At 35.5% G+C, this 72,089-nt stretch overlaps 1 pseudogene; it reads right to left on the bottom strand.

The window, feature by feature from the left end:
• Nucleotides 1-19,201: 19,201 nt before the first annotated feature.
• LOC103262920 lies at nt 19,202-48,955 on the bottom strand (annotated as a pseudogene).
• Between the last annotated feature and the right edge of the window lie 23,134 nt (nt 48,956-72,089).

A 72,089-nucleotide genomic window follows, 5' to 3' on the forward strand; every position in this document is an offset into this window, starting at 1 on the left:
AGTCAAGCTATGCTTTATCAGTGAGGGAGAATTAAAAGCTTTCCCAGATATGCAATCCCTAAGAACTTACGCTGCCACCAGACCACCTCTACAAGAAACACTTAAGAAAGTACTAAACACAGAAGAAAAGGAAAAAAGAACAACAACGTTCTTCACAAAAGAATAAGAAAAAGAGGAAAACACACAAGAACCAACCCCAAAACAAAAAGAAAGACAACAAACAAAGAGGAACAATAACAACTCTGTAAGAATCTTATGATAGGGATCAAATCTCACATTTCAATAATTAGCCTGAATGTGAATGGACTAAACACACCTGAAAATACATAGAATGGCAAAATGGATAAAATATCACCAGGTAATAATACATTGCCTTCAAGAGACCCATCTCATTAGAAAGGACACTCACAGACTCATATATGTGAGGATGGGAAACAAATTTTCAGGTAAACGGAACACAAAAGAAAGGAGGAGTAGTGATCCTAATTTCAGACTAAATACCATTTAAGATAACAAAAATGTAAAAAGATACAGAAGGCCACTACATAATGATAAAAGGTTCACCCCATCAACAAGAAATATCTATCCTAAACATATATGCACCCAACATAGGTGCGCCAACTTTCATAAAGCAGCTTCTAGAAAAACTCAGAAAAGATATTGACTATAACATTATCATAGCTGGGGACTTTAATAACCCACTCACAACCCTAGACAGATCATCAGGACAAGAAATCAGCAACAAGATCTGTAACCTCAATGTGACTCTTGACCAAATGGACTTAGTTGATACCTACAGAACACTCCACCCAACGACCAAAGAATATGCATTCTACTCATCACCACATGGAATGTACTTTAAGATTGACCATATCCTTGGCCATAAATCAAACATAAACAAATTTCAAAACATAGAAATTTTGTCCTGCACCTTCTCGGACCACAGTGGAATAAAAATAAACATCAACACCAACAAGGTTCCCTCAAACACACAAAGATATGGACACTAAAGAGCATGATGCTAAACAACTCCTGGGTCAATGATGAAATCAAAACAGAGATTCAAAGATACCTGGAAACAAATGAAAATGAAAAACATCTTACCAAAATCTCTGTGATGCTATGAGAGCTGTAGTAAGAGGAGAATTAATATCTCTACAAACGCCCATGAAGAAAATAGAAGGATCACAAATTAATAGCCTAACAAGTCACCTTAGGAAGCTGGAAAAGCAAGACCACCAAAACCCTAACTTCAGCCGAAGAATACAGATCACCAAAATAAAAGCCCAAAACCGGGCATAGAAGACAAAAAGATAATTCAAAAAATCAGTGAAACAAAAAGCTGGTTCTCTGAAAGGATAAACAAGATTGATGTCCCCTAGCTAGACTGACCAAGAAAAAAAGAGAAAAAGCCCAAATAAATACAATCAGAAACACAAAAGATGAAGTCACATCTGACCCTGAAGAAATACAAAAGATCATTACGGACTACTATGTACACTTGTATGGAAACAAACTTGAAAACCTTAAGGAATTGGAAGACTTTCTGACATCACACAACCTGACTAGGTTGAAACCAGAAGAAATTGAGACCCTAAATAGACTAATAACTATCAAGGAAATTGACTATGTAATAAGAAAACTACTTACAAAAAAAAGCCCTGGGTCAGATGGCTTTCCAGCAGAATTCTATAAGACATTTAAGGAGGAGCTGATACCAATCCTCCTGAAAGTATTCCAGGCGATTGAGAAAGATGGAAACTCCTCAAATCATTTTAGGAAGCTAACATTGCATTGATACCCAAGCCAGGTAAAGACCCAACAAAGAAAGAGGCCAATATCTTTGATGAACATAGATGCTAAAATTCTCAACAAGATCCTAGCAAACCGAATTCAGCAACACATCTCAAAAATCATCCATCATGACCAGGTAGGCTTCATGCCTGGGACACAAAGCTGGTTCAACATTCACAAGACAATAAATATAATTAAATACATCAACAAACATCAGGAAAAAACCACATGATCATATCATTGGATGCAGAAAAAGCTTTTGATAAAATCCAGCACCCCTTCTTGATAAAAATCCTTTAACATCTAGGCATGCATGGAACATACCTCTAAATAGTAAAAGCCATCTATGAGAAACCCACAGTCAGCATACTCCTAAACAGACAAAAATTGGAAACATTTCTCCTGACACTGGAACAAGATAAGGATGCCCACTCTCCCCTTCTGTTCAATGCAGTATTGGAAGTCCTGGCTAGAGCAATCTGAAAAGAGAAGGTAATCCGGGGTATCCAAATAGGAAAAGAGGAAGTCAAGTTATCTCTCTTTACAGACGAAATGACTGTGTATCTTGAAAACCTAAGAGAATCTGTCAAAAGACTCCTTGCAGTGATAAAGGACTTTGACAAAGTCTCAGGGTATAAAATGAATGTGCAAAAGATAATCACATTTCTTTACAACAATAATAAACAAACAGAAACCCAAATAAAAAAGCACAATCCCATTCACAATAGCCACACAAAAAATGAAATACCTTGGCATCTTCCTAACCAGAGATGTGAAAGACATGCACAATGAAAACTACAAAACACTGCTCAAAGAAATCAAAGATGGCACAAACAAGTGGAAAAATATCCCATGTTCATGGATTGGAAGAATCAACATTGTGAAGATATCCATCTTACCTAAGACAATTTACAGATTTAATGCAATACCCATCAAATTACCAGCAACATTCTTCTCAGACCTAGAAGAAACCATACAAGAATTCATAGGGAAACACAAATGACCAAGAAAGCCAGAACAATCCTCAGCAAAACAAAAACAAAAACAAAACAAAACAAAACAAAAAAAAAACAAAGCAGTAGATATTACATTCCAGACTTCAAACTTTACTATAAAGCTACAATAATCAAAACAACTTGGTATTGGTACAGGAACAGGCATATAGACCAATGGAATAGAATTGAGATTCCAGAAGCAAAACCTCAATTTCTCAACCAACTCATCCTAGAGAAAGCCTCCACCACCTACCACTGGGGAGAGGAGAACCTATTCAGTAATTGGTGCTGGGAAAACTGGCTGACCACATGCAGAAGATTCAAACAGGACCCGTATCTATCCCCATACACAAAAATTAGCTCTAAATGGATCAGAGACCCAAATGTAAAACCCTAAACCATAAGAACTTTAGAAAATGCAGGACACACCCTCATGGAAATAGGATCTGGCATCCAATTCCTGAACAAAACCCGAAATGCTTGGCCCATAAGAGACAAGATAGACAAATGGGACCTCATTAAACTGACAAGCTCCTTAAAGCCAAAGAAACCATCAAGAGAGCAGGGAGACAACCCACAGCCTGGGAAAAAGTATTTGCCAACTCCATATCTGACAAAGGTGTAACATCAAGGATCTATAAGGAACTCACACACGCTGAAAGGAAAAAAAAACAAACAAACAACCCCATTACAAAGTTGGCAAAAGTTATGAACAGAAACTTCTCAAAAGATGACACACAAGCGGCCAACAGACACATGAAGAAATATTAAACCTAACTAATCATCAAGGAGATGCAAATTAAAACTACACTGAGATACCACCTAACTCCAGTCAGAATGGCCATTATCAATAACTCAAAAAATAACAGATGCTGGAGAGGATTTGTTGAAAAGGGAACACTTCTACACTGTTGGTGGGAGTGTAAACTAGTGCAACCTCTGGGGAAAGCACTGTGGTGATTCCTAAAAGCTCTAATATTGACCTCCCACATGACCCCGCAATCCTCCTACTGGGAATAAACCCTCAAGAACTCAAATCACTGTTTAAAAAAGATAGCTGCACACGTATATTTATTGCAGCATTGTTCACAATAGCAAGAACCTTGAACCAACCACGCTGTCCATCAAAAGAGGACTGGATTTTTAAAATGTGGTACATATACATAATGGAATACTACAGAGCCATAAAATAGAACAAAACCATGAATTTCACAGCAACCTGGATAGAACTGGAGTTTATAATACTGAGTGATCTCTCACAGAAGCAAAGACCTGAGTATCACATGTTCTCACTCATAAGGGGACCTTGAATATCTATCGTAATACTATAAGAAAAGGATTGACAGTATCGGGAAACTACGGGGAGGGGGGCAGACAGGGGAAGGGAGGTGGGATTAATGGTAGTCAATACCTGTCTGGGGATGGGGGAACACCACTTATCAACAAGGGTGCCTGAATGATGCATATTTGTATACCTCACCCTTAACTGTACCCCACAGTTTTAAAATAAAAAATATGTTTAATATAAAAAAAGTTAAGCATAAAGTTAAACACGTGATCCAGATATCCCAATCCTAAGTATTAAACAAGAGAAATGAAGACACATTTGAATGCTTTATATGTATATACTTTGTGTGTATTCTATAACATGTATAGAACACACACAAAATATCCAGGAAAAGGTAAAATTATAAGAGCAGGAAACAGATCCGTGATTGCTAAAGGTTTGGAGTAGAAGGTAGGATTGACCACAAAGGGGCAACACACAAATTTTTTTGAGTACTAAAATGGTTCTGTTTCTTAATTGTGGTTATAGACTATATGCATTTGTCAAACTCAAGTAACTGTGCTCCAAAAAGACGTTTAACTGTATCAACATTTATATCTAGGCCTACTCATTCCTTAATTTACCAATTTAAAAGTCAGAGTCAATTTCCCTTTTTCATGAGTTTAATTTAGTTTCAAGTCAGTTTCATAAATATTTTCTAGGAATGTGTATTTTCATTTGTTCATCTTTTAAATTTTGATGCATTTTTCATCTTGCATCCTAAATATTACTTAAAATGCCCCAACCATATTGAAAAATGTTTTATTTTGCAATTAACTTTAATAATAAATTTAGAAATTTTTGCCATCCTTGTCATTCTACCATAAAGTTTATTTCTAAAAATGAGTTTATGGAATTATTAATTTAGTCAACTCTTGTTTTGTTTTTTGTCAGAATCTCACTCTGTCTCCCAGGCTGGAATACAGTGTCATGCTCCCAGTCTTAATTCCCTGGGCTTGGGTGATCTTTCTGCCTCAGCCTCCCTAATAGCTGGGACTACAAGGTATGTACCATCACACCCAGCTAATTTTTTGTTTTTTGGTGGACAGGGTTTTGCTGTGTTGCCCAGGCTGGTCTCAAACTCCAGGGTTCAAGCAGTCCTCCTGCCTTGGTCTACTGAAGTGCTGATATTACAGGAATGTTCCTCCATGCTCAGCCAATATAGTCTTCTCTTGGGTTTACTGTATTAATATTACTTGCATAGTACAAATTAATGAGTCTAAAAAAATTTTTTTTGTAAGATGTAGGGTACAATTCAGGATTAGGTGCATAAGTGGTCATTACACAGGTGAGGTTTGCGCCTCCAACTGATCCTCACTTCACCTGGTTTGGGATCAGATACCTTTCTAGATGTTCTGTGCCCCCATGCTCCCAGCAGTGTCCTGCTACTGACAATCCCTTTCTTAAAGTTTTATGATAAATGTTCAGGATCCACGTATGAGTGAGAACATGTGATTCTCCGTTCTTTTTCCTGTGATAGATCACTAAGATAGATAGACTCTAAATCTACCAAGTTGCTGTGAAGTCCATAATTTTGTCTTTCTTTATGGTTGCATAATATTCCATTGTGTATATATACCACATTTTAAAAATTCAGTCCACTTTTGATGGGCAGCATGATTGGTTCCATGTTTTTGCTATAGCAAATAATGCTGCAATAAACTTGCGGCACAGGTTTCTTTTTTATAGAATGATTTGAGTTCCTCTGGGTATATTCCCAGAAGGGGGATTACTGGGTCATATGGAAGGTTGACTTTTAGATCTTTTAGAAGTCACCACATTGTTTTCCACAGAGGTTGTACTAATTACACTCCCACCAACAGTGTGGAAGCATTCCCTTTTCTCACCACGCTCTTCAGCATCTGTTATTTTTTGAATTATTAAACATGGCAATCCAGACTGGAGTTAGGTGGTATCTCAGTGTGGTTTTGATTTGCATTTCTTTGATGATTAGTGAGACTGAGCATTTTTTTACATATCAGTTGGCTGCTTGATTCTTGATCAAAACCCCAAGTGCCCATGCCAGGCAAGTGGGACCTCATCAAGCCAACAAGCTTCTGCAAAGCATCAAGAGTAGGGAGACAGCCCACAGAATGGGAAGAAATATTTGCCAACTGTATATCTGACAGAGGTCTAATATCTAGGTTCTACAAGGAAATAAATGTGTAGAAAGGAAAAAAAACAACCTTATTAAGAAGTGGGCAAAAGATATGAATAGACACCTCTCAATTCATGAATATTTAAGCTTATTTTTTCTAAGGAGTTGATAATTTTGTCTCATAGATCTCTCAATATGAGTGAATTTTTCTTATATGTGTGTTCATTTTTCAACTTTATTCTTTTGTACATGGCTATCCAGTTATCCCAGTATCATTTGTTGAAATGATTGTTCATTCCTTATTGCATGAAATTGGTATCTTTGTTAATAATGTCTCCTCTTTCATTCCTGATTTGCTTAAGTCTTCTTTCTTTTCTTTATCAGTCTTGCCAATGATTTGCCTTTTGCTGTTGTTCTAAAAATAAATCAACATTGGATTTTTTTTTAATTTATGTACTTTTAATTTTCATTTTAGAGTTGTAGGGTACATGTGAGGATTTGCTCCATGTGTAAATTGTGTACAGGTGAAGTTTGTGTTTCTAGAGAGCATTTTCTTCCCCTAGTAATGGGCTTGGTACCAATGAGTGATTGTGTACACCTTATCCTTCCTTCCCTCCCTCTCCCTGCTAGTAGTGCCCATTGTCAGTTGTTCCCATCTTTGTTTCATGTGTTCAATGTTTATAGCCTACTTATGAATGATAACTTGCAGTATTCATTTTTTGTGTCTGTGATAGTTGACTTAGAATGATAGTCTCCAACTACATCCTTATTGCCACAAAGCACATAATTTTGTTTCTTCCTTATGGTTGTGTACTATTTCATCATATATCTTTACCATGTTTTTTTTTTTTTTTTATCCAGTCCAAATTTGATAGGCATTTTTGTTGGTTCCATGTTTTAGGTATTGTGAATAGTACGGCAATAAACATATGCGTGCAAGTTTTCTTTTTGGTAGGGTAATTTATGTTCCTCTAAGTATATTTTCAGAGGTGGGATTGCTAGATGGTAAGGTAGCTTACTTTTCAGTTCTTTGATAAAACACCACAATGCTTTCTACAAAGGTTGAACTAGCTTACATTCTTACCAAAGTGTAGAAGTGTTCCTGTTTTCCAACAGCCTCAGCAACACCTGTTGTTTTTTCACATTTTAATGACAGTCATCCTGACAGTGTTATCTTATTGTAATTTTGATTTGCATTTCTCTGAAGCTGAGCATTTTTTCATATGTTTATTGGCTGTTTGGATGTCTTCCATTGAGAAGTGTTCAAGTCCTTTGGCCACTTTTTAATGTGTTATTATTTTTTTTCCCTGTTAATTCACTTGAGTTGCTTGCAGATCCTGGATGTTAGGCTTTTGACAGATGCATTGCTTGCAAATATTTTTTCACATTCTGGGGATTGCCTCTTTTCTCTCTTGATGACTTCCTTTGCTGTGCAAAAATGTTTTAACTTGATAGGGCCCCACCTGTCAATCTTAGCTTTGGCTGCAGTTGCTTTTGAGAACTTGGACATGTATTCCTTGCCTACTCCAATGTCGAGAAGGATGTTCCCTAAGTTTTCTTCCAAGATTTTTATAGTTTGGAGTCTCACATTTAAGTCCTCAATTCATTTTGAGTTAACTTTTTGTACATGGTGATAGGTAGAAGATTCAGCTTTGTCCTTTTATACCTGGTTAACCAGTTTTTCCCAGCACCGTTTGCTTTATAAGGTTACTTTTCTCCAATTTTTTTTGTTGCTGTTGGCTTTGTCAAAGATGAGTTGGTTGAAGATCTGTGATTTTATTTTCAGATTATCTGTTTTATAGACATATTGATCTACGTGTCTACTTTTGTAGCAGTACCATTTGTCTGTGTTACTGTAGCCTTATAGTAAAGTTTGAAGTCTGGAAGCATGATGCCTCCAGTCTTGTTATTTTTGCTGGGGAGTGCTTTAGTGATTCATTTTTTTTTCTTTGATTACACATGAATTTCTGTTTTGTCTTTTCTAGGTCTGAAAAAATTATGCTAGTAGTTTCACAAGGTCAGCATTGAGTTTGTAAATTTCCTTGAGTAAGATAGACATCTTGATAACATTGATTCTTCCAATTCATGAGTATGAAATTTTTAAAATTTATTTGTGTCACCCTTGATTTCTTTGAACAATGTTTTGTAGTTCTCATTGTAAAAAGGTCTTCCACCTCTTTGGTTAGATGGATGCCAAGATATTTTTGTGTTTGTGTGGTCATTGTGAATGGGATTGTGTTTTTTTATTTGGTTATCAGCCTGCTTGTTATTGGTATAGAGAAATGCAATTGTTTTTTGTGCATTTATTTTGTATTATGAAACACTACTGATGTTGTTTACCAATGTGAGAAGGTATAGAATCATATCATCTGCAAAGAGGGATAATTTAAATTCCTCTTTTTCTGTTTTGATACCCCTAATTTCTTCTTGCCTGGTTGCTAGGGCAAGGATTTCCAGTACTGTGTTAAGTAGGAGCATGAGAGTGTGCATCCTTGTCTTGTTACAGTTCTTAGGAGGAATGCTTTCCACATCTGCCCACTAAGCATGATATTGGCTACAAGTCTGTTATAGGCAACTCTTATTATTTTGAGGAATGTTCCTTTGATGTCTGGATGTTTGAGGATTTTTATCAAGAAGGGATGTTGTATTTTATTGAATGCTTTTTCTGTGTCTAGTCAGATAATCATGTGGTTTTTGGTTTTACAACTGTTTATGTGATAAATTCCTTTTATGTATGTTGAACCAGCCTTGTATCTCAGGACTAAAGCCCACCTGGTCATGATGGATGATTCTTGAAATGTTGGATGAAATTTGCTAGAATCTTGTTGCAAATTTTTGCATCTATGCTCATCAGGTAAACTGGCCTGTAGTTTTCTTTCCTTGTTGTGTCTTTGCCATTTGAGGATATCAGGATGATATTGACCTCACAAAATGAGCTTAGGAGAATTCCTTTCTTCTGCACTGCCTAGAATACTTGCAATTAGATTGGCATCAGTTTTTCCATGTATGTCTTGTATAATTCAGAAGAGAAGCCATCTGGTCCAGGACTTTGTTGATGAAGGATGTCATATTACTGTATCGACTTCTTAGATTTTTGTCTGTTTAGGGTTGTAATTTTTCCTGTTGCAATCTTGTGAGGTTGTGTGATGCCAGGAATTCCTCCATTTCCTCTAGATTTTCTAATTTATATGCATATAGGTGTTTGTAGTAATTTCAGATAAGCTTTTGTATTTCTTCAAGGTCAGTAATAACGTCGCTTTTTTCAACTCAAATTGTGTTTATTTAAATTCTCTTTCTCTCTCAGTCTCCATATGGCCATGATCAATCTTATTTATCCTTTCAAAAACTAGATTTTTTCATCTTGTTAATCTCTTGTATAAATTTTTGGGTCTCTCAGTTCAACTGTGACTTTACATTAATAATTTTCATTTTTTTCTACCAATTCTAAGATTGGATTGCTCTTTTCTCTCCAGCTCCCTTACGTGCCACATTAAACTGTTTACTTGAGATCCTTCTATGTTCTTGGTATGTGCATGCAGTGTTATAAACTTCCCTGTCAGCACTGATTCATGATCTCCCAAAGATTTTGGTGTATTGTCTCTTTGTTTTCATTTGTTTCTAAGACTGCTGTTTTAAAAATGTCCATCTTGATTTCTGTGTTAACCTTAAAGTAGTTCAGAAGCAGAATGTTTAATTTCCATGTATTTGGGAGTTTTCAGGGATTTCTGTTGTTGATAATAATCATTTTTATTCCACTGTAGTCTGAGATGATGCTTGATATGACATTGACCTTTTGAAATTTTTCATGCTTGAATTATGTCTGAGAATGTTGTCAATCTTGGAGCATGTTTCATGTGCTGATGAGGAGACTATATATTCTGTCATTGTTTAGTGAAGTGTTGTATAGATATCCATTAAGTCCAATTAGTTGAGTGCTGAGTTAAAGTTCCTGATTTCCTTGTTAGTTTTTTTTTTGCCTCAATAATCTGTCTAAGAATGTCAGAAGAGTATTAAGTCTCCAACTATATTTGTATAGCTGTCTTTGTCTTCTCTTAGTTTAATTAGCAATTTATTTATAAATCTGGGTGCTCCTATGGTGGGTGTATATATATGCAAGATGGATATTTCTTACTGATGGATTCAAGCTTTTATCATTATGTAGTGTCCTTCAGTATTTTTTTTAACTTTTACTTTTAAAGTCTGTTTTGTTTGATATAACAATGTTTGCTTCTGTTCTTTTGTTTTCCATTTTCCTGGAAGATCTTTTTTCACTCCTTTCAATCCTTTACTTTCAGTATGTGAGATGAGTTTTCTGGAGGCAGTAGAAGAATGGATCATGCTTCTTTATCCAATTTGCCACTCTATGCCTTTTGGGTAGTATGTTCAGTCCATTCACATTATAGTTAATTGTCAATATGTGTGGATTTGTTCCTGCCCTAATGCCGTTAAAAGACTGCTTTTTTTTTTAGGTTTTGTGGTTGACTTGTGTGGTTTGTAGACTCTGTGCTTGTCTGTGCTTTTGTAATAGGTGAAATCATTTTTTCTATTCTGTGCTTAGAAACTTTCTAAGCATCTCCAGAGAGGTTGATTTAGAAGTGGCATATTCTATTAGGTATTGGAGGTTTGAGCAGGATTTTAGTTCTCTTTTATTAAAGTTTAACTTGGTGAGGTAGGAAATTCTTGGCTGGAATTTCTTTTCTTTAAGGATTTAAAAAATGAAGCTCTAGTCCCTTCTGGCTTATAGGGTTTCTACTGAGGAGTCTGCTGCAATTCTGATGAGTTTTTCTCAGTGGGTAGTCTTTCTCTTCTCTCTAGCTACCTTTAGAATTGTTTCTTTCATTCTCATCTAGTGGAGATGGATTATTATGTGTCTTAGGGATGGTCTTCTTGTGTAGTACATTGCAGGAGTTCTCTAGATCTGCTGCGTCTTCATGGTGGCTTCTCTGGAGAGATAGGAAAAATTTTCTTGGAAGGCTTGCTTCAGGGTGTTCTCCCTTGTCTCTCAGAGATGTCAATCAACCATAGATTTGGTCTCCTTACATAATCCCAAACCTTTTATAGGCTTTGCCCACTTTTCCTAAACCTTTTCCCCTTGTTTTTGTCAGACAGGGTTAGTTCAATAGTTTGATCCTCAAGCACTGAGATTCTTTCTCTGTCTGGTTGATTCTGCTGTTCAGGTTTTTTCATTTTGCTTTGAAATTATTGGAAAGAATTATTTAGTTCCAGGAGTTCATAATGGACCTTTATTATATTATCCAGTTCAGCTTTCACTTCCTGCGCTGTTATCGTTGCCTTGATCTGTGCATTCATTTTCTCATGGCTCTCCTTGACTGTCTTTGCAATCCATAGTTTGTATTCCATGTCTGTTAGCAGGGCCAGGCCATTCTGAATAGATTCCATTTCTTGGAATCTGGGAAGTCCTTTTATGGGTGTAAACTCAAGGCTTTAGGGAATGCAATTTTTTTTCACTGGTTCTTCCTCATTTGCAAAGGTAGACTCTTCTATTTTTATTATTTGTTTTGTTTTCATTTAGATAAGGTTTCTACTGTTGCTGTCCTCCCTCCTCTGGGTCCAACTGTGGTTGGCAGATGTTGGGGGCAGCAGTGGCAGAAAGAATGATGCTCTAAGGGGAGACCATCTGAAGTTACTTTATTGGTGCCAGATGGAAGAAACAGGATGGGATTATTCTTCTCTTTATGATACCTTCCCCTACTTCAGGGAAGGTTATGAGGGAAGCTTCTCCCCAGATTGCTTGTATGTCAGCAGGGTTTTCAGGTGGCTAGGCATGGCCCTGTGGTTCTACTCTGGCTTAGGTGATCTTTGGGATGTGAATTGACCTCCTCCCATCTGGACAGCACTGCTGCTTTCACCCAGGGGTAGAAGGGAAGCAATGGGGCATTGTTATTTTTTCTTCTGTCTGTGGGTGAGCAGGGCCATTGCCACTGCAGTACTGTGCAGCAACATGCTGCCTCTTAGATTCTCCCCTGCTCCATGGGAAGGACTGTAACAACAATGGTGGCCTTCTGAGTGCAAGACACGTCTGTAACCTTGGCCTAGCGCTAGAGAAATGTTCCTAAATGTAATCGCGGCTGGGTGCTGGGGAGGGGAAGTGGGTAGTATTCCTTGTGGCATGGTGTTTCCTATTGAGGCTCTCCATGAGGAATTTGCTGACTCCAGCATGTATGTCCTGGAAACTGGGGTTTCCTGGGTTCCATGTGGGACCCACCACTGCCTTTCTCCACTCCAGGAAGTCCTTTGTGCCTGGCAGTGTGTGAGGGGTGAAGAGGGCTGGGGGAGAGGAATTCCTGGGCTCTCTCTCCCTTGGCTGAGATTGCAGAGGACAACATGAGGTTTACAAAGAAGAAAAACTGTCATTTTCACTCACCCCTTCTGTCTCTAAAGATATTCTAGCCTTCTTGCATAGAGGCTGCCTCCCTATAGTTTGTTGCTGCTGATTTGTGTTGTTATTTTTGTTTGTTTGTTCACTGTCTAGTCTGAACTAGTTCTGACTATTTTCAGTTAGATTAGTGGTCAGATAGTGATTAGACAAATTTTTTTTAGAAGTCATCTTTGCCAAGAGGCTCTGTTGTATGCATGTTGAGGCCCAGCTCCAATATTAGACCGGGAGGTTAACGACTCCATGTCAGCCTTCACTTGCACAGAGCCTCAGTGCTAACAGAAGTGGGAGCTTAGATCATTTACCTATCTCTCTTCAACATAAGAACTACGTTGTGCATATGCACAACCGCACACATGTACATGACCTTCAAGATTATCTATGTTAGATTTTCAAACCTTTCTATGGTCATTTCATTTCTTAGCATTCTCTTTAAAACTTTTTGATGTTTGTAAATCTATTATTTTTCCCTAACTGTCACCTACCTCTGCAGGCAGCCAGGATGTACACAAATTGCCATTGACTATTATTGTTTTTCAGAAATGTCCCTGGGGAAAACCTGCTGTCAATGGGCTAGCTCTGCATCAGGTCAAATAAAGAGTCTTTCTCTAAGGTCTTTCAGGGAACCAGAGACATCAGATAAGGATAATCCTCTGTGGATGTGATGTTGAGGGCATTCTAACCCTCTTTTGCCCCCTCATGTGGCTGTATGGTTTGTGGTCATCACTATGGTTGTAGGATTTTGGTTTCCATGGCTATCCCAGTCCTTAGAGGAGAGCATAGAAATGGAACTAGTTAAAAGGCTATAAAGCTTGCTTTTCTTATTGAGAGTTAGTCTTTTTGTGTTTCTAATAAACTGTCCATGGATTGTTGCAAGGCTTTAGTTAACTTACTGACTTCTGAAAAAGTTGATTCTGAATTCTTTTGCCCTTGTTTTCATTGCTTTAATAGAGGAGAGGATTTTTGTAGTTCCATACACCACCATTTTTATTGATGTCACTACTCCTTTTATCTTTATCATATTTATCAGGCCTACTTTTTTGTTTCTCCTTTTTATTACATTTATGCAAATTCCAAAAGTTACATTCTAGATGGCTGTGAGAATGAATTGAGAACATACATGAATTTTTTTTTCCAATAGACAATAAAACATAACTGTCTTTGTTTTCTCATTCTGAGGTTTTATTTTTTAATTTTATTTCTTCATTGGAAGCATAGATTTCAAGAAATAAGTGTATGGCTGTTTTCCTATCAAGTACCTGATAAAGAAACATGAATTAAAATGTGAGCAGTACATTTGCTAATATAGTTTATGGTTTTCCTCCAAAGTCAGATATAAAAGTCCACATAGATGTCTCTAGAGTGATTATTCTAAAGCTATACTAGACTCTGGATGCTCCTCACTTTTTATTCCTAGATTTATTTTGTACAATAAGTTATATGTGGTTTGTGCTTCTAATAGCCATAATATAGCCTGCTTGATTATGATACATGGAAGCATCTCAGTAATATCATATAAATAATTTATGAAAAAGCACAGACTCCCTCCAATGGAAGTTATAAATCTCCCTTCCAACCTCTTACACACCACTGCCCACAGATAATTATTGTTCTTCCCAGAAACCATACACATGTTCATCATGTATACATGTCCCTGGGTAAGTATCAAATATTCAGTATGATGGACAGAGGTTTATATACAGAGTGGTTGTGGCTTCTGTATCAATCTATGGTGTATTTAACAGATGATACTGGCCTTCAGATTTTCTTTCAGAAGATATATCTTCCAAAGAAAATAATCCCAACAGGAAATTATGGTTTAGCACTCCCTACTTCCAAAACAGAGATAAATTATTCTCAAAGATAAATTACCTTGGTCGTTTTTTCTATCCTGGTGTCCCAAGTAGAAACAAGTTTTAAAGCTAATATTTACAGATAACTCTGGATATAATAATATGGTATTCAACTTTTTATTTTTTTAACAATTGCCTCTAATATTTTATTATAGTTGGAAAAGAGAATTAATGTGTTATTGCTATGGACCTAATTGTGTATGTATGTGTGTCATATTTAAATTTTCTTTCTTAATGATTGCTTAAACAAAAATATACTCCATTTATCACAATAGAAAAGTCAAATAGGGATTTGGTCCCTTAAAATTTAGGGGACTAGATAGTTAACACAGTTTTGCTAAAATTAAAGGCAGAGACCATCTACAATAATTGAAACAAAAATGGAATTCATCTCTTTTTCAGTGCAAGGGAATAGTGAACTTCCATGGAACAATCTCTCTGCAACATCAAACTGGTAATCTCATACAGGATCAGGGAAATCAGGAGTGAGGGAATCAGTGGAGTTCAGAAGGGATAGTGTTTAGAAATTAATTGACATTTAACAATGGTGTGGTTACTACATTGTGATTATTACTATATGGCTGATTTTCAATAAAATAAAACTGTGCCCAGCTGACTGGATTTCAGATTACAAGTATATAAATTGAGAGAATTCTAAAATATGGTTATAATCTTATTACTAGTACTTCAGCATGCTAGAAAATACTTCATCTAGTTTTGTTCAGTTTTGTTCTCTTCCCTGAAGAAACCACAGTGAAAATCAGATATGACCAGTAATTAAAAAGTCAATTATCTGCTCAAAAATGTTTTTACCTGTCACTTACTAAATCTGCCTCAAACATAAATAAAAGAAGAGATAAACCGGGCTCAGTGGCTCAGCCTGTAATCCCGCGCCTTTGGGAGGCTGAGGTGAGTGGATTGCCTGAGCCCGCGGGTTGGAAACCTGCCTGGGCAGCGAGACCTCATCTTTACAATAAATCAAAAAATCAGCCGGGCGTGGTAGCGCATGCCTGTAATTCCGGCTACTCGGGAGGCTGAGGCAGAAGGATCGCTGGAGCCCAGCAGGTTGAGACTGCGGTGGCCGGGAGCGGCCACTGCACTCCAGTCTGGGCGACAGAGTGAGACTCCAACTCAAAAAATAAATAAATAAATAAATAAATAATAAATAAAAAAATGTTTGTCTGTTCTAAGAATTCATTTTTCCATACTTGTTTTTTAAGTTTTAGCTCATTGTTCCATAAAAATCATGGGTAGATTTGTCTTTGAGATTGCATGCGACAGCCAAAACTTTATTTAAACTTTAATATTTTTGAGGTGCTATAGCAATAACATTATTTCAGCTATTTCTAACAACTACTTGAAAATGGTTCCTATTTGAAACAGCATTTTGAGTTACATATCAAGGAGCTTTCAGAAAGCATGACACAATACTTAGAATTTAATAACAATGAAAACACTCGAAATTTTTGTGATACACCTAAAGTAGTAGCTGGGAAAATGTGAAATCATGAATACAATAGTCAGAAGAATAAGTGGAAACAAACTAACGCCCACAACTGCATGTGATTGGTTTGAGCATCAATAATGTGTGAGTACTTTTTATGTGAGAATCAGAGAAGGTGAGCTAAGTAGCTAGTTATAGCAAAACTGAAAAACCCTTTTAAAAATATTTATCCTGGAGGACCTCAAATTTGTTAAGAGTAAGCAAGTCACCTATGGAGCTTATGAAATGTAGATTCCTTAACTCTAATTTCCTGAGATATAGAGTATGTTAACTTCGGTTGGATCTGTCATATTTCTTTTTAGCGAGAAACCTACATTATTTGGACACAAACTTTAATATATGATATATGCATATATATGTATAATTATACAAAAATGTATATCTATTGACTTATTTTGTCTATGATGCTTTGAGAAGAGAAAAATAACAGAATTTAGGAAAATATGGAAAAGTTTATTTATTTATTTATTTATTTTTTGAATTGGAGTCTCACTCTGTCACCCAGACTGAAGTGCAATGGCCGCTCCCGGCCACTGCAGCCTCGACCTGCTGGGCTCCGGTGATCCTTCCGCCTCAGCCTTCCAAGTAGCCGGAATTACAGGCACGCTACCACGCCCGGCTAATTTTTTGATTTTATTGTAGAGATAAGGTTGTGCCTGCCCAGGCGGGTCTTGAACCCTCAGGCTCAGGCAATCCACTCACTTCAGCCTCCCAAAGGCGCCGGATTACAGGCTGAGCCACCAAGCCCGGCTAGAAAAGTTTCTTATCATAAAATAAAATACATCTTTTGCTTTAGTCCTAAATTCAATAAATGTTAGGAAGAAACTGTTCATTGCTGAGTTTTCCTATGCCTGAGTTTTTGGATTCCCAAGACTCAGATGAAACAGATTAAGTAGATTTTTCAGAATTCATTTTCCATATTGAATATTATCTAAACACTGATGACAAAAATAAATGTCATTAAGATAGCATTTTTACCACCTTTCTTACAATTGTTGACATAATAAACTAACAAAAGATTTATCCTGCCATTGATCTTGTATCTAAATTTTATCCAAATGTATATCTCTTGATAATCAAGTAATATTCTTCAACATAAGAAGGGCAATATTTTAATTACTGTCAGAAATAGTATTAGCAGACACAACCAACACGTCCCCATCAAATTACAATACAAGGTGAATTTTCTATTTTGAGTGTCAAAATGATTTTAAGCCTTTTATTTGAGGAAAAATTGAAGTTATTAGAAAGCTTTTATTTTATCCCTAAAGCCTGAAAACAAATATTTGGGCTAAATTCTAAAGTGTCTTCATTTTATATAAGGAATTACATTATCAGGTTGAAAAAACTATGCTTCATAAAATATTACACAATACAACTTCAACTTTCAAGCTAAAAGCACATAAATAGTAGATTTAAAATTATTAAAAGTTTACCACTTATTTCTAAGCCTTGAATTTTTTTGTTGTTTGTTTTTTAACATAGCTTTGTGTGTGTGTGTGTGTAAATATATATATATTTACTATATATATATACTTTTTTTTTAAGATGTGGGGTACAATTCAGGATTAGGTATACAAGCGGACATTGTACAAGTAAAGTTTGAACCTCACTTTGGTCCCCACTTTGCCTGGTTTGAGATCAGGTACCCTTATTGATGTTATGTGCCCCTTCCCCACCTCAGCAGAATTCTACTACTTCCAATTACTTTCTTATAATATTATAGTAAATGTTCAGGGTTCACTTATGAGTGAGAACATGTGGTACTCAGTTATTTGTCAGTGATAGATCATTAAGTAAAATAGACTTTAAATCTATCCAAGTTACTGCGAAGTCCATATGTTTGTCCTTCTTTATGGCTGCATAATATTCCACCATGTATATGTACACATTTTAAAAATCCAGTCCAATTTCAGTGAGCAGCATGGTTGATTCCATGTTTTTGCTCTTGTGAATAGAGCTGCAATAAACATGCATATGTAAGCATCTTTTCTGTAGAATGATTTGAGTTCTTCTGGGTATATTTATGGAAATTTCCATATAACAATCTAATAATCTAAAATACCATTTCTTGGAACATAAATAGCCAAGTGTCTGTTTTAAAAATTATAGGACAAGAGACTTTTGGAGAAACTCCATTTGAAATTGTATAATAGGAGATTCTGAATACATGTCAAAGGAGAGAAAACATTGTGTTTTTTTTTTTTTAAATGTGTCTAATGCATTGAACTTTGGAGCATAAATATGAAAGAACACTTTGGATCACTTTTTTTCATCATGGAAAGACAGTTATAGAGAGTTGACTGACTCATGTCATTCCAGAGTATGTAGAAATTCATATCGGATCATAACCTCACTGCACTGATTCCTACCACTTTCCACAACCACCAAGCACCAACCCAGGCTTTTGATTATTAGGCTTGGACTTCTCTGCTTCCCAAATACTGGGAGTCAAATAGATTTCCTACCAAAAATATTTGCATAGCTTTGATAAGAAAAAATTGACTCTTGGAAATCAATTTTTAGAACTTTTGGCATAACTCCCCTAAGCAATAATATCCTGGGTTTTCTCTTTACAGAACTCTTAGACCCTGTTAATAGTAAATGATCTCTTGCGTGTTTATTTCTCTGGTCAAAGATAATTTGATTGTAGTTACTAGACTCTAGCTAATAGATTTTACTAATCTGTTTGCTGCAAATGATAAACCCAAGGAAATAATGCTGACAGAAAGATATCAGCACAAATTATAAGGAGCCAATGTACCATAAACCTAGCCTTAGCTGTTTTCCTTTGCTCTTAATAGAGGAGGAAAATGTGCTAATACAGAGTAAGCCATTGTTGATCTTTGAACATATTACAGAGCTTTAGTTCACCACACATCATGCACATTATATCGGATAACATTTATTGTCACTTCTTGAGGTGGATTAGTATTTACACATGAATTAGCAATTAGAATTGGAAGGAAAGAAATTGAGTCTGAGACCAGCTTTCTGAAGACTCTGATAGATAAGCTTTTCTACAGCTTTTTTAATCATCCAGAAATATTGAACAATAGCAAGCAAAGCACCCAAAGTTTCTCTCCTTTCCAATTAAGGTTTTGGCCCTTTTAACTGACTCATTAAGAAAAAAATTACTCAAATTGGCCTGATGCATTTTACATTGGTCATTGTATTATATAAAACCTGATACAAGTGCTGTCAACTATAGGGGAAAGTGTAAGTCTCAGAAGTTACATAGACATTAGTTGGTCTGTAGCTATTTCTAAAAATAATTAAAAATAAAACCTTACAATTTGTATTACTGTGGGGGGGGGAAGTAGTAATTTAGCACACTACCATACATGAAAAACACTTCCCAGATATAAACTTTAGAATTAAATGTTTTCTTCCATGAGTCGAATAAAAGATGAATCTATGGTTAGCAAGACTGCAAATGGTATTTGAGGCAGTAGAAATTTACATAGTTATGCAATAACATTAGCTCTATTTCTTTATTTTTGTCCTTGTCAAAACCTGTTACTTTGTTACAGAGCAGCAATCTTCTCAGAATAAAGATTCTAGACTCACAGTCCTGGGTTTAAAATGTGACTCTATTAATTACTCATCATGTGACTTGGCTTGAATATTATGGTGTTTTTTTTTAATCATTCATACTCAAGTGCCTATCTTCTTCTTTTTTTTTTTTTAATTTCTTGAATTTATTCCTGCTAACTGAAATTTTGTATCCTTTGACCAACATCTCACCAAAACCCTACACCTGCCCTCAGTACCTGGTAACTACCATTCTACTCTGATTCTGAATTCAACTTTTTTTGATTCCATATATGAGTAAAATCATACAATATTTGTCTTTCTGTGCCAGGTTTATTTCACTTAACGATGTCCTCCAGTTTCCCCTATGTTGTCGCAAATTTCAGGATTTTCCTCTTTGTAAGGCTAAATAGTATTCCATCAATACTACTTCTTAATAGACTTAAATTCATTCTGGAACTAGTAACAGCGCACTTTGATGATGGCTCACTATAAGACAGTGTATTGGAAATCCATAAATTGTGCAACTGTTTCTTATGATATGCATCATTTTCCTGGTTGGCATGTTCATCCAATGATTTTCTGATGCAGTTCTTTAATTCTTCTATTCCTTTGCCAGAAAGTACAGATATGGAGATAATATGCTGGAACGCCACAGTCCTCTCTGGAATCATGTTTTTTTTTTCAAATAAATGCAGAAAATCTTTAGGATTCTGGAGTTGGTTCATCAATTCATGAAATTTATCTTGGGCATTTGGCAAGTCCATTTTATTAACTGCCAGGAGTGCAGGTTTTGTCTGAAGTTCCTCTTTGTGCAACTCCAACTCCTGTAGTATTCTCAGAAAAAGTAATGTATTTAGGAGTAAATCTTTGTGACCTTGAACTACATAACAGTTTCATAAATATGACATCAAAGCACAAACAAAAGAACAGATAAGTGGCAGAAGATTTGCTTGAAGCTTCCAGAAGTCTGAGCTGCAGTGAGCTACGATGGTACCATTGCACTCCAGCTTTTGTAAGCAGTATTATTGTTTCAAAAGCAGTACTGTACCGAGTTTGAGAAGAAAGCTGAACACCAGAAATATCAACAACAAAAAGTAGTTGTCTAGTTCTTTCTATATGTTTGAGGAATTTGTGACCCATTCCTTTGTTCATATGTGCCCCTTATATTAAACCTGGAAGATCAGCTACTGATATCTGTTTGAAATCTTTGTACATGATCTTTCCAAGTTCAGGCTTTAGTGTTGTAAATGCATAATCTGCAACTGCAGGTTTTGCGTGAGAAATCTTATCGTAGCAAATTAAGAGCAATATTGAGTACTTTATATCTTTAGTAGCCTGATTTAACTATATATGTAAAACATTCCTATGTTTTATATATATATGTAATTCATAAGTGTTATCATGTCTAACATATATGAAATCCCCATACATGTTCATTTCTTCAGTGTTCTTCTCTGTTCTCCTGTCTTTATTTATACTTTTTCAAAAACAAGTAAAAATTGGTTTGTAGACTCCATTCCATTTTTTTATGGTATCTTTAAATTGAAATATCTGTATTTTTTTCCTAACATTTAATGCCTATCTTTCCTACAAATAATATCTACTCATAGCTGATAAATGGGATAGTAATCTATAGATCTTGACACTTATACAATTACAGAATGTTGTACTAATACATTAAAATAAAGTTTTTCATTCCAAAATGTAACCTAATCAAATTTCAGAGGAAAACTATGTTTTCCTGAGTTGTCAGATTATAAGAAGAGTCTTACATCTAGCTAGAGGTAGATAGCAAACATGATATTTTTCATTTGAAGGAAAACAATTTTAGGAGACTAAATAATGCATAATATAAGAACTCATAAACAACATTTTTACCCTTGATACAAAATGTATTCATAATAGCACTGGTAGGAATTCTGTGGCATTTATGATGAGAATATAATCGGTAATTACATGATTGTAATGGATAAGACACTGTACTAGATTTTCAGAGTACCTTATTTGATTTTCACAGCCGTACCATGAATTGGACTTTGTATCGATTTTAAAGATGAAAAAACACTCTGGTTACATTTAATAGATCTATATCACAACTGAAGTAGGTAAAATAGTTCAAAGATAAAAGGCAAATTTTTCTATTTCCACAGGCTATGTGCTTTCCACTGAATCATACTGCCTTCTACTAATAAAAGGAACTTGTTTTATTTAAGTCTTAAAGAAATTGGCTTATGTTTTACTACTGTTGTATTCTCATTATCTAGCATAGTTCCAGGAATATATTACAAATGTTCACTTTTTTGTGTGATTGAGTGGATAAATAACCAGAATGACTGAATGTACCGTTTTATTTCTTGCATCTAGGAAAAAATCTTACAGGTCTTGAATAATCAATAACTATGCTCTGAAATTTTAATTATAATAAAAATAAGTTCTTAAGAGAGAATATCAATTGTTAGGGCATGGATAGAAGTAATATATATAATAATACTCATGAAAAGACTCCTGGTCAAATTCTGGTCCCATTTTCTTCCCACTGCAGACATATCCTTCCAACATTTGTGTTGGTAGGAAACTTGCAGCAGAACATGGAACCACCATGACCAGGAACATGCTTCCTTCTGAAGCAGACATTAATGAGTTTATTTCTATTTGAACTATCTTTGTAGCATATATCTCAGTCATTAATAATTATAGAGCTTACTCTAGACTTATTTAAAAATCCCATTTTTTTTCTACTGAGAATTTTATGCAATTATTATGTTAATATTTATTTTTTCATTTATTATGTATTTTATAATTACATGCCAATAACATCTTAAGGGCAGTTCATACTGAAATATTGTCTTCTCTATGGCTGGCTCAACATATCTTAAATTTTTAACCATATGATATTTAGTGAAAGTGTGCCAAAGGGCCTGAATTGATTTGAGTAGAATTGATCTATAGTCAACTGCTAACTTAGAAGCACAGCAAGTATTTCTGTTAACCATCTATTTCAGTTTTCAAAGATCATTACCAAGGCAAAAATTCACAACAAAAATTAATTTTAAATATGTGTTATAAAATGAAGATTTTTTTTCCAACATTCTATTTTGTGGAAAAGCAATCAACTTCTAATGCACCGTAGAATGAATTAGAGGAATAGTGAGGGTGTATATATATATATTTTAATATTATCCATTTTATGAAAAATTTACAAGATATGTATCACCTTTATTTTGATGTTTTAAACTTCAACATTTAATATAAAGTTATTTTTATGGTACAGAAACTGTATGTTACAAAAATCTGAGGAAACACAAAATAAGGTTCCTGCTTTCAAAGAATTCTTACCCTATTTTAACAAACACATATAAGTACATTACAAAAACATCTGGAAAAGGTTATAATAGTGACTGTTACAGGAAAACTGAGTTATTCACCTCATTATAGATCATCTTGAAATGTGTAATCAATGTTATCAGTATTAAGATTTTTCAACTATTTAATATAGTGTTATACGTTCCTTCCCATTTTTATTTTATCTCATTTGCAGCCTTTGTTTTCTCCTATTATATATTTTCTTTCCTTTTCATGATATTCATTATTTTTCATGATATTCATTATTTTTCCATCTCTTTTCTCTTTTCTAACTTTTTGATGTATACAACTACTGTCAGGTAAATTTAGATTTTTTCAATCATTTTCAGAAAAAAATTGTCATATACCTTTTTTTGCATCATAAGTATCTCTTAGAGCAGAACTGGACTTAGAAAAACATTTTAAAATTTTCTATTAAATTTATCAAGTTTCTATTAGGATGATAAAATGATACACCACTGAGACACTATATGTTCACATGAGTGAACTCCTAAGCATCAGAAACTCTAGGGGTGATTTTCTGATTGTTTTCTTAACAGTCAGTGCAACTCAGAAAAGATCACCCACTGGGCCACCTTCTGAGTATTTTAGCGAAAGAGTATTTCTCAAAGAGAGAGTGTCAAGATGCATTTCATATGTATTAGTGAGGAATCTTTTGAGAAGAAATAGACTCGTACTCCTGTGAATGCTGCAATGACAGCATTTGCTCATAGTGCTGGCAGGGGATTAAATGTCACTTTCCCCTGGGAAATGTCCTTAGTGTATTTTAGTATGCAGTATATTGCCAACCAGGAAGGTTTTAGGAAGATGACAATGTTCTGAAATATGCTCGCTCTCTTGCTCTCTTTTAACACAGTTCACATTTGGATAACAGGTGAATAAAAGGGAAGAAAATGAAATCTTAAGAATTTGTTCAAGTTCAGTATTTATTACCCCATTATTTTCTTGATAAACCTGATGTGTGGACAATTATACAGTCACTGAATATGATAAAAATGTACAAAAAATAAGTGGCTTCTCCTCTTAAAATGGAATATTAAGAAAAGTATACAATAACTCTAATTATGAATAAAAATCTAATATCACTTAAAATAATTCTCTTTATGACATATTTTGAAAATAATAATCTTCTATTATCTTAAAATATCTGCCTGTCCATACTTACTCTATATGATAACTTTGCTTAAGGAATACATGTTTATCTTTAAAGAGTATTAAAGTGTGTGATGCTGCTATTTCAAATGTAATTTTTGTTTAACTGTATTATGCCTAATATATTTTATTTATCATTTAAATTCAAAAGGAATTGCTTTGTAGTGGGAGAAATTGAATTTTGAATGATAAATTTTTGAATTTCTTGTTTTTATAGTATCTAAATAATGCATATTTTTGTGATACGTACTAAATAATGCTTGAAATACAGCAAAAAAACAAAACCCCAAAACCAAAAACCGTGTTTGTCCAATTTGACTATACAAGGAAATTAAGCTCCCTGGGGAACATTTTTCAGTATCAACTTGATAGTTTACCACTTAGTTCTGAATTTGAAAGAAGTTTATATAAAAATTAAGAAATAAATATTTGGTAGATTTTTTTAGCCATAATTTAATAGATGGTTGATTAAGTTGTTTTAAAATGTACAAGTCACACTTTGAGAAAATCAGGATTATTAAGATGGTAAAAAAAAGATTCATTTTTTCATGGCAAATATATGAAATGCATAAAGAATAAACTAACTTCATCTAAGAATAAACATTCTTTGTTGAAGAATATTCAAACTTCAATACCTATGTGTATTACTCTTTGAAGGAGAACTGCAGAGACTTGTTAATACATAAACGCACATTTCTTTTTTGCTGACTGGGTATTAGCCACAAGTTAATGATTTGAAAGATTTATTTGAGAAAGTGAAGTAAGTATCTTCAGTTTTATAATTTATTTCTTTTCTAGGCCAGATATTTGAGAAACCAGAAATTTGGAGAAACTCTAAAGATAGTTTGGGGATATTTAAGAGTTTTGATTTATTGGAAGAAAACATAAATAGCCCAGAAATTTTCAGTTTTTCTTCAATTGCTCTGAAATCCAGACACTCTGTAATTTATTCAGTGAATGTTCCATTGATACTTTACTGTATATTCAGCAGTATTTTTGAATATTGAACAGTTTGGGTTCTTGATTACAAACAACTTACTCTAATTATTTTAAGGGAAGAAAATACATTATTCAAGAATATTAAATAACTAGCAGACATTTGGATACCTAAAAAGTCAGGTTTAACGGCTACTAAGTCAGAAAAATGCAACCATGCATCATAAGCCAGAAATTCTAACAAAGAATTCAATGATGAAAGTTAACTGAAATTAAATTAACCACTCTTATATGAGTTGGTTTAAAATAAACACAGTTTTGGTTATGGTGATTGTCTTGTGAAAAAATGCAAAACAATGCAACTCTGTTTCAACAAAAATGAAAGTTTGATTAGCCAAAGAATCCCAGTGCAAGTCTTGCGTATATTGATACAAGACACATGTCAGTATATTGGACTTATAGGATTAGATATATAATTATGTATTTAAATAAACATATAAATAAGTATAGTATCTGACCTATCTCATGAAATCCTAAAATATGCTTCTCTAATAACAATAATAGGTAGTAACGGAAGTAACCATTTATTGATCACTTACCATGCACTATTTTTTCTTTGTAGATTTGTGGGTCGATAATTTGTATTAGATAAAAGTAGAAAGTGAGAAAGGAGACTTGAGTTTATAAAAGATTTCCAGCTTGAAAACAATATATTATGTCTAAGGAAATGCACAATTATGTATTTCAAAGAATTATGGTTTTAGTGTCAAAACAGACAATATTTCAAATCCTGGCTCTAACATTTATTACCTATGAAACTAAGTTCATTTATAAGACTGAGTCTTAGTAATCACAATCAATAATGGAAACTATACCTGCTTTGTAGGAATATTGTGATTTTTATGGAATTTAGTATAAATACTCAAACGAATTAACAAAATTTTAGAATAAGCCATCATTAGTGTTTTTCCAAAAGAAAATTTGTTCTGATTGCAACAGAACAAATTGTTCAGCTAGAGTAAAACACAAAGCCAAGGACTGGGCACTCTGGTGCCCTAAAACTAGAAACTTAGGAACTTAGAACAGGATAAGACCAGCAGCACACTCCACAATTCATAAGAGAAGCCACAGGATTCACAGTGCAATGGAGAAGACAGAAATCAATTAGCCTGGGTAGAAATCAGGCAGATTCATCCAGATCACAAGCACAAACCCCAAGAAGCCTCCATCACAGCAAGGGAGGTGAGTGAGGTGAATTCAGGAGACTTGGGCTCCTGCCACAATTTTAGGATGCCCTCTGAGCCTCAGGGGACTCTAGTTTCTTACAGATAACTGCCTTATCCACAATTTTATGCTGCTGAAACTCATGTGAAACTGTGTGTGACAATTGAGCCCTCAGCAGCTCCAGCAGTGCCATTTTCTGAAAACTTAACTCTTGTTAGCGGCTGAACTCTAGAAAAGCCTGAGAGGAAATGGGAAATTCTAACATTTTCACTTGTCCCAAGGACAAATTCCATCATGGCAGATGATTTCTGTCTGGAGCAAGTTGCTGTGAGAAGACCCGGGGTTGGCTGCACTTATATTCTGATCATAGACTGACTGAGGCAAAGATGAGGGAACTGGGTGGAATTTGTTGCCCCAGCAAACCCTCACTCCTTGTGTGACTACTTGTGCAGCAGAGGTACAACATGACAGTGTTATCCTAGTGGTCAGGAAACCCTTTTCTGATTCCTACTGGAGTAGCCAGTCATACATGCAAGTAAGGAGCTGAAGCGTGGGATTCCAGGCAAGATGGTGACAGAATAGGTCAGCCTGTGAGAGTCTCTGCAAAAACTCTTCATGAGTGGGTGTGTGCCAGTGGGTGAGTGAAAGTCCATCTGAGGGGAGACTTGGGTTCATGCACCTGGAGCTCTCCTCTGGAGATGACTGCAATTCCCCACTGTCCTGAGATTGGAGACCTGGGCATGCAGAATCATCTGCCACTCTTAGGTTTCTCTTGAGAGGAGGCAGCAGAGAACAGCCTCCCCTCACCAACCTGGCACCTGGCCCATACCATCACCTGCAATAGCAGACAGGCACAAGCATGAGGATCTGTGAAGTGGGCTGGTCGTGGAAACCTAGAATAAAGCTCCAATGTCAGTGATGAGACAGGCAACATCTTCTCAGTCCCAGGACCAGGCAGAGACCTGCACTGTCTTGCCCAGTTACACCCAGCCTCCATCTTGGGACCCAGAGGCTATCTTTTCATCAGACTCAGAGAGACAAATACCCCCTCCCCCATGCTGGAACAGGCACAGACATGCCAGATCTGAGTGAGTGACTTGACAGCAGCAGCAGCAAATAAGGTAAGTCTGGTTCTGATCCATCCTCCTCCCACAGTAGTCCATGGGGCATCTGACCCATGCTGACAGCAAAGGGGAGGGACTGGAAACCAGAGCTGTTCCCTGAGGCAGAGGCCTGAAAGGAACCTGGACTCACAGAAATGACATGAGAGCAAGTTTTGTCTTTGTCTGTTTGTTTGTTTTTTGTTTTAGTTTTAGCTTCTTCTCTCTTTCTTTCTATTTTTGTTTATGTTTTTGTACTTGCTTTATTTCGGTTATTTTAATGTTTATTTTTAAATTTCTTTTTATGTATGGATATTTTTGAGGGAAAATACACCAATGGGGGAGGGGGGTTGGTTTGTTTGTATGATTATCTGTATGTTTTTTCTTTTTTTTTCTGTCTTTGTGTCTGTTTATTTGTTAGTTGGTATACCTGTTTTCCCTCTTCTCTCTCTCTGCTTCCCTTTCATCATCCTCTTTTCTTTTTTACATTCCTTTCCCTTTTGTCATCTCATTTTGCTTTCAGGGAGCAAACAGATATCCCCAATGCATGAAAAGATTGCAAGACAGAGGGAAGAGGGTTCCAGGGTGCCCACACACCTGTCAGAAGATACTGGGAACTGCAGATAGCTTCTAAATCACAGCTCTACCCTTAATTAAATCTCAAAACTTCAAAAAGCACAGGCCCCCACTCCTAGTCCAGTCTCAGAATTGAACAAAACCAGAAGGCCTACATAAGGAAGAACAGAGGATTGACCAAACAGAAACAAAAGCTATCTCCCCATCACTGAACACCAAAATTGAAGAAGAGGTAAAAAAAGGGAGAGGAAACTACCCTAATGAAGAAAAACCAAAGGAAGAATATAAGCCTCACAGAGACCCCTGGGAAGTCAACCACTGAGAATACAGACTCTGGAACTCAAACAGTGAAGAGCATCCAGAATGACTGGTCTCAAACCACAAACCCAGATAGCTAGAAATTAATGGAGAGAATAAATAAAAATGAGGAGAGAGAAGAGGAAAGAATGAAGGAGTTGATAACTGAGATAACAGCAATAAAGAATACAGTGAATGAAATAAACAATAAACTGGTAAACATGAAAAGCAGAATTAACTAAGCAGAAGAAAGAATCTTAGAGTTTGAGGACTAAAATTCAGAACTAACCCAAACTTAAAAACATAGAAAATAAACTTTAAAAGACAGAACAAAACCTTCAAGAAATGAGTGATTATTTCAAGAGACTAAACCTAAGGTTAATTGGAATCCCTGAGGAAGATAGAGAGACAGAGATCACCTTGGGACAAAGATCCCATGAAATTGTCCAAGAAAACTTCCCTCATCTCATCAGTGATGTGACCATTCAAACACAAGAGATTCATAGAACCTCTGCAAGACAACAAATGAGAAGATCAACTCCCAGGCACATAGTAATTTGCCTACACAAAAAGAAAAGAAAAAAATCCTAAAAGCAGCAAGAGAGAAAGGTCAGACTACTTAATAGGGAAGACCTATTAGAATAGCAGCAGACTTATCTACAGAAATACTTCAGGCCAGGAGAACTTAGAGTCCAATCTTCAGAGTTCTTCAAAGTTCTCAAACATAAACAATTTCAACAAAGAATTACCTAAACTAAGTTTCAGCTATGATGGAGAATTAAAGTCCTTCCTAAAAGTTATACCACCTCCAGACCAGCTCTACAAGTAACACTTAAGAAAGTATTAAACTCAGAAGAAAGGAAAAAAAGAATGACAATGCCCTTCACAAGAATGCAAAAAATAAAAAAGATTGAAAACACACATGAATCAACCAAAAAATCAAAATAAAGACAAACAAACAATAGCAATAACAACATACTGTGTAAGAACCTCATGACAGGGATAAACTCTCACATCTCAATAATTAACCTGAATGTTAATGGACTAAATGCACTACTGAAAAGACATAAAATGATAAATTAGATAAAATATTATGTAGTTATAATATATTGTCTCCAAGACTTATCTTGTCCTTTCTCACGAGAAAGGACAATCACAGATCAATGGAATGGGAAACAGAATCTCTGGGATGCCATGAAAGCAATCCCAAGGGGGGGAATTCATATCTCAAGAACACAGGTGAAGAAAATGGAAAGATCACAAGTTAACAGCCTATCAAATCACCCAAAGAAGCTGGAAAAGCAACACCACCAAAACCCTAACCTCAGCAGAAGAATCCAGACCACCAAAATAAAAGTTCAGATTTGGAACATAGAAGACAAAAATATAATACCAAAAAAAAAAAAAACATCAATGAAACAAAAAGTTGGTTTTTTTAAAGGGTAAACAAGATGGATGAACTTCTACCTATACTGATCAAGAAAAAGCCCAAATAAGCACAACCAGAAATGCAAAAGATCGAGTTGCAACAGACGCCGAAGAAATAAAAAGATTTTCAGAGATTACTATGTATACCTGTATGGAAACAAACTCAAAAACCTAAATGAAATGAAGGACTTTATGACATTACACACCTCCCAAGGTTGAAACAAGAAGAAATCGAGACTCTAAATAGAAAAATAACAACCCAGGAAATTGACTATGTAATAATATTACCTACCAAAAAAACCCCTGAACTAGATGGCTTTCCAGCAGAATACTACAAAACATACAGGAGGTGATACCAATTCTATTTTTTTATTTGGTACCAATTCTATTTTTTTATTTGGTACCAATTCTATTGGTACCAAATTCTATTAAAAGTATTCTGATAGCAATTGGTACCAAATTCTATTAAAAGTATTCTGATACAAATTCTATTAAAAATATTCCAGGTAATTGAGAAAGATGGAACTCTCCCCAAATCATTTTCTGAAGTTAACATCACATTGATACCCAAACCAGGTAATGGTCCAACAGAGAAAGAGAACTACAAGCCAATATCCTTGATGAACATAATGCTAAAATTCTCAAAAAATTCTGGCAAACCAGATCTAAAAATCTTCCACCCTGACCAAGTAGGCTTCATCCCCAGGATGCAGGGCTGGTTCAACATCTGCAAGACCAAAAAAAAAAAAAAAGTAATTAAATACACCAACAGATGTAAAGACAAAAACCACATGAGTATATCATTAGACATGAAAAAAACCTTTGATGAAATCCAGCACTGCTTCTTGATGAAACCCCCAAACATCTAGGCATAGATGGAGCATGCTTTAAAATAGTACGAACCATTTGTAAGAAATCCATAGCCAACATACTGCTAACCAGACAAAAATTGGAATCTTTTCCACTGAAAATCAGAACAGGCAAGGATGCCCATTCTCACCACTCCTATAACATAGTATTGGAAGTCCTAACTAGAGAAATCAGACAGGAGAAGGAAATCAGGGGTCTCCAAACCGGAAAAGAGGTAGTTAAGTTATCCCTCTTGGCAGACAACATGATTCTATACCTCAAGATCCCAAGAGAATCTGTCAAAACCCTCCTTGCACTGATAAAGGACTTTGGCAAAGTCTCAGAATATAAAATAAAGGTGCAAAAGTCAGTCGTATTCCTATTTACCAACAACAAACAAACAGAAACCCAAATAAAAAGCACAATCCCATTCACAAAAATGTAATACCTTGGCATCGTCCTAACCAGAGACGTAAAATAACTTTACTATGAAAACTACAAAACACTGCGAAAAATAATCAAAGATGACACAAGCAAATAGAAAAATATTCCATGTTCTTGGACTAGAAGAATCAACATTGTTAAGATGTCTGTGCTATTCAAGTCAATCTATAGATTTAACTCAATGCCTATTAAATTATCAGCAACATTTTTCTCATACCTGGAAACGATAATACAGGAATTCATATGGAAACATAAATGGACATGAATAGCCAAAAATTTCTCAGAAAAAAAAAATTCAAGGAGCATCATGCTCTCAGACTTTAAACTTTATTATAAAGCTACAATAATCAATACAGCCTGGTATGGCACAAGAACAGGCATACAGACAAATGGAACAGGATAGGAATCCCAGAAAAAAAACCTCAATTTATCAACCAACACATCTTTGACAAAGTCTCCACCATCAACCACTGGGGAGAGGAGAATCTATTCAGTAAATGGTGCTTGGAAAACTGACTGACCACATGCAGAAATTTAAAACAAGACCTCTACCTATCACCATGCACAAAAATCAACTCTAAATAGATTGAAAACTAAAATGTAAGACCTCAAACTATTATAACCTTAGAAAATGCAGGAGCCACCCTTATGAAAATTGGAACTGGCAACCAATTCCTGATCAAAACCCCAAGTGCCAATGCCATAAGAAATAAGTTAGATAAGTGGGACCTCATCAAACTGAAAAGTTTCTGCAAAGTCAAAGAAACCATTGAGGTGGGGAAACAACCCATATACTGGGTAAAAATATTTGCTAAATGTATATCTGACAAAGGCTTAGCATCTAGGATCTACAAGAAACTCAAACATGCTGGAAAAAAACAAAAAACAAAAAACAGCCCCGTTACAAAGTGGACAAAAGATACAAATAAACACTTCTCAAAAGAAGACATATGAGCAGCCAACAGATACATGAAAAAATGCTCAATCTCACTAGTCATCAAATAAATGCAAATTAAAGCCACTCTGAGATACCTCCTAACTCCAGTCAGGATGGCCATCACCATCATAAATAACTAAAAAAAAAAAAACAAAAGCAACCAAATGCTGGAGAGGATGCAGTGAAAAGAGAACACTTCTACACTGTTGACGGGAATGTAAACTGGTATAGCCAATGTGGAAAGCAGTGTGGCAATTCCTAAAAGATTTAAAAATTGCCCTCCCATATGATCCTGCAATCCCCCTTCTGGGAATATACCCAGAGAAACTGAAATCACTCTTGGAAAAGATGCCAGCACATGCATATTTATTGCAGCATTCACAACAGCAAAAACATAGAACCAACAGTGCTAACCATTGAAAGAGGTCTGAATTTTAAAAATGTGGTACATATATGCAATAGAATATTATGCAGCCATAAAAAATGACAAAATTATGAATTTTGCAGCTACTTGGATGGACTTAGAGGCTATAATACTGACTGACTGACTGTCTATCATAGAACCTAAGAACCAAGTATCATATGTTCTCACTCACAAGTGGACCTAGAATAACTATTGTAATACTGTAAGAAAGTAACTGGCAGCAGTGGGAAACTGCCAGGGGAAGGTGGGTGTGGGATTGGCAGTAGTGGAAAACTGCCAGGGGAGGTGGACACACCTCATCAACAAGGGTACCTGCATAATGAATATTTGGATACCTAACCCTGAAATGTACCCCTAATATATTTTAAATAAATAAATGCTATTTATAATAATTTTTAAAAAGAGCTGTAGTGCTTCCCTCCCTCCCATTCTTCTCCAAACCTCAAGACAGACTGGAAACTTTGGGAGTCCCAGTAGCCCTGCCCATTTCCTATGTTGGCTGGGAAATTCCTTGGGGGAAGCAGAGGCCAAGTAGAAAGCCCACAGCCACCATTGTAGCTACCTGTCTCCCACACCACCACCTCCAACTGGAGGTCAAATGATACAACTGGTTCCAAATTACAGAAGCTATTACCTAATATTGAAAAGGTGGAAATTCTCCCTAACTCATGCTATGAAGCCAATATCACTGTGATACTAAAGCCAGGAAAAAACATAACAAAAAAAGAAAACAATATCCCTGATGAACACAGATGCAAACATCCTCAATAAAATGCTAGAAAACCAAATAAAAAAATAATCCATCACGGTGAAGTAGATATACCAGGGATGAAAAAAATGATTCAATATATGCAAGTCATTAAACATGGTCCAGCACATACAAATAATTTAAAACAAAAATTATGTAATCATTTTAATAGGTGAAGAAGAAGCATTTGATATTAACACCTCTTCATGATAAAAATCCTCAGCAAAATGGACATCGAAGGAACATTCCTCAAAATACTAAAAGTTATATACCATTAACCCACAGTCAATGTTATCCTGGATGGGGAAAAGTTGAACTCATTACCCTTCAAACTGGAATAAGACAAGGATGCATACTTTCACAACTCCTATTCAACATAGTACTGGAAGTCCTAGTTAAAGCAAACAGGCAAGATAAAGAATTAACATGTATTCAAATTGGGAAGGAAGAAATTAAACCATTTCTGTGTGCCAAAGGCAATCATATACCTAAAGAATCCTAAAGATTGCTTTAAAAAACTTATGGACTTTATAAATAAATTTAGTAAAGTCTCAGGATATAAAATCACCACACAATCCGTAGCTCTGTTATACACTAATAACGACCAACCTGAAAATCAAATAAAGAACTCAATACCATTTACAATAGCTTATAAAAAGTTAAAACATGTAGGATTATATTTTACCAAGGAGATGAAAAATCTCTACAAGGATAGCTACAGAACGCTGATGAAAGGATTCATAAAGGACACAAACAAATGGAGATTTATCCCATGCTCATGGATTGAAAGAATCAGAAATGTTAACATAAATGACCATATTATCCATATTATCCAAAGTAATATGCAGATTCAACACAATCTTTATCCAACTACCAACATCCTTTATCAAATAATTAGAAAAAATAATTGTGAATAAATATGAAACCAAAAAGTCATAATAGCCAAAATAATCCTAAGTAAAAAGTACAAAGCTAGAGTATCACAATATTCAACTTCAAATTGTATTACAAGGCTATGGTAACCAAAACAGCAAGGTACTTGTATGAGAGTAGACACAAGAACAAGTGGAACTAAACAAAAATTTAGAAATAAAACAAAATACATCTAACTTTGTCTGCTTTGACAAAACAAGACAAAAGCATACACTAGGGGAAATGATACCCTATTCAACAAATGATGCTTGGTAAATTAGATAGCCACAGGCAGAAAAATGAAACTTGATCACTATATGCAAACGTTAGCTCAAGATGGATTAAAGGCTTAAATATCAGACTGGAACCATAAAAAACTAGGAAAAAATTCTCTGGACATTGGCCTAGTCAAAAAATATATGGCAAATACCCCAGAAGCAAATGCAACAAAAACAAAAATATATAAGTTGGACTTAACTAAATGAAAAAGCTTCTACCTTACAAAATAAATAATCAGCAAAGTCAACAGGCAACCAACAAAATGGGAGAAGATATTCTCAAACAATACATCCAACAAAGGACAAATATTGAGAATCCACAAAAAAATCCAAACAAACCAGCAAGAAAAAAGCAAATAACCCATTAAAAAGTAGGCAATCCACGTGAAAAGACATTTCTCAAAAGAAGATATTCAAATGGCCAACAAATGTATGGAAAAACACTAAACATCAATTATAATAATGGAAATGAAAGGTGATACCACAACGAGATACCTCTTTAAACCAGTCAGAATTGCCATCAATAAAAAAATAAGTAAAAAATAGATTTAGTTATGAATGTAGTGAAAAGAGAACACATACACTGTTGGTGGAAATGTAAATTAGTACACCTCTATGGAATTGGTATAGAGATTTCTCAAATAAGTAGAAGTAGATCTATACCAGGAATCCCACTACTTGCTAGCTACCCAAAGGAACAAAAGTCATTATACAAAAAAAGACACCTGCACTTGTATATTTATTGTAGTGCAATTCACAATTGCAAAGATGAAAATCAACCTAAATGCCCATCAATCGATCAATGGAAATGAAAATGTTATATATAACATTTATAATGGAATACTATTCAGCCATAAAAATGGAGAGTGAAATAATGTCATTTGCAACAACTTGGGTGGAGTTGGAGATCATTATTCTTTTTCTTTTCTTTCTTTTTTTTTTTTTTTCTGAGTTGGCGTCTCACTCCATCATCCAGGATAGAGTGCTGTGGCACACTCATGGCCCCACCAGCGTCTACCTGCTGAGCTCTGGCAATCCTTCCACCTCAGTCTTACAAGTATCCAGAACTACAGGCGCACGCTACCATGCCTGGCTAATTTTTTTTATTTATTGTAGAGACGAGATCTCGCCAAGTTGCCCCAGCTAGTCTTGAACCCGCGGGCTCAAGCAATCCACTTGTCTGAGCCTCCCAAAGTGCTGGGATTACAGGCTGAGTCACTAACCCCAGCCTTGGAGATCACTACTTTAAGTGAAGTAACACAGGAATGGAAAACCAAACACTGCATGTTTTGGTTTAGAAGTGGAATCTAAACTAAGGGTCTGGTTTTTTGTTTTTTGTTTTTTCCAGTTTAGTGTGGTTTTTGAGTTGGAGTCTCACTCTTGTTGCCCGAGCTGCAGTGCAGCGGCAGGCTCACAGCCACCACAGCCTGGACCAACTGAGCTCAGGCCATCCTTCTGCCTCAGCCTTCCAAGCAGCTGGAACTACAGGTGCATGCCACTACGCCCGGCTAACTTTTGTGATTTATTGTAGAGCCGAGGTCTCACCAAGATGCCCAGGCTGGTCTCAAAACCCCAGGCTCAGGCAATTCTTTTGCCTCAGCCTCCCAAAGTGCCGAGATTACTGGCTGAGCCACCATGTCTGACTGTTAAGGGTCTGTTAAAGCATATAGAATGGTAGAATGGACATTGGAGACTCCCAAGAGGGAAAGTGGAAAGTGAGTAATGGATGAAAAAGCACGTATCCTATTGGGTACAATGTACACTGGTGGAGGTTGTGTACAATTGAAGTTCAGATTTCTTCACCACTATACAATGTATTCATGTAAGGCAAAACCATTGGTACCTCCATAAAGCTGTTGAAAAATTTTTAAAAAGCATCTATATTAACCCAAGCAAACATAGCCATGCTTCCCTGTTTATCATCAAGTGAGCTTTAATAATTAAATTAATATGCATATCTGGATTATTGTCTTGAAGTATTCTTTCTACCCAGAGCAGAAATTTCTTTTTGTTGTTGTTTTTGTTTTTGTTTTGTTTTTTGAGTTGGAGTCTCACTCCGTCGTCCAGATTGAAGTGCAGTGTCACACTCCAGGCCACCACAGCCTTGACCCGCTGGGCTCCGGTGATCCTTCCGCCTCAGCCTTCCAAGTAGCCGGAATTACAGGCGTGCGCTACCAAGCCTGGTTAATTTTTGATTTATTGCAGAGACGAGGTCTCGCCAAGTTCTCCTGGTAAGTCTCGAACCCTCAAGCTCAGGCAATCCACTCACCTCGGTCTCCCAAAGCGCTGGGATTACAGGCTGAGCTACTGAGACTGACCGAGTAATTTCAACATTAATAAAAGGTATAGCCGAGCTCGGTGGCTTAGCCTGTAATTCTGCGCCTTTGGGAGGCTGAGGTGAGTGGACTGCCTGAGCCCGCGGGTTCGAGACACGCCTGGGTAGCAAGACCTCATCTCTACAATAAATCAAAAAATCAACCGGGTATGGTAGCGCATGCCTGTAATTCCGACTACTCGGAAGGCTGAGGTGGAAGGATTGCCGGAGCCCAGCAGGTCGAGGCGACAGAGTGAGACTCCAACTCAAAAAAAAAAGGCATATAGTATCTACGCATATTTCAAATTAAGATTGGTATGGAGCTAATTTTTTGGGTAAGAGGGGCATAACTAAGAAACCTATAGGGAGAGGAGGGATCCAATATGTCTGCTGTGGAACAACAGACCAGTGCCTCCTTGACTGAGTGAGGCAGAGAGTAGGGATCCAACCGTCAACACACAGTTTTAGATGGGTGAAGTACCCTATACTCAGCAGAGGTCTCTGAATACATAGAGACCAGAAAGCTATGGCAGACACTGGAATCAGTGTGCCCCATTCCCTGCCATGCACTAGACTCACACAGGAACTGAAGCTCTGTCCTGTGAAAGAGAGGAAGTGAGTGATCCTGACATGCTTTGGGTTGGTTTTCCCCTCCCAGTCATGCACAAGTCATTGATCTCATGGGGAAGAAGTTCTGGCCAGGGAACAGCAGTAGGTGAATGGAGCCCAAGTGGAATGGGTAACGAATCCATGCTCAGACAGCCACCAAGAGTGCACCTTCTGCCAGCAGAGCTTGGCAGTTGACTCCTAGCCAGGGAAACTCACCTTCAGATTAAACTTGGCTATACTCTATTGCCAGTGTCAGGAGCCCAACTCCTCACCAGATCAAGAAGGATCACCTCCCAGCCCCGCATACCTACAGGTTGAATCCCCAGTGAAAGCTATTCTGGTATCAGACAAAGCAGGCTTCAAACCATCAAAAGTTAAAGAGGACACAAAGTGCACTGCATAATAATAAAAAACTCAATCCATCAGCAAGAAATAGCCATCTTAAATATATATGCACCCAACACATGAGCACCAGGTTTTATAAAGCAACTACTTTAACTATGAGAGGACATTGACACTCACACAAACATAGAGGCCTCAATACCCCATTAACAGCTCTAGACAGATCACTAAGGCAAAAAAACAACAAGAAGATTTAGAACCTTAACTCAGTGCTCAATCAAATGGATTTAATAGAATCTACATGACACTCCACCTAACAATTATAGAGTATACATTCTACTCAAAAGCACATGGAACATACTCCAAGATTGATAAACATTCTCAGACATAAATCAAGCATGAACAAATTTCAAAAGAACAAAATAATGCCATGCATCTTCTCTGATCACAGTTGAATAAAAATAATTGTTGCCACCAACAAGATCCCCCCAAAACACACAGACATGGACATTAAATAACATATTGCTGAATTAGTTCCGGGTCAATACAGAAATAAAAACATTCCTGAGACAAATGAAAATAAAGACACATCAGAATCTCTGGGGTGCCATGAAAACAGTGTTAAGAGAAAAATTCATAGCATTGCACACATACATCAAGAAAATAGAAAGATCGCAAGTTAAAACCTAATATCACATCTAAGGAATCTGGAAAGGCAAGATCATCTAAATCCTAATTTCAGTAGAAAAATCCAGATCACTAAGATAAAGTCACAATTGCAGGATATAGAAGACAAAAATATCATAGAAAGAAACAACAAAGCAAAAAGCTGGTTGTTTGATGAGATAAATAAGATTGACAGACCTCTGGTCAGACTGACAAAAAAAAAAAAAAGAGAACAAGTCTAAATAAATACAATTGGAAACAAAAAAGTTGAAGTCATCACTGACCCTGAAGGAAATTCAGAACATTATCAGAGATCACTATGAACACCTATATGCGAATAAACTAGAAAATCTAAAGGTAATGGAGGATTTTCTGATGTCACTCAGTCACCCAAGGCTGAGACAAGAAAAAATTGAAACTTTAAGCTGGCCAATAATTGACCAGGAAATCAAATAAGTTATAAGAAATCTCCCCACCAAACAAAGCCCTGGATCAGATGGACTCCCAGCCAAAATTCTAAGGCATACAAGGAGGAACTGATACCAATCTTATTGAAAGTATCCCAGGCAATCGAGAATGTTGGAATTCTTCCCAGCTCATTTTGTAAAGCTAACAAATCTCCAAAAGTGAATGTCGTAAAAACTAAGAAAGTGGACCTCAACAAACTGAAAAGTTTCTGCACAGCAAGAATAAATAAGTAAATAAAATCAAGAGAGTAAAGAGACAACCCACAGAACGGGACACAATACTTGCACTAGTTTCTAGGATTTTATCATTCCCACTTTTCACAGTTAGATCAGTGAAGGAATTGACAAGCTGTGTTGGTCAGAGGGTCAAAGGATATGTTGTAGGGAATAAAGGTGAGGCCCTGATCAGCAATATATTACATGTACATCAGAGTTATGTACATTTAAGTTAGGCTTGCATCCTCCAAAATCAGTTTGTGAGATAAGCATGAAAATGTAAATGGTTTATTTATTTGCAAGATGTTTCCAGGAAGCACCTGTCAGGAAATGGTGAAGTAAGAGAAATGAAGAAAGACAATAAAAAGTGTGTTATAGGCTTACCAGTGTAGAAAAAGGGTTCAATAAGCTGGGGTTCATGAGTTAGTATGAAACACATCTCAGTTTTCTTCCACACAAGGAGTGAAGGGTATTTGCTACTTTTTCAATGTAGGGCTTGTTCTTTATGCACATTGATAAAAATTAAAATAAGTATTTCTAAAATATATGTTGAAAACTACTGAAATTACTATAATTTGTACAGGGAAGACATACACTAGATACTTAATGTTGACCAAATTAATAAGTTAATCAGAATTATAAATCAAATAGAATCTAACCACCATTTTGTCCTATTAATCCGCTGATTGCTCTGCTATGCTGAGCTTGGTGCTGATCTTGGTTCGGCTTCAGGACTCTGGCCTCTGCTTTCTGTTCTGGATCTTTTTTTTTTTTTAATTATTTCTCTTATATTAAAGATGTGGGGTCTGAATCTTTACTCTGACAACTATTAGCTCAGATTTTTAGCTTCTTCCAGTTATAATAGTTGCTACAATGATAATTTGAAAAAATGAAAGATGTCAACTGGCTGGATTAGGGTGGGAGATAGTAGACAGACTCCTGAAATCCGTGCTATTTTATAACAAGAATGTTCTCAGACCGGATTATTAACTCAAAAGTAATGTGTTGGAGCAATGGGTGGAGTATGTGTGTGTGTGATATCTATAAGCTTTTCCTTTAGTCTTTAAGTACTCTGCCCCATCTGTACCAAATTTCCCTATTTGCCCAAAAATCATATTCTCCAAAAGTAATAGGCAATAAATCTTTCAGAAAATGGATAAATTGTGGCATAACCAGGGGGAGAAAAGTGTGGGGACAGGTTGACTAGTGAATCCCTTACCTACACTAAAATACATGAGTGATTGAGGGAGGGGGTTGATTTAAAGGATTCTTGTCAAGGAGATTTTGAGACTGAGTACATTATGGATCCTGATACTTCCTAGCTGCTTTAACTTGAACAAGTTACTTAACAGCTCAGAATTCATTTCTGGTGTTTGTTAATAATATCTAGCTTGAACATTTATACAAAATTTTATCATTCCTTTTCCCACTATCATCCCAGTATAACCTGTCACCTGAACTATACAATAGGCATTAAGGATACTGCTTTTTCCTTAGCATACATTACAGCTGCCAGAGTGATTTAAGTGTGTGTGTGGTGTGTGTGTGTGTGTGTGTGTGTGTGTGTGTGTGTGTGTGTGTGTGTTAGTGAGACCATATAATTCCTCTGCCCATCTCTCTGTTGCCTTCCCAGCTCATTCAGAACAGGTTTTAGACTACTAACCATGGCCTACAGTGCCCGAACCTGTTCTTGTACGGGGTTGTCATCTGACCTCATCTCCATCACTCTGTATGCTTGATTCATGGCCGCAGTCTCATTACCTTTCTGATCTTTTCATTAACATGCTAAGCACACTTCCATCCCAGAGCCTGTAAGATTTTCTTTCTTCTTCCTGAAACACTCCTCTTGAGATATCTGCAAAGGGCATGCCCTCACTTCATTCAGATTTCTTCTCAAATGTCACCTGATCACAAAGAACTTCAGGACTAACCTATTTAACAGAGTCACTTTCTATACCTTTATTTGGCTTAAATTTTCTTTAGATCACTTATTTATTTTGCAGTGGTTTGTCAAACTTCTTCCCCTCCACACAGATAATGTAAAATCTGTGAGAGTATGGAATTTGTTTCATATATTCTTCTAGATTCTGCATACTGAATTTATGGAATTTATGTGAGTGTATGGAGATTAAAGAGAAAAATCATGGTGCCTCTTGCTCAATTTGAATTGTACCTGACTTTCTGTTTGTTTGTTTAAGACAGTGTTCAGCATTACAGTCCATGGGCAATAGCTGGCTTCTCACTTGTTTTTATAAATAATCTTATTGGAACACAACCACACCTATTTTTTAGTTTTTTCTATGACTACTTTCCTGTTACAATGGCAGAATTGAATAACTATGAGAGACCATGTCGTCTGCAAAGACTAAAATATTTACTGTCTGCCCCTTTACAAAAAATACATTTGTTTTTTTATCCAGAATGAATGGAATACATGAATAAAGTGACTGAATAAAAAGATTAAAAATAGATAAGTGAATAAATGAATGAATGAATAATCTCAGGCTCACATGGATGATCATTACAGTTATTTGTATCAATCCCCATTTTTTGAACATATTTTTTAAACATATTTTTAATTTTTTTTACATATTTTTTATTTTAAAATTGTGGGGTACAGTTAAGGGTTAGGTATACAAATATGTATTGTGCAGGTACCCTTGTTGATGAGGTGTGCCACCCCGTCCCCAGACAGATATTGACTACCATTAATCCCACCTCCCTTCCCCTTCCTGCCCCCACCCCCCATAGTTTCCTGCCACTGTCAATTCTTTTCTTTTAGTATTACGATGGCTGGGAGGCTGAAGATTTTCCAAAAATTCACACCAGTGAATCAGGAAAAGAACTGAAGCAAGGTCCAAAATCTCTTTATAGCTGGCAATTTCTTTCTCAATTATATATCTGGGAAACATTAACAAAACCTAAGCCACTTCAGCATTTGTCTAAAAAGTTTATTAAAGCTTCCAATGTTGTTGTTGTAAAAATGCTGTTGGCAATTCTCTCATCAATTAGTAAAATGGATATTTTAAAGAGATGCTTAATTTTTATTTTTTTATTTAAAAATTTTTATTTAAAAAATGTGGCATACAATTCAGGGATAGGTATACAAATGTTCATTATGCAGGTAACGCTTGTTGATCAGGTATGCCCACTTCCCTGGCAGTTTCCATAACTGCCAAACCTGCCCCCACCCTCCCCTAGCAGTTTCCCACTATTACCAATTCCTTTCTTATAGTATTATGATAATGATTCAAAGTCCACTTATGAGTGTGAACATGTGGTACTCAGTTCTTTTTTTGTGTGTGTGAAAGATCAATCAGTATTATAAATTCTAAATCCATCCAAGTTGCTGTGAAGTTCATAAGTTTTTCCTTCATAAGACTGTGAAAAATTCCATCATGTATATGTACCACATTTTTTTTATCCACTCCCCTTTTGATGGGCAGCACAGTTGGTTCCATGTTTTTGCTATTGTGAATAATGCTGCAATAAACATGTGTGTGCAGGTATCTTTTTTTCATAGAGTTATTTAAATTCCTCTGGGTATATTCCCAGAAGGAGGATTGCAGGGTCATATGGAAGGTCAATTTTTATATCTTTTAGGAATCACCAAACCATTTTCCACAGAGGTTGTACTATTTTGTACTCCCACCAACAGGGTAGAAGTGTTCCCTTTTCCCTGCATCCTCTCCAGCATCTGGAGAGAATTTTATCGAAAACTTTTTCCACATCTAATGATATAATCATATGGGTTTTGTTTTTACATCTGTTGATGTATTTCATTATGTTTCTGCTCTTGTGGATGTTGAATCAGTCCTGCATCCTGGGGATGAAGCCTATTTGGTCTTGGTGGATGGTTTTTGAGATGTGTTGTTGGATCCTGTTTTCCAGAATCTTGTTGAGAATTTTAGCATCTATGTTCATCAAGGATATTGGCCTATAGTTCTCTTTGTTGGATCTTTACCCAGTTTGGTTATTAATGTGACATTAGTTTCATAAAATGATTTGGAAGAGTTCCATCTTTCTCGATTGCCTGGAATACTTTAATAGGATTAGTATCAGCTCCTCCTTGTATGTTTTGTAGACTTCTGCTGGAAGGCCATGTGGTCCAGGGCTTGGTTTTCTAGGCAGTTTTCATATGACATAGTTGATTTCCTGGGTTATTATTGATCTATTTAGGAACTCAATTTCTTCTTGTTTCAACCTTGGGAGGTTGTGTGATGTCAGAAAGTCCTCCATTTCATTTAGGTTTTCAAGTTTGTTTCCATACAAGTGTACACAATAATCTCTGAGAATCTTTTGTATTTCTTTGGGGTCAGTTTTGATTGATCTTTTGCACTTCTGATTGTGTTTATTTGGACTTTTTCTCTCTTTTTCTTGGTCAGTCTAGCTAGGTGTCCATCAATCTTGTTTATCCTTTCAAAGAACCAGCTTTTGGTTACATTGATTTTTTGTGTTATATTTTTGTCTTCTATTACCTAATACATCCAGTTTAAAACTAGTTCAAGTTACCTCACATCTAAAGAGACATTATTTTATCCTCAGATGTAGTAAATGAGGCCAGAGTAATTCTGTAGAGTGAAACAAAGAAGGATTGTGTTGATCAAAATTCTTCTAATTGCTAGTGAGAGAAACTCAACTCAAAATAGATTAATGTGAAAAAAATGGGGGTAGATGGTGATTTACTGAATTGTGGAACTTAACTATATAGAGTTTTTCTTGTCTTCATGACTGGATGACCCCACATGCTCAAATAATTAATCCAGGAAAAGCTGGTCCTTCTATTGCTCAGTCTTACTTTCCTGAGGTTGACTTTATGCCCAGGCAGTTCTCTATATTGTAGTACCAGGATAATACAATTATAGTTTATTTTATCAAGAAAAAGAGATTAGACATTTTCTTGCCCAATCACTTCTCCAGATATATGTATCCTAGGCAAAAGTAAGATGATATATTTCTTTATAAGAGGAATAATAATACAACCTATTTTGGGGAAACTAACCTTTTTAGATAATGTAATGGTTTTTCTGGATATGTAAAATAATTTTTAATGTGAAATTTTTGTAAAATATATATGTTTTAATGGCGTATTTAATGAAAGAAACTTGCTCCAGGACTCTCTTCTGATTTAAGTTATGAGCTAATGTCTCCCATTATGGTCACTAACTCAGTTCTTTCCTAGAAAACTATAGCCATATGATCCGAAGAGAAAAAAAGGTGTTGGAGAAGAAAATGAGCTTTCTTTCCAAGGGAGATTTTAAAAAAAATTCCCAGTCTTCATTTATACATATTCTTAATTCCTTCCTCTTTTTATTATAATGTTCTTTAAGCCTTTTTAAGGTTGACTTATCAAAGTTCTTTTATCTTTTTTATTTTATTGATTTAGAAAACTAATATACATTAAACCTTTTTTGTATTAAACTGAACAATCAGAATGGAATTCAATAGGCATGAGAAAGATTATCCTATATCGAGGACCAAGAATTAAAATCATGAATGAGGTTTTTGTCATATTTATTAATCATTAGATACTTGAGCAATATTTTTCAACTGTTGCCTCTCAAGTCATTGTTTTAAAAATAGTGTTATTTACAATTAAGAAGATTTGCCAGAATTACTATCTTTACACCATTTGCTGGCATAGTTCAGGAATAAGTAGAATAAATGTGGTATGATTTATTGTTCAATCTCTTTTCCTTTTCTTCTGTTTTGAAATTGCTTCAATTATCTATTAACACATTTCTTAACACATTGCTTGAGAGGTGGGTTAATTCTGTTTGTTTGGTTTTTTTTTTCCTTGTCAATCACACAATACCCAAGATTGCTGAATGGTTCCACAGGGAGGAAAAAGCACCGAATTGCTATTAGGTTTTAGTGCATGCATACACACGCACACACACACATACACACACTAATTCCACATGAAATGAAAGGGGTCCTGTGAGTTTGACAAGCTATGTTATTGGTCCTGACACATTTAGCATTTCTGTAGATAACATGCATAATGCCATAGTGTCAGGTGATCACATTTTCAGATGACCAGGAAATGAGAGAAATAACTAAGCTGAATCATAGAAATAGATGATTCAAATGCTTCATTGTTACTTGGAATGATATGCCATATTCATATAAATTTCAATTGCATTGCATTTTAGCTATTCAAAAAGGGGGAAACAAGTTCAGAAAAACAAAAGCAAATACAGACGATAAGGAAGGTATTTTTAATGAGGTAAATATTTGAATAAAGAGAGTTGGATATATGTCAGTAATTTAGTGAGGCTATCAGGAAAATTGAAAGTGTCTCAGGCTGCCTTTCTAAGATATTTGACTTTGATTGGAATGGAACATATCTAGCATACAATATTTAGCTCCAGGAATCATTCTTAAGAGATAGTCTGATAAGGTGAAACATTGATAAAAGAAAGACATGGAATGGAGCAGGAACTCAATAACTACACTAACCTTTCCTGGGTCTTATATTTTTTACAGAGTGGGCTTGGCAGTCAGATGGCCTGAGTTGAATTTCTGAGTCAATCTTGTAAAGATTTTGGTTTAGTGACTAGATAAGAATATGTAACCATGTTGGTGCCCCAGATAACCTATAAGCTTAATTTTTTTCTCATCTGTGCAATGGGAATGTTACATTCCCCAGAAGGTGTTTGTTAGAGCAATACACATAATATAATCAGCATATTGCCTAACACATTTGAGTTAGTTGGTGAAGATTAACTCTTATTATTTTTGTTTCATTATAATTATCAATTATAGAAAGAAGTTAGGGATAGTAACTCTCAGTAACAGACCTCAGAAAGATTGTTAGATCCATAGCTTAAAAAAGAAAAATCATTCCACAGGAGCTGACAACAGTAGCCTTACCCTTTAATAGTATGTGCCATAACTATACCATTTTTCATGCATGTTTTGTTGTGAAAAAATGTCAGGATATATTTTGTGGTCAAGAGAAATGGCAAAGCAAGTTATTTTGAAATAACATTGTATTAGTTGTGTGAGGAATGATTTGTCTGGGAATGTTGGAAGAAGCATGGGTTAGGAAGGTGATTGTTAGCGTAATTTCATGTCTGTATTATTGCAATTTTTAAGTAGTAGTGATGGAGATGAATATGGCAGCTTTGAGATTCCATTCATGGTGTGTGCATTATTCCACTATAGATTTTTTTTTTTTTTTGAGTTGGAGTCTCACTCAGTCGCCCAGACTGGAGTGCAGTGGCCGCTCCCGGCCACCGCAGCCTCGACCTGCTGGGCTCCGGCGATCCTTCCGCCTCAGCCTTACGAGTAGCCGGAATTACAGGCGTGCGCTACCACGCCCGGCTGATTTTTTGATTTATTGTAGAGATGAGGTCTCGCTGCCCAGGCAGGTCTCGAACCCGCGGGCTCAGGCAATCCACTCACGTCAGCCTCCCAAAGGCGCAGGATTACAGACTGAACCACCGAGCCCGGCTCCACTATAGATTTTTAGAAGTGGTCTTCAGCTCATCCAAAACTAGGAAAGAAAATATAATGCATGTTTAGGTATTTCAGTGATTTCTTAACTATCAAAAACTGCTAAGTCATACTCAAATATAAAAAATACATGTAAGAGGTGGAATCTATTTATAATTTGTCAGTCTCCACTGGGGTTACATATTCTTTTTTTTTTTAAGTTATCAATTGACCATGTAGCCTTTATTTATTTATTTTAAATTTCTTTTTCTTTCTTTTTTTTTTTTTTTTTTTTTTTAGTTGGAGTCTCACTCCATAACCCAGGCTGGAGTGCAGTGGCACGCTCACAGCCACCCCAGTGTCAACCTGTTGTGGTCCGGTAATCTTTCAGTCTCAGCCTTCCAAGTAGCTAGAACTTGGCTAGTACCACGCCTGGCTGATTTTTTTTTTTAATTTATTGTAGAGGTGAGGTCTCGCCAAGTTATCTGGGTTGGTCTTGAACATGCGGGCTCAGGCAATCTGCCTACCTTGGCCTCCCAAAGTACTGGGATTGCAGGCTAAACCACCGAGCCCAGCCTACATATTCCTTTTTTTGATAGTCTGTGATCTTATCTCATTCACTGCACCAGCTATATGAACTTAAGAAATTACATGAAAAGGAAGAACATACTATTTTGAAGTACTCAATAATATGTGCTTAAGATATATTATCTGATTTAATTATCACAACAACTGAGAAATCAGACCTACATCATATTACCTACTCAAATACTGCCCTAGGAAGAGAGTGAGGATTCAAACTCAAGTCTGTCTGATTCCAAAGTCCATGGTCTTCCCTTCATATTACACTGTAGTCTATGCACAGTGAAACTTGGCAATTTTAGACTTTTGTGATCCACTGTGTAATAACATACTTCTACTGTGAGAAGAAGAAAATGTCAAATGTAATTGAACAGCAAGAGGCATGTGCTTTAGTACTACAGGCATGCCCTCACTGGGGGCTGTGTATGTGCATGTCTTTGAATGTGTGTGAGTTTGTATGTGGTTATGTGTGTGAGTTACCAGTGTGTTCAGTGTATTGTGAATCTGAAAGAATGAAGGGCTATGTGAAATTCTTGAAATCATATCACCAAAGCATCAGCCTCTCACAAGGGCAGCATCTGAGAACTACCTACAGAGAATAGCAATTAACACCTTCTAAAATAGCATAATTAGTGCAAAAACCTATTTCAACAGCAACCAAATTAAGATTTTTATTTTAATTCCTCATTAGTAGCCTATTTTACGAACACATTCATTCAGCATTGTTTCAAGTTGTTAGAAATTAAAAAATCAAAATATTCATGATTCATTGAAACAACTTCAGATGTCTAAACTTTCTAAAAGTTACAACTAACATTCACCACCCAGCAACTGCAGCTGAATGACAAGGAACTAAGGTAGAGACTAGGGAGAAGGAGATTGTCAAATATATAAACAGTTATTTTGAGTATTTTCCTTAAGCTCAGTGGGCAACAGAGATTTAAGTTTACAGTCTTATAACTAATGCCCAATAAATAAATAAAATAAAATAAAATTGGAGGGGGCAGAATGCAGCAATTTCAAATTAGTCTTGTCTTGAGAATGTACTGTTTAATTAATCAGTATTTATTTAAAATTAAGAGAATTTAAGCTGAAAACATCATGATCCCCACTCTCCTCATGGTCCCCACCATGGCTTCACTTTTTGATTGGGTCCAAAGTTGACTGTCTTTTTGGTTTTAGATATCATGGTACAAGTGATCACAGCCCCTCACCACACTCTGTTGGCTGCATAATGTTTTCTCTGATGCTCTCCCCATAGCTTTAGACATGGTGTCCCTCCTCTGTACTACATGAATTACAGATTTGAAGTACCTTAATAAAGACATGATCCTTCTGGGTCTTTCAAGACCTGAGACTTCAGTTTATGTAGCAGACAGAGCTTTAAGCTTCATCAGGATAAAGTCCATCTTTTAAGTTTCTTATTTGTAGAAACTAGCACTACTGTGTGCAGTTGAGTGAGTTTTCAGGTTAACCAAGAAAGAGCTAATCATGTTGGGGCTCTTATTTGAAGACTCTGAACTAGTTGAAGGCTGGTTTCTTCCCAATTTTGGAGGTTATCTAGATTTCTTTGCAAAAGAACTGAAGCTGGTGTTTCTTCAGGGGGAAGAGCTCTGTGTTCTCAGCCTGTTGGACTGTTCTGCCCTTTTTCCTTTTTCTTATCTCTAGATGCTCCATAGCAAGCTAAGCAGAATGGCAATATTAGGATTTACTTTCTTCACAGTACCATAATGATGAGAAAGGTATCTATTGAGAGTATTTTTCCTTTCTTTTTCTCTGGGCTTCAGTACTGGATTGGGACAGTCCCAGGCTTCCATTCTAGTTTTCATGTAGACTTCACTCTGCAAGGGTGAAGTGAAGAACTCCACTACTGGACCTTGACCTATTTTGCAACAGATTTGCCATATGAGTCTGCTCCTGCAGTCACCACATGGATGATGCCCCTTAAAGGAAAGAATGAACGCACCTGCAGAAATGCTGAAAGTACCCTCTGAGTACAAGATAGACTTTCAGCAATTGCTACAATCATGATAGAACACTCTAAAGATGTTTCAGAAGTGTCTGGCAAGTCATGCTTACTCTGCTTCCCAGTGGATCCAGAAAGGCTATTTCTGCCATTGTTGTATTTGCTATTCTGAGTCAGCATTTTGGATTCCTTCCTCTCTAAGCTGTATCAGAAGAAGTGACTCCAAGCACCTCAGGGGCCATGTGAAGTCTCCTGATTCTGACCTGACCTTGATTTCCTTCTCCATGATGCTCCAAGGCCTGGGAGGAAGAGGAAGAAAAGAAGTGAGGTAGATATGATGAGAATGTAAGTGTCTGCCTCCCTCTTTTTGTAGCAGAACAACTCAAGACCTTATGACAAGAAGGGTCTTTTCAGTCATCAAGTCCAATTTCTCATGTGATACAGGAAACTCCTCTGCAGTACAATGGCCATTCCAGTTTTCTAGAATAATTCCAGTGCCAATTTCCCAGTAAATATCCCATACACTTTTATTTTATACTCTTGGGTTAGTATGACTGTAGAATAGATTCCTATCAGTGAGATTGTTGGTCAAAAGGAATGCATAATTTACATTTTGTTAACAAATAAAATGTGCACATACATAGAAACACATTGCGCTGTCATTGATAAGTACAAAACTCTGTGTGTGGCAGTCATGGGGAGGTAGGTTAGGGTTCAAAGGGAGAACTTTCTAATAGTTGAAAATGTTTCTTTCTATTAGTTGAAAATGTCTCAGGACCACCTGTATCAGGGCAGTAAGTATTCAAAAACAAATTACAGGATCTGGAGAACACTTTGGAGAAGCACAATTAACTCCTCCAATATGACAAGGCCTTTGAATGGTGGCTCGTATGACCCTGAAAATGCAAAACATTATCCAGGCAAGCCTAAGAGAACATAAAAGGCATTGCAGAGGCAGTTTTTAGCTGCTCTTCCAAAGCTTCTTGGTCCCATCTTCCAAAGACTCTAAGAAGACTCACTACTGGGTTCTATCTCCAACATAGGCATGTTCACTGTGGCTGGGATGCACTGGGTGCTGATGTAGTACCCTAGTAGTATCAGGAGGTAAATGGAGCTTTTTAAATAAGCAAAAGATTCTTTGCACACATCTGAAATGTGAAAAACATCAACTAATCAATGGCAAATTTCTGGAAGAGAAGCTGCTTCCCAGTGCCATGGACAAATATTTTTACTAATTTCAATGGAAGAAACCTAGTTAGCTCTAAGGTGTTACTAAACTTGTGACCTCTGGCATGGATGTCATAGCCACATCTAGAATAGTCTTAACAGTTTGAAACTGGTCCACCCAGCAATATGACATCAGATATTTCGAAATGTTATGGAGCTGGACACAATAGGACACAATACCTACAGTCACTATGCACTAATGACTGTGCACATGGTGCTACATCTCCTTTACTAATTTGGTAAAATCAGATATTGGAGTGCACTTAAATAGAGTATACTCTCCCTTGTGTAGTTGTCACTGCAGCTTTCCCATGGAGGTATTAAACTGCCCACTATATAACTGCATTGTGTCTTGTCATACTATAACAGATTTGCTGCTGAGAGGTGCCTTTTATGAAGACAGCTCCTTGTGGCTCCATTGTCTGTTCTTTGCCACACTTGCAGCACTCCCTGCATTCTCTGACAGGTGCTAGAGGTAGAGAAGGTGGCCCCTGAGCCACTGAAAATGAAACCAGGCATTTTCAGCCTAAACCCGGTTGAGCTCCCAGAGAGCAGAGATGTGGGACAAGCCCAGGAGGGACCTTTCCCCACGTTTGACACCTGTTTTCACCACCACCTCAAAACAAGCCACTAATCGCCATGTCCTAATGGCTCCTCTCCCTCTGGACTCTCCAAGTGGGTCTAACCAAGTTAGTAAACTCCTTTCATTCTCTTTTGCTTATTGTAACTTGTCACCATCACACAACTTTTTGTCCTTGCATGCCAGTAGAGCCCAGTTCAGGCCAGTGCCTCTAAAAGACCCCATCAGGGTTATGGGTTGGGATATTTGGTGTGCTGAATAGGCCTCTACAAATGAAAGCAATGTGCTGAGCAATGGGAATCTTAACCAAGTAAATATTTATTTATTTATTTTTATTTTAAAGATGTAGGATACAATTCAGGATTAGGTAGACAAGTGGTCATCGTACAGGTAAAGTTCAGGCCTCCCTTTGGGCCCCACTTCACTTGATTTGAGATCGGGCACCCTTATTGATATTATGTTCCCTTCTCCCCACTCCTGTCAGTTTCTGGCTACTGCCAATCTCTTTCTTTTCCTATTCTAATCAAGGAAATATTTGAGGGTAATCTCTTACCACAAACTTTCTTTTGAGGTAAAATAAACCACAGTAGTGGGTCAAGTTATACAATTAATTGATTTTAAAAAGACTTCTTACTATTTTATCTAGTTTTATATGTCCTATTAAAATCATAAATGACATTACATGTTTTTTACCTTCAAGGATGATCATTTGCATAGTAATGGATGAAAGAGAAAAAAGTCAGAAAAAAGCAAGTAGAAATTTCTGAGGAAAATTTACCCAACATATTTTAGATGGAAGCAGACTCTAATTGGGGAAATGAAGGTGCTGAGTGTATCAAATGGAAAGAAGCTCAGCATTCAAATAATTTACAGGTTATCAGCTGTGTCAAGCAAATTGAAGATATTCTGAATGGTTTTGGCCTTATTTCTCACTTTATATTATTTGAAAAGTGCAGAAATATCTGCCAGGTAAAGAGGAAATCACTTTTCGTTGTCTATCCTATTTGCTATTCTGCAAGACATTTATTTTCCTTCTTCCATGTGAAATGTACGTATAAAATTGCAAAACAATTTTAAGACCATTAAGTCATTTAATGCTATTTATCTTTAAAATTTGATGTTAACTAACTCATTTATATATAGCCACTCTTTTTCTAACAATCCACCACTGTGTGTTCAAAAATAAGAATAATGCTTTCTTTCACTTTCACTATGTTCCTTTTTATATTATTTCTTAGCTGCTCCTATCAGTTATATGATTTTGAGCAAATGATTGTCAGGCTACAAAGGCACATGTCAAATCAGAAAAACAGAATATCTGGCAGACTTGTTGCACTTTCTCCAACATGATAGCTTTGCATAATTATCAGAATAAAGGCTCTGGAATCAAACAACCTGTACTCAAACCTTATTTCTGCCCCTCTTAATTATGAGACATTAGACAAGTTTCTTAACTTCTCAGAGCTGTATTATTCCTAACTGCAATGGTGACATAGTGCTATCTTACTTCATAGGCATAAACTGAGAGCATAACAAGTCACTGCACAGAAAGCTCTTAGTTCAGAGACTGATGCACAGTAGGTACTCAATAAATATTCTTGCAAATGACTTGCAAGCTTAACTTTCACTGAGCCATCAATCTAGGTAAAAAGTAAAACATTCTGATTGCGTAGCTCTTTTAAACTGTTCAGAACATTAGATATTCTTATTATTCCCCTGTTTACACATAGGTAGTTAGTTATACAGAGGCATTGATCACAAACCCCATTCCCTGGTGGGGTAGAAGTCTTGGGATATAAGCAATTCTAATCTAGAACACAAAACAAGTGTTTCACTGATCTACGTGGCAGGTGAGCTATCGCATGACTCTTGAGATTTCTGCCCACGTATGGCTAAGGAGAGGATAGAATACAGCATGCATTTTTATAAAGGCCCAAGGGAGGGGTATGGGAAGAAGTGGAAACAGTCAGTGAACTGGGCACTCAAGAATCAAAGCAGAGAGCAAATTTCCAACTGAGCTTTCAGTTACTTTCTCAGGAGGGAGTCAAGAATTAGAGACAAGAGAATGAGACCGAACTCTTGATGAGCTGTTCATGCCTTTGTAGTTTTGTCATGTTGTATTTCTCATATGCCATCTCAAATGAAAACCTGTACTATGGTCTGAATATTTGTGCCTCTACCCCAGATTCATATGTTGAAAACTAATCGCCAATGTGATGGTTTTAGTAGATGGGGACTTTGGGAGGTGAATAGGTCATGAAAGCTCTTTTCTCATGAATGAGATTAGTGTTCTAAGAAACAAGATCTCAGATAGTAAAATAGTTTCTTCCACCACATAAGGACACAGGGAAAAAAGGCATCAACTGTGAAGTAGAAAACAGGCCCTCACCAGACACAGCATCTGTTGGCATCTTGATCTTGGACTCTCTAGCTTCCAGAACTGTGAGAAAATAATTTATTTTCTTTTCAAGCTAGCCAGTCTATGGTATTGTGTTATGGAAGCTTATTTGAACTAATCATTCAAGAATAAAATAAGTAGTAGAACTTACAAGAAATATGTCTGTAGAGAAAAGCAGAATGGAGGTTATTGAGAACCTTGAAGTTCTTAAAGAGTTTGACTTTATCCTGAGTACCATGAGCAGGTGAGTAACTCAATCTGAGTGTGCTTTAGAAAATTAATTCTCTTTAGTGAGCACAATGGACTGGAGTGACATAAAGATTAAAGAAGAAGGAGGATGATTTTAATGCCTTTAGAAAGTCTGGAAAACTATAAAATGCAGGGCAGTAAACAGAGGGTAGGAGAAAACTTAGTTGAGCAAAGGAGGGTATGAATGGATTCTTGAAATATGAGGGTGATGAGCCTAGTGAATATGAAATGTGATCCACATTTTCTATGACCATATCCTAAGATCTTGAGTTGTAAAGAAACTCAGTCCATTAATTTGTTCATTTAGTCTTCCACTGAACAAACATATTATAATGAGTACTTTATGCTGAGTTAAAGAAGGTGGATATGAAGATAATAATGCAAAAATACAGCCTTGAAAGATCTCATCATGTTTCAAGTATTAAAAACTATGCTTATCATGTTACTATTTGGTGTAGTCAGGGTTATAGTAGAGGAGTACTAAAAAGGTGTCATTATGCATTATGGTTTCCTCTTGAACATTGCCACTGGAATTGCATGGTTCCATTCCATTACTGAAAATAATCTAAACATATACTTTGAAATCCAAAGTGGATAATCTATTTCCAATTTTTTTAACTTAGTTTTTGAAGATTGAACTGAAAACAGAAATTCTAAGCTGCATGCAGCCAGAGAAATTCTTCCCCTTTTTTAAGTTTTGGAATAGTGAGGCCTAGGTTCAAATCCTAGTTGTGTCACATGTTGCTGAACCAATCTGGAATACATTTATCAATCTCCATAAAACTTCATTATACTTATCTGCAAGATTAAGAATTGCAGTTCATGGTTGAAGGATTTTGGAGAAACACACACTAATGTAAATGTAGACTGGGCAAACAATAAATGCATCCCAATTCCTACATACCTAGAATGAATAATGGGCAGAATCTCACAGAAAGGGTAGATTCGGGGCTAGAAATCAGGATTGAAATGTGACCTGGGAAGAGCTTTAAACTGGAAATAGTGGAACTGAGCACAGAAGTAGCAAAACACTGTGTATAAGGTGGAATTTATAGGAAAGTTAAGAAATAGAGTGTGAAACTCAAGCAAATGTGTCCGGTTCTGAAACAAACACACACCAAAAAAAAAATCAAACTTACAAAAAACAACAAAAAGAAAGAAATATGGTAAAACTGAGAAGATAGCCTAACTGACAGAGAAGAAGAAAATTCTCCTGAGTCCTTCAAGCCATTGCTTCTTTGTTTTTTCTTTTCTTTTTGAAAAATTTCCTTTCTTTTCTCTTTCTTTTCCTTATTATTCACTTTTGTTCTTTTTTGTTACCATATGTTGTAAAAGTCCCCAGAATTTCTGCACCTTATAACAAATCTCTCAAAATCTGCTTTTTGTTTATGTGTAAATATATCTTGTCACCTCAGTAATTTGTGGTTAATTTTGCATGAGACATGAGTCCAGTTAAATAGATTTTAGCCCTAAGGAAGCAATAATAAATTATCCTTTAAAAATTCATTGATATCTTAAAACGACTATAATTTCTATGCATCAAGGATACAAAGAGTGCCATTATTTTTCAGTGCCTTATTAGCTAGAATCTTTCATCTCACAGGTGTTTTAAGGCGAAAAGCTTGCTTACACTCTCCAACTTACCGAAAAAAACGCAGATAAAATGTAGTTATAGATAAGTTTCATGACACTAGGAAGAATTTTTTAAAAAGAGAACAAAACAAAGATTTGAGTCCTATCTCTGATATTTACTATTTGTGTCAACTTGTGATTTTGGATACCATGCATGATATTTCTAAACTTCAAATCCCTTCTAAGGTAAATGTGAATCAATAGATCTTAAGAATATAATAAAAATTGAGTATATTAATACTTGCAAAGTATGAAGTATATTAATGTTTACAAAGTATGAACATATTAATGTTTACTGGCATATAATAATTGCTTGATAAATGATAGCTATCATCACTTAATTACCTAGGCTGACTTATTTTTCTGGAAGACTTATCTGATGAAATGTTTACAGGCTAGAAAAATATTTCAAGAAAACTTTTTAAAAATTTCCCTTCTCATAAATCATTTTAAGTGAAAATATTTTTGAAGTTTTACAAATTTACTTTTGATATACTGTCTTTAACTTAATGTCAGTGAATAGAGAAGAAAATAATGAGTTTAGGTTTGTACAGCTTCCTAGTGACATAAAATCAATCAGCTAGTTCATTGTAGGTAGTCTTTCCCCTGCTCATTATACATAGTAGTAGAGCAAGACAGCTATTAAAATCTATTAACCTGATATTCCTCTATAAATTGAATAATATTGCCAGAATGAAGTATAAAATATTTAGGAAAAATGTTCAGTTGAGAGTTCAGATGGTCAGTTTTTGTTCAGATAATCAGTGATGTCAGATTTATTCTTTCTCATTGGAAGAGATTTCTTTCCTTGACATATTAAGCAGTAGCTTCAGGAGGGAAATAGTGTTTTACCTGCAAATTCCTCAGCCAATGGTGTGGTCTGAGTCTTAGGTTCTCTTCTGTGGCTTAAATATTTCTTTAAGGTAATGTCCTCCAGTTAAAATTAGTTGTTTAGAGAGTTCATCCTAAACATTAAGAAAAAAAAATCCAGTAGCAAAGCCTTTTGGGATTCTTAGGTTGAATTTGGAGAAATGGATTTTAAGGAAGAGCTTATTACTGGTGAGTTGTGTTGTAATATCACTCAGTTAAATTTGTAAATATTTTCCCTATCCATTATCAGTCACCATATTCTTCTCAGCCTTGGCATAAGTGTGATTTTATGATAGATCATAGTAAAACAGATTTGTTTTGTATGATGTCTATACTTCAAATTTAATTGAGAATTGCTCTGTGATGTCAGGCAATAAACTCACTGTGATAAATAATGAAGAGCAGAATAGGAGAGGAATTGAGATAGATAATCAAGGGAATAAAATATGTTTTCATTTGAAAATTGATGGAGCTTGAGGTGCTAAAACATGCAGAGAGAGAGAGGTGTTTTCTGAAAACAGGGGCAATGAAAGATAAAACTTTATGCTGTCTGTGATAAAATAGCAAAGAGGATCAAAAAGAAATGGACTTCCATGAGTGCAAGAAGGAAGGATAGAAGGTAAGCTTGGAGGACACTGTCCAAATTTTCAATTATTTCCTTAAACATTTAAGTATGTATTTGGATCAGAATAGCAATTTTACTACACATCAATACAAGAAATAGAAAACAAATGCCAATATACACAACAGAAATCGATTTCAAGGATACCAGGTTTAGCACAAATTCAGACACATAAGGACATATATCTTTTTGTTTCATTTCTGTGATTTTTAAGAGTAAACAAGACTTATTAATGATAATACCTATCAAAATATCAGTTATCCTTAAAAAGGAGAAAAGTAATGTACCTAGTGAAAGAAGATGTGATGAAGCTTCCTGAGATAGTAGAAATGTTTTAAGTCTTGATCTTTCAATGGATAAATGACTTTATACATATGTAGAATTTATAAATATGCAAACGTAAGAGTAACTCACTTTATTCTATGTACTCTATATCACAATATTGTTGTTAAAAAGGACAAAATTGTAGATTTACTAAATTAACTTTTACATGTGAGTATACACTTTCTGCTTTGAGTGTTCTCAGAACTAATGTAGCTTTTTAAAAATTTTGGATATTACAGCAAATATTATGACTACATAGAATCTTATGTGTTGTGTGTCTGTGTATATGTGTGTGACAAATGTGGTGCTAAAGGGGAAGAACATAAAGGGAGCACTTATTCATTGTCCAACAATTGATATTTATTATCTTAATCCTCATAACTACCCTGTAAGGCAACTTATATTTGCTTTGAATTACAGAGGAAGTAAAATTTCGAGGAGATTACATAGGCTACCCAGAACCTGTAAATTACCCAGAGATTTAAAACAGCAAAGCTGGGGGGGAAAAGTACAACTCTAAATCAAAAGCTCACAGTTTATTCTAATGCTCCTTTCTTTATAGATGATATTAGCCAAATAGTTTAATAATATTATAAGTGTACAAATGGAGATAAGATGATTAAATTTTGTTTCAGTTAAAGATGAAAATATTGTGAGATTTTTTAAATTGCTTTGTTTACTTATTTTTGTTCACTTAATTTCCACAATAGATTTAAGGCAAGTACAAATTTTAAGACTGTTTTCTTGGGGATGGTCAGCCCTCTGATAATATCAGATTGTTAAGAAGACTAATTTTTTTGTCAATATTATAAATGTCTCTCATTAAATATATTTAACTTCTTGCTAAAATACTTAGATAATTTTTTAGCCTGGTGGGCATATGAGCTGGAAGGCATGCAAGCCTGCCTTTAATTTTAGGGAAGACTGCTGAAATTCTGGTGTCTACTTATTCCATCTATTTTAGTTCCGTCAGAGGGTAAAAAGGGAGGGGGAGAATTTTACTCAAATATTTTATAAAAGCCTTGATTAAAGTATAAGATAGTCTAGAGGTTGAAGGAACAAGTTGGCATGGAATGAGAAGGGTTTCTCTAATGAAACCTTTTTCCTTATTGAAACCCAAATACTTTAAACTTTGAAACTTTTACCTTGTGGGCCTTATTCTGCTTCTGAAGTCACACAAAATAAGCCATATTAATACTCCTTAAGATAGCTTTGTGTTTTTCCTTGAAGCCACTGAAAACTGAGAGCCTGCATCAGAGAATGCTGAGTGCTCATCCACTTGTGGTTTTACAGCAATGGCTAGGGAATCCTTCTGCAGTGACTTCCCAGTGGTTATTCAAGCAATTTGTATAATTTGGGTTTAAAAATTTTTGAAGTATATTCCTTTCTAGACCTCACATGGGATATAGCAAAAAAAAAAAAAAAAATTCGTATATTATAATACATAAATTCTTTAGGAACTAGTGATTCCTAGATAAAAATTGTACACCCTAGGTATGAAAAAGTATTATAACAAGGATTTTGTCATGCATTTATTTTATAGCTTTCCTAATACATGCTCATACATGTCTTAAGGATAAGTTAATCCCCCTCACTTATATAAGACCCTAAAATTAAAGTTGATCTTGTTAGTTTCTTTCTCCCAGAATTGAGCATAATAAAGCAATGCTATAATTAACTTTTAACATCATATATGCTCTATTTAATTGTGCAGAATATCCTTGCAATAATGTGTACTCTTTTTTGTTTTTTCTCCATCTTTCCTTTAGTATACAGCATTTATGCAAAATTGTATTTATTTGATGTATAGTTGGTAGACAAATTATGTGAAGGAGAGTCCAAGTGATAGACTTGGTGTTACTATATCATGATAAATGCTACAAGAGCATCCATTAAATAAAGATAAGAAATATCCCTAAAGAAATGCATTAATTAAAAATAAAGATGGCAATAATATGTTAACTTTTTTTTTTCCACAATACCTTGGGCTACTATAAGTATGGGGGCGGGCATTTATAATAATAGATGACCTTTAAATTGACAATATCTAAGGATATTTTATCTTTATTATATCAGCCTTATTCAAGATGTATATTTTGTAGGTAAGTCTGGAATATCAATATTGAAATTCTCATGGTGGTTCAGACAATAGGGCATAAAAAAAAATCTAAGCTTGTGCAAATTACATTACTCCAATAATACAGGGTTTACTGTAAAGGATCAAAAGATGTCTATATTAACAATAAAAGAAGAAATTGTTTAGGTTTCTAATATACAGTGATGTAAGAACATTATCTTTAGCAAGATATGGAAAATTTAAGCATAAAGTATAAAAATGCATAGCATTAATAACAGCAACAATATTATATGTTTAGATGATACTAGATGTTGTCTTAATCATCATTTTATTTGACAAATTTACTTGGCAAAATAAATGGAAGAAATCATATGTATATGTTCATTCAATGGATTTCAAGCATTCTTTCCCTCTCCCCCATAAGCAGGGTGATTTGCTTTCACAGAAAAAGAGGAAAAAAATCAAGAAAAAAAATGGCTTAGCATCACTGAGCCCACATAGCTACAGCTGCTCATTGAAAAGACAAATTATTTTGTGCTGAATATTCTCACACTTTGTATGCATGTGTTGGTATCTCTAGCATAAGGTATCAACAAACCACTGACCTTATTTATTCTCTGTCAAAATTCAGAATCTGTATTCTGTCATATGAGGTGTAAACATTGTTAACATACGCAGTGTGATTTAAAAGAGAAAAACAATATTTCAGTGAGATCAACAAAATAAATCTAATTCTCTTTTAAACACAATTCTAGGGACTGAATAATCAAACATGGGCTCTCAGTAGCTGGGTTGGGGTCCCTGTGCTGCTTTCTGTCCATAGTCCTGTTGCATTCTTAGTCACCTCTTTTGAGAGCCCACTCTTCAGCAGGACCACAGACTAGTTTCCTGTAGAGGCCTGAACGTCTTTTCTCTTTAGATAGTGAAGTTAGGGAAAACGTTCTTTCAACTAATCTTTAGGATTCCAAAACCTTGAGTAAATTTCAGCGGTACTTAAAGCTGTTGTTTAATGTTTATTCCATCACTGCATACAACCTGTGACCAGGATTGACTTCTAGTAAGGAGCAAATGGCATTCCCAATGTTTGAAGGATTATCTATCTGTTTCACCTTTGACTTCTTAATTTTAACCTTTCACCCTGGAAAATGTAATTGAATAATGAATGAATATATTAAAAGCATTTTGTAGAAGGAGAAGGGGCAGGATGTTTACTTCTTTTGTTTCAATAGATTTCTCTTAAATGTGTTTAATTTGAGGTGTTAATACTTGCAGTATGCAGTTTCTCATCAGGTAGGCTATTGCATTTGCCACGATAGTGACTTGCGTCTTTGTATTAACAGAAATGATCTTTTCAAAGCTTTATTTCAGGTTGCTTTGGGATCTATGCTGCCTATTTCATTCATACTTTCCTAGACTTAGATCTGGTCCATAGATTTTAAGGTCTTCACACACACACACACACACACACACACACACACACACACACACACAAAGAGGAAGATATTCTTTGACAGCTCAGGATGCTTACAAAAAGTAACACTTATAGAGCCTAGTAGTCTTCAGGATGGCCAGTTTCATTCCCCACCTGATCCTAAAGGACAGTAGGAAGAAGAAGTTGAAGACAAACAAGTCTCTTAGTATTATGTGACACTTTTTTTTCCTAATGTGAAAAATTTGCCTCGAAGGTCATTGAAAGAAAACCAAAGTGTGGAGATGTAGCTTCATTAAAATGTGATAAATCGAAAATGAAATTAAAAATGATTCTAGAGACATATAGCTAAAATTGTGCTTTTTAAATGACCAATAACAGAGGGCAGTAAATTTTTCCTATTAAGAATCAGATAGTAAATATGTTAGTATTGTGGGCCAAATTCTGTTGCAATTATTTGACACTGATGTTGTGGTAAGAAAACAGGTACAAATTACATGCAAGGAAACGGGCATGGCTATCTTCCAAAAAATCTTATTTACAGAAAAAAAACTCTGAAATTCATTTAATTTTAACATAGCACAAAATAGTTTTCCACTGATCTCTTCCTAGTTTAATATGTAAACTCTATACTTAGTTCATGGGCTAAGACAGGCAATAGGACAGATTTTTCCCAAGGCCTGTAGTTTGCTTAGCTCTGGTCAGTAAAAATAGTTTGAAAAGAATATCATGAAGTATAAAAAATAAAATAAATTTGAAGATAAAGAGAAGTTTTGGACCTAAATTTTAACTATCCTTAATTAAACATCATTGTCTTAAGAATTTCACATTTGTTGGTTGAATTATTTGACATCTTCAAAGTATTAACCTTTCTAAGTTTGGCAGAGACCTGTTTGAGATGTTTTCATTTTTTTATACATCTCCATATGAATGCCATTATACATGGGTCCCAGTTAATTGAGCACTTGGTATATGCCAGACATTGTACCTAGGGTAGAAATGAAGAAGTAAAAACGTGTTTCCTATTTTAAAATATATTTTACATGAGCAATTTGACATGTCTTTATCCCTACTTGCAATTATTCAGTTGCTTTAAATTGTCCTAAGTCTGAAGTCCTTAGTAAGATGTGCATGGATCTCCCTGACCTGTCCACATCCTTCTCATCAGGATAAAAGTAAGGCTATTGCCTACACATCAAGCTACTGGAGACTTCTTTCAGTTTATTAGATACAACATTCCCCTTTTCTTTCAAAAATTCATTGGTACTCTTATTTTTGACTGAATTGTACTTGCCCTTCTATTCCTCTGACTAACCTCATTTAATCCTAAATCACAGTTGAAGTAAAGGGCCTTCCATAATCTCTAGCTAAGATTAAATTTTCTTTCTATATATTTCTAGAGCAACCTATATATTCTCTTTCAATGCACATTTGTAATTAACGATTTAATATATGTCTTCTCAATCTCCATCTTCCCAAAGTTGCGGGAAGATAAGGACTTTGTTGATTACACTCAATATTTAGTTCAGAAACATCATAGTACATGGCCTAGCATACAATAGGATATAAGAGGTGCTCAAAGATATTTGTTGAATTGGATTCATTGAAAACCTCTAAGATAAATAGTACAGACCAGGAACTAAACAAAACATAAACCTAAAAACACAGTATTAGTTGTGCAGCCTTTGGCGAGTCTGTTGCAGCCTTGAAACCAGTCCTTAAATCATCCAGTGATATGTAGTTAATGGAACTGGTGATGCTTTGTCAAAAATAGATGTTGCTTACTGATTTCCTGCCTGCAATAAAGCTACCACAAGAGGGGTCATTTTAAATTATAAAATGTTTTAAAATACAAAATTTTGTAAATATGCTTTATTTTTAATGGCAATATTAAAGGTTGGTGAAAATTTGGCCAGACTTACTGGCTCACAACTGTAATCCCAGCACTTTGGGAAGCTAAGGTGGTAGGATCACCTGAACCCAGGAGTTTGAAACCAGCCTGGGTAACATAGCGAGCCTTTGTCATTACAAAAAATAAAAATAAAAAAAATTAAAATAGCTGAGTAAGGTATTGTATGCCTGTAGTCTCAGCTACTGGAGAAGCTGAAGTCAAAAGATTGCCTGAGCCCAGGACATTGAGGCTATGGTGAACTAAGATTGTGCCACTGAACTCCACCCTGAATGACAGAGTGAGTAATACTAGTCTATTAACCTGTTAGAATTTGTATAACTAACATTTCAAGTTTGATGAGCTTCAAAAAAATTATAGTAACAAATTTATTAACAAATGAATAAAAACCCATTTTTACTGAATAAACTGAAATATTTTGGAATATTAGTAATCAAGAGGGAAAGTCTCATAATTGTCCAGACTTCGTATTTCAATATGCCTTAGTTGTTTTCTACTTATGATTATTAACACATTATATAAATAAAACTGCATTAGGTTATATTTCAGAATTTGGTGAATGCCAAATACCACTAGATATAGTTTACTTTTTATGTTAATTAAAAAAATAATTTAAACCTTTTCATGGTAAAAATACTGAGGCACATAGGTTTCGGTAATTTTTCCAGATATATCAAGTGGATGCTTTGATCTTTGTTAGCTAGTCATATTTGGTTTTCTTGAAATGTTTTATATCATCTTCTTAGTATCAAACCCTGATTTCTGAGCAAAGTTCAGGTACGTATGTGACAAAGTCCTTAGAAATCATAATATGCCATACTCCTGGCAATAATGATCAGTCCAAGAGGTGAGCACATCTACCCAAACATGAATAATGAATATTCTTTGCTGATTTCAGTATATGGATACTAAAAGATAAATTTCACTATTGCTGATATTTCTTTTTTCTTTTCTTTTCTTTTCTTTTTTTTTTTGAGTTGGAGTCTCACTCTGTCGCCCAGGCTGGAGTACAGTGGTACCCTCACGGCATCCCCAGCATCAACCTGTTGGGCTCAAGTGTCCTTCCACCTAAGCCTTCCAAGTAACCAGAACTACGGGCACACACTAATGTGCCTGGCTAATTTTTTGATTTATTGTAGAGACGAGGTCTCGCCAAGTTTCCCAGACTGTTTGTGAACCGTGGGCTCAGGCAATTCCCTCACCTCGGCCTCCCAAAGTGCTAGGATTACAGGCTTGAGCCCGGCTGCTGATATTTCTAATTGCAGCTCCATGTCCTTACCTTGATCATTTGGGACGACTTTGTGCAAGAACAGATTATAAGGCCGCTACTGAATAGGATCATAGAGGAAAAACCTGAGATGAAAGAGATGTGTTTCTACTTGAAGGTTTTCAGTCCTCAGATTACTGTCTCTTTTGGTTTCTGTTTTCCCTTGATTTGCTTAAGCGGTTCTCATGGCATCAATGGTCAACTGGGCCAAATAATTTTTCAGAATCCAAATGAAGTTTCAAATGAACATTGTTCTAATTCTTAAGCCTATCCTCTTTTTATACATTATAATAATACTAAACAAGGGTTTTTTTAAAGAGCACTTTATATAAACAATAAACATAAGCCAATTTACTTCAGTATGACCTTGCTCCTTTGCAGATGTTGCCATTCATGTGATTTTGTGTCACAACTCTAAGGAACAAAGATAAATATGGATATATCTCATATTCCTTTAAAGCTTTATCTCAATATTCAAGCATAATAAATAGTCTGACCATTTACCAGTTGAAGATATTCTTAAGATTCTTTTGTAACCAAGGAGTGGATAAATAAATTATAAAGGAGAATTGAAAGAAAGACTTGAAAAATTAATGGAAGTGTAGGTGATCAAACTAGCTGTGACCTGATGTGGAATTATTTAATTTTGATCAGATCAGAGGAGTATATAGCATGTGTATTAACTCAAAGTTATCTGGTGACATTTTTTATGGCAATACTACTTCAAAACACTCATATTTATAGCCTGCCTTCCTACTGTATGAGAGTAGATTAAAAGATACATAACCACATTTTTCCTTAAAAAATAAATTTCTAGATCAATAGTTGGATTAATTTTAAAATTGCTTTCCTATCTGTCCTGAGTAGCTTTGTCCTTACTAAATGTATATTTCCCAAGTAGACTCATTATAGAAAAGAGTAATAAAAAACTTCCAGTGAAAATAAGTGAGAATTTTTAGCTCTCTTGTGTTTGATAATCCAAACAAAGCTTTATGTTAGTCTTCATATTTTTCATTGAGAGCTTACATGGCTCAGATCATGCATTAATCTTTCCCCTCTGACCTCCCTCAACAAATGAGTCAACACAATGAGTGTTGAGTTTTTATTTGATCAAACCTGAATGTCACTGTCATTCTGATATTGGAATGAAGGTGAATTATACTGATGATTAGCAAGTATGGGAAAAGTAAGTGATCTGTGTTTTTATGTATATGTGTTGTATTTTGAGCTTGTATCTCCACAGGTGTGTTAATATGCATAATCATCTGTACAGTTATTTATTCCTTCTGAGAATACTAAGTCTAAGTTACCCATACCTATAATGATATTGGAGCCAATTCAGAAATATCAAATGTAGGTAAGAAATCAACCCCAAAAGCCAGGTGACTGGTGGTGGGTAATCAATATGAGGTAGATTATAAGACTTGAAATATCAGGTAGAGACTGTGGGAAAAAACAGACAACAAAAATACCTAAGGACTAATGTCCAGAAAATTCTGGAAACTTGCAGATAAAATAAGCAGGGTTTCAGGTGGTCTAGTGTCAGAGAGTCATGTAAATAGGAAGCTCACTGACAGTGGGTCAGAATACCTATAGACAAGCACAGTTTAGTTGGAGTTCACAGCAGGATTAAAAGTTTGGAAATATATAAATCATATTAGGGAACTAGAGAGTATGGTAAAGTTCTATGATTACATGTGTTGGGGAAGGGAATATGCGGTAGATGTAGTGACTCTATGACTGAATCTGTGAATGGATCTCATGATTGGTATTTAACTATGGCAATAAGGAAACATTATAGAGCTGGTTGCCTTTGTAAACTTGATTTTTTGTTTGTTACATTTTTCTACGTATTCTGAACACTGCTTCAGAAATAAAAAGCGAGACCGTGGAGTACACAATTTCCCTGCCCAAACATTTCTATCAGTTTTCATCACACTTTGATGTTGAAAATAAATATGTCCAATCCAATCCATTTGTTTCTCTCATGTATCTCTTGAGTTCTAACTATTCCATTTCTGAGCTGTCTCAAATAAGAATTAATTTTTACTGAGACTTCACATAGATGTAGGAAAGAATATCTTGTGCATGAAATTTCTGTGAATTTTTTCAAAGTCTCAATATTATTGCTTCTTAGCATTCTTTCAACACTTGAGTCTTTGAAGGAAGGAAGGAAGGGAATGTTACAAAACAGGCAATGAGTATTAAGCAGGTAGAACTCTGGGTTACTGTGTCTTCTTTAGGAGAGCAATTAAGAGCTGGTTTTAGATACTTTGGTAGGCTCAGGTGAGAAGGGTCATTTCCCCTATTCTTAACCCCAAAGTCGCTGAGATTATGTGGATTATATAAAAACTATCTAAAAGAAATTTTAAATAATTCAGTTGAAGAAGAATTCAATTTTCCAACATGAAAAACAATTTTTTTGTGACATTTTTGATGAAGGAAGTGGTACTTCTCAGCATTTTTTAAAAAATGTATCTCCTAATATTTGTGTGCACTATGACAACAGAAAGAAGAAAAATTACAAAGGACAGTAAAATATAATAGTTGATCACTAGATCTGTTTACACAGATCAAATGAGATAACGAGTGTGAAGGCTCATCTACAATTCTCTCTATTATAAGATTGGTGTCCTTAAGTTTCAGATGATTCAGTTTCTTAATCAGTCAAATGGGGATAAAAGGCTTATGCAGAACCACACCCCTAATATAATAACAACTGTGGATTAGAAATTCTGGATTTTTACTTATGTTTTCATGTCGTTTATTTACCTCCAACTCAAAGACAGTGCTGCCTATCAAAGAGCAATGCAAAGGCAGATTTAAAAGAATTGCTGTAGAGAGTGGTGGAACCAAAAAACAGAAGTCAAGACTAATATATCAAAATAAAAACATTAGGCTCTGTCTAGTAGGTGTCCATTAATGATGGTTTTGAAGCAGACACATGATTAATAGGTTTACAATCTAAAATCTGTACCAGAGAATCCCCAGCACAAGAGTGGTAGCAAAGTAAATAAAATCTTATTTGGAGGAAGAAGGATGAAGATAGAAGCATGGACTTCTTTTTTTTTTTTTTTAATCTCTAGAAAGTCACACTACTTTAACGGCAATTGTCAAGAAAGAAAAGCCTCAATAATATGCCTGCAAAGACAGAGAGGTGAGTTTTCCACATTATCACAGCTAAACCTGGAGCTGGTCTGTGAAGTGATTATATAGAGCAGGTATTCTCAAAGTGTGGTACTTGAACAGCAGCATCAGTATCACTGGGAACTTGCTAAAGATGCAATACTTTCAACCCATCTTAGATCTTCTGAATTAAATAATTTAGAGGTGGTTCTAGAAACCTTTGCTTTATCTAACTCTTCATATGATTTTGATGCAAAGTTTGAGAATTACTAGAACTTGAACAGTAGATCTCAACCAGGAGAAATTTTACTCTCCAGAGAACATTTGACAATATCTGGAGATGCTATTTCATTTAAAATTCTCTGTCTCTTTCAGGCACACATAGATGCCCCATCTATATATCGTTATATGATCGTTCCACTTTTAATTATGAGAGCTTAAATGCAGATTATCATCCCAAAATTTTCTAAATAGATCATTGAACCTAGGTTCTACAACTAATTTTAAATTTTCTCGATTTGGTGGTCTCCCTTTCTCCTTTTCATTTTCATTCTTTTCTCTCTTCAAAAATTTAAATGTTAATTGTAATGTGTGAATGTGTGTGTCTTTGTGGGGGGGCGTGTCCTAGGTTTTATGATACAAAAATGAATGACAGAAAATTTTTGTCTGCAGGGGTTTTATTGTGCCTTGGGGGTAAGTATCATCCTCTTTGCTTTTTGTGTGTGTTTGACTGCTGCAGTAAATGTTATTCAAAATAGTTTAAGCATTTGGAAGAGAGATAAATGGGAGTATTTCAGAAAACTTCACAAATGAGATTGCATTAGGCTCAGGACTGATAAACAATATAAGTGTGGGAGCCAAGATAGTAGGTTGGGAAGAGAGCACTAACAGTAAAAACAATCACATAACATGATTATTTTTATTAACTCATTAAATTTTTTGAATTCTCCAAAAATCAATTAGGGAAGGGTAAAAAATTATAGAAGGAGAAATAAAGATTCAGAGAGATAAAGTATCCAAAGTAACCAATGAATGGCAGAGGTGAGATTAGATTTCACAGATATGTAACTCAATGATCATTCAAAAACTCACACAAATTCTTATGAATAACGGTTTAGAATGTTCTTTCATATGTTCAAGTTTGAGTACATGAGTCATGGAAGGAGGTAGTAGGGTTGGAAAGTATAAAAAGGAGTTGGGAAAAAAATGGGATATAAAAGAAAGTCTAGATCCAGACACATATCCTGGAAGATTAATCCCTTAAAAGAGAATGATAATGACTAATATTGTGTGTCATCTTTTAGAGAGGATTTGAAATGTTCCCAACTGAAAGAAATAATAAATGTTTGAGGTGAAGACTATCTTAATTATCCTGACTTGTTTGCTACATATTACATACATGTATAAAAATATTACTTGTAGCCCATAACATATATTCAATTATTATGTATCAATAAGACAATAAAATTTAATTTAAAGACAAAAATGTTCTTGTCTCCAGTGATTCTTCCTCTTTAATCAACAGGGAATCATTTTAATAATAGGTTTTCTCATTTTACCCTGTAATGAAGCATTTTCTGTGGCTTTTCCTCACTAATAGAACCCAGCATAAATCTGTTAATAGACATTAAAGTCCTTTCAAGCATAAGGGCTCACCCTAGCACTGTTTCTTATCTACCTCCTATGTCGTGAATTCCATACTCCAATCACCACTTGACTGACCATTGTTTCTTAACCATGGCATGCACTCTTTGACAGTGCTTCTAAAACTTTCTATCTAAGAGAAACTAGATTATTTTTTAACCATCCAATATTTTGTGGACCAATAATTCAATAAAATTGGTAAATAGAAAAATACAAAATAAATGTAGTTTTCATTGTTAAATCAAACGTATATAATAGTATTCTGTCAATATGGCTATAAAAGTTTCTACATACTCTTAATGTTTATATTTACCTTGTCATTAATTGGTAACAGACTACTGGCACTAATTTTTCCACCAAACTTAATTAGCACAACTGTAGTGTACTCTGTATCTGTACCACTTGAATAGCACCTCCTGGAGTTATGAGTTCAGACACTTTGAGGTTTTATTGTAGCTCTGTCTTTAATCTTACATTCCCTCTGTATGGAATTCAGATTCAAAATGCCCTTTATTGAACATCAACGATGTTCAGTTCTAGGAAGAGAAACATGAGTGGTAGTTTTGTTCTGGTTTTGTTTATATTTTTGTTTTAATACAGGTCTCAATTCAGGGAAGAAACTAATAGTACATAATTTTTCAGTAGTCCATGTTTTAGGAAGATGAACAAAATCCTTTTGGTTTGTAGAAGAAGATGGAACAGGAAAGAAGGGCCAATAAGAAGAAGAAATGTTTCCAAATAGAGTTATTTTATTATGAGCAAATGCCTCCAATATTGTGATTTCCAATCTTACTTCTTATGTTCCCTGTATATAGTTTAGCTTATAACAACTGCTTAGCAAGAATGTATTAGTACACTCAATTATTCTCTTTTAAGTGATTAATTTTATACTATGTGAATTTCCTTCCTATAAAAATGAGTACTTGTGTATATATATATAGATATTTCGGACGAGCTTTGCCAACAGAATTAAATGCAAATGATGGCAAGCAACTTTACAGACGATAGACTTAGATAAAAATTTCATCATCTTACACAGGAGACATAAAAATCAAGATTAACATTTGTTAAGATTCACAGAATGTTTTCCCAGAATACTTTTTTTGTTTGTTTTGTTTCTAGATGTGTGAATACTTCCTTGATGGATTTTTCAACTTAGGGCAATAAAATCAATCTCTAATATTTAATACTTTAGTGTGATTGAAAGTAAATAATGGAGTTCCAGTATACTTCAAATTGTATATGGAACATTTTTACTAAGATCAAGTGAATCAAGTGGAAAAAAAAGTTTATTCCTTACCTTGCTCACTTCAAGTAAATATAAATAAAAACTAAGTGTATAAATGTAGATGAAATTTTATTGCTTACATATTTATTGTATATGTATATGACATTCCATACAAAAAATGATGAGGCAAGAAACTGTTTCAATCAGAAAGAATGGTTTTCAAGTAGAATAGAAGAATAAATAAGAATAGTGATTTTTAATTCAGTTACAGCATCAGATCCTGCACAAATATAATAAGTTTCTTGGAAATAAAACCAAAAAATAACCCTCAAATAATAATTATGTATGTATGGGGTATTACATGGTGTGGTTAAAAGTTTTTAAATTTGATAGGCAGTTAGACAAAACTTTGTTTTTATACTATCACTGTTATAATTTTGCATAACATGCATTTAAAAAATTATTTTAAAAATAATATGTGTTAGGGTTAGGACAGGGAGAGGGTAAGATGGATGAATGGAGAGAGGTGCAGGGAGGCACAGCACTGCCAGAGTCGGCGAGCCGGAGGTGGGCACTGTGAACCCAGAGATCCGAGTAAATGCATAGAATTGCAACACACAGAGGTGAAAGAAGATAAGATTTATTTAAGAAAGCTTCATCCCCCCACAGACAGGGAGTAGGCCTACACTCTAGGTGAGTGTGGCGTCGTTGCCCCCCAAAGCCCTGGCTTAAATCCTTTTCTTGGAAATGTTGCACATGACTGCTGTGACTTCCTTATGGACCACCTGTGGATGTCTTGGAGATCCTGTGACACAGAGACCCATTAATGTCTGTCCATATTATCATAGCCCCTAGAGAAGAACATGACAAGGATTCTAATTCTCCTATGCTTTCCCAAATGACATTTCTTAGAACTAATGGAGGGTGCACCTCCTCCTATCTCCTAGGCATTCCCAGAGGGTAGGTTCAGGGGGATCCTTGACTTTCCTGTAGATAGTGCCCAATTTACTAGAAGATTGAATCCCCACCTGCTCTCCCTCTGAGCGGTGATAACTTTTGTAATTACAAGTTTCATGACTTTTACAATCCTTGCCCAATGCATGATGTCTTAGGCCTTGTAAATTCCCTTTATTCTAGGCAAGCTTGATTGCTGCTATGAGATACCTCTGATACCTGGCACCAGGAAGTCTGTTTCTGAAAAGGCAAAGTCGGTAAAGTTAATTTTACCTAAAGTGTGCATAGCTTCTACTTTCTCATCATTGTGTCATGGTTTAAGAACAAGATGAAAAATGGCTTTCGACTCTCGGTCCTTTCAATATGTATTAGTTTACAGAAGAAAGAAATGGAGGTATAAGAATTCTGTAATCCTGCCTGAGCATGAGTCTTAACTTTCCTATTGCATCTATAAATGTCAGTCACCAAAACAATATAGATTAGGCAACTGAGAAAGAGCCAGTAATGATGACGCTGTTGTGAGACAGAAACAAGAATAGGGTTGTGGCAAGCAGTGATTCAGGCCATTTGGCAGGCAGTTTTGACGCAGCACAATTAAACCACCTGATATTGCCTGGTTGCATTTTCCTTCAGTACCCCTTTTGCCATATTTGCAGCCCTTGTTAAACTCAATACTTCATCAACTTTACATCTGCAAATTCACAGTTGAAGATGACTCAAAAGGTGCCAGAAATCATGCTGACAGGTAACTCTGTAAATCCCTGGTCCCAATCTCCAGTGCACTGCCTAGAAATCTTTCCCCTAATTGATTCATTCTCTCATTGTCCCAGATAACTATTACATGTTATCTGCCTTTTGTTCAGTCTTTAATACTCACTCTCAAGTTTTAACATGGATTCTTTTTTCACTAAGAAAATTAAAGCATCTTGAAGAGAACTTCCACAAACTGGCAATTCCTCACCTGCTAATTCTCTGTATTTTTATCAGGATTCTCTGCTTTTGTTTCTTCCTTGTCTTGAGGCCAACTTATTTACTTATACACAAATTCACATCCCCCTTCATTATTACAAAATGCATAAATACTTCATTCTAGCAATTGTCGTCTCTCTCTCTCTCTCTCTCTCTCTCTGTCATCAATCCTTCTCCCTTTTATTCCCTTTATTGGATAATACTTAACAGGCATACAAAATGAGTAAGAATTTCTTTAACTTAGAAGGAAAAATAATATTTCCTAATACTTTATATCCCTTCAACTATCATACTATTTATTTGCTATCTTTAAATTTAAAACCATTAAAAAAATTCTCAACTTTTGTTGTTTTATTTAACTTCTCTCTTGCCATTATCTTTTAAACGCACTTCAATTAGGCATTCACTTTCAGAATTCCACTGAGAAACCTTTTACAAGAAACCACATAATGGCAATCCAGTTATCAATTTATTTTTTATTTGACCTATCATTGACAATCAATCATGCCTTTTTCCTCCATTTTTCCCCCCAGTTGATTTCCAGTACAAAACTCTCTCATGATTGTCCTTCTGATTAGTTGCTTTTTTTGGTATGCTTTTCTGGTTTCTCTTCATTTCCTAAATCTCTAAACATTATAGTATGAATGACTGAGACATTAGTACTCTTTTCTACTTATAACAACTCTTTATGTAACCCCACCAATTATCATGACTTAAAAAAAATTGCTGTCCTCTAACTACTTACAATTTACTATCTCCAGTTTGGACTTTTCTTTGGTTTACATAGCCAACTTCTTTCTCTACATCTT

This window comes from Carlito syrichta, unplaced genomic scaffold (assembly GCF_000164805.1).
Source record: "Carlito syrichta isolate Samal-C Ts95f unplaced genomic scaffold, Tarsius_syrichta-2.0.1 Scaffold304660, whole genome shotgun sequence".
NCBI lineage: Eukaryota > Metazoa > Chordata > Mammalia > Primates > Tarsiidae > Carlito > Carlito syrichta.